This window comes from Rhinoderma darwinii, chromosome 2 (genome assembly GCF_050947455.1).
Source record: "Rhinoderma darwinii isolate aRhiDar2 chromosome 2, aRhiDar2.hap1, whole genome shotgun sequence".
In the NCBI taxonomy this organism is placed as follows: domain Eukaryota; kingdom Metazoa; phylum Chordata; class Amphibia; order Anura; family Rhinodermatidae; genus Rhinoderma; species Rhinoderma darwinii.
In genome coordinates this window covers 167,166,349-167,238,437 of record NC_134688.1, presented here as the reverse complement: position 1 = coordinate 167,238,437, position 72,089 = coordinate 167,166,349, and the positions used below count along the sequence as shown (strand labels likewise).

Here is a 72,089-nt window from a genome sequence, read left to right as displayed (position 1 = left end):
CCGGAACATACAGGGGCTGTGACAAGTGCTGTCTCGTACAGCAATTGCCGCAGCTACTTCAGCGAGGACCGATCGCTGTGTCCCCACTGATTAATCCCTTAGAAGCCACGTTCAATAGCGATCGACGTCCCGCTACATGACAGTGGGCGCCAATGTTTGCTATAGCAACCGGAGGCCTAACAATGGCCTCCGGCTATATCACCTACTGAAGCCTAGTGGGTCCTGACAAAGTCAAGACCCACTATGCTTGCTGTCAGCGAGTAGCTGACAGCTCTAATACGCTGCACTACGTTTTAAAGTAATAAAAGTAAAAATCCCCCTTTTTCCCTTTCATAGTCCTTTATTATTAAAAAAATAAATAAATAAACTATACATAATTGGTATCACTGCGTCCGTAATGGCCTAAACTACAAAATTATTTTGTTATTTATCCCATGAGGTGAACGCCATAAAAGAAAATAATAATTAACCATACCAGAATCATAATTTTTTTGGTCACTTCCTTCACCTCGCAAAATTTTTTATAAAAAGTGATCAGAAAGTCGCATGTACCCAAAAATGGTTCTTATCGAAACTACAGTTCGTTACACACAAAAAAAGCCCTCACACGGCTTTTTTGATGGAGAAATAAAAAAGTTATGGCTCTTAGAATAAGGTAACACAAAAAGTAAATGATTTTTTATAAAAAGTATTTTATTGTGCAAACACCATAAGACATAAAAAAAACTCTAAACTTAGGGTATCGCCGTAATCGTATTGCCCCGCAGAATGAAGTGAATATGTCCTTTATATCGCACTGTGAACTATGTAAAAAAAAAAAGGAATAAAAACCAAGGTTCTAGGTTCCAAATTGGGTCACTTTTAAGGGGTTTCCCCTGGACGGGTACCTCAGAAGCTCTGTAAATGCGACATGGCACCCAGAAACCAATCCAGCAAAATCTACATGCCAAATAGCGCTCCTGCCTTTTTGAGCTCTGCCGTTTATCCAACCAGCCGTTTATGACTACATATGGGGTATTGCCGTAATCAGGAGAAAATGCTTTACAAATGTTGGGGTGCTTTTTCTCCTTTATTCCTTGAAAATAAAAAAAAAATGTGTACCTTTTATCCCAAAAATTGGATTTTCAAGTTCACAGCCTAATTCCACAAAATGCAGCAAAAAAACCTGTGGGATCTAAATTCCCACTATACCACTCGGTAAGTTCCTTGAGGGGTTTAGTTTGCCAAATAAGGTCACTTTTGGGGGGTTTCCACTGTTTTGGCACCACAAGACCTCTTCAAATCGGACATGGTGCGTATTAAAAAGGAGGCCTCAAAATCCACTAGGTGCTCCTTTGCTTCTGAGGTCTGTGCTAGAGGCCATTACCAGACGAGGGCCACATGTGGGATATTTTTTCAAACTTGAAGAATCTGGGCAATTAATATTGTGTTGCGTTTCTCTGGTAAAACCTTCTGTTTTACAGAAAACAATTTAATAAAAAGGATTTTCTGAGAAAAAAAAGAATTTGTAATTTTCACCTATACTTTGCTTTAAATTCCTGTGAAACGCCTAAAGGGTTAAGAAACTTTCTAAATGCTGCTTTGAATACTTTGAGGGGGTCTAGATTTTAAAATGGGGTGATTTTTGGGGTTTCTAATGTAGAAGGAGCTCAAAGCCACTTCAGAACTGAACTGGTACCTAAAAAAAAGAGGCTTTTGACCTTTTTCTTCAAAATATTTTAAATTGCTGCTTATGTTCTAAGCCTTGTAACGTCCCAGACAAATAAAATAATGTTCATAAAAGGATGCCAACATATAGTAGACATATGGGAAATGTGAACTAGTAACTATTTTGGGTGGTATAACCATCTGCCTTACAAGCAGATACATTTAAATTCCGAAAAATGCAATTTTTTCCAAATTGTCTCTAAATTTTGCTATTTGTCACAAATAAACACTGAATATATCGACCAAATTTTACCAGTAACATAAAGCCCAATGTGTCATGAAAAAACAATCTCAGAATCGCTTGGATAGGTATAAGCATTCCAGAGTTATTACCACATAAAGTGAGACATGTCAGGCTGGGTTCACACGACCATGTTACGTCCGTAAAGTACGGAACGTATTTCGGCCGGAAGACCCAGACCGAACACAGTGCAGGGAGCCGGGCTCCTAGCATCATAGTTATGTACGATGCTAGGAGTCCCTGCCTCGCTGCAGGACAACTGTCCCGTACTGTAATCATGATTACAGTATGGGACAGTAGTTCCACGCAGAGGCAGGGACTCCTAGCGTCGTACATCACTATGATGCTAGGAGCCCGGCTCCCTGCAGTGTGTTCGGTCCGGGTCTTCCGGCCGAAATACGTTCCGTACATTACGGACGTAACATGGTCGTGTGAACACAGCCTCAGATTTGAAAATTGGTTCTGAGCCTTAAGGCCAAAACTAGGCTGCATCCTTAAGGAGTTAAAACCAAGATTCTTATAATTTGGAAACTGCATCTTCCTCTTAAAATGTCATAACTAGTTTCACCAACTTTAGTAGCTGTATTGCAAACACTGCCCTATATAATTTAATGTCAGCCTTTCAAGGAACACTTCGGTGAATTATTTTATCATGGTCACACTTTGGAATGTACACTAACAATCTTCTCAAATTTAAGAGCAGTCATACGAGAAGTATGGTCAGATCACTTCTGTGGTTAGATCGCTGTTGAGAGTCAAAAAGATTGTAACAATGAAACAATTCTGTATACTAGGTTGGACAAAATGAGTCATAAATTTCTCCATAGAGGCTATCCTACATATTCAGTTTTAACCCTTTACGAACACCCATTGGGCCACTATGGAGTGAGCTCCGCCTTACGCTGCAGGTGTCAGCTGTATATTACAACTGGCACCCAGTTCTAACTGCTGCGATCTGAGATTACGATGATCCCAGCTGTTTAACCCCTTAGAGGCATCTAAGCTGTTGAACGAGGGGTGCGGCCCACTCTGACAGCCCATTGCCCCCCCCCCCCCCCGCAGCGTGTTCGTGTGGTGCCGATGGTTGTCATAGCAGATTGGGAGCCATATAAAGGCCACCAGGTCTGCCAGCTTTCTGCTCCTATTAAGCCCTGCTGAGGGCAGGGCTTCATAGAAGCCAGGAAAAATCACGATATACTGCAATACATAAGTATTTCAGTATATTGTATCAGCGATCTAACAGTTAATAAAAAATAATAAAAAACTGTTGAATAAAAGATTTTTTATACAGAAGAATATTCAAAGTTTAAAAAAACCTTTTCCCATTTTTCTCCAATAAACAAAAACATATTTGGTATTGCCACGCCCCTAAAAGTCTGAACTATTACAATATACGGTAACATTATTTAACCTGCACAGTGAACGATGTAAAAAAAATGAAAGATAAAAATTCTAGAAGTGCTGCCGCCCTACAAAAAATGTAATAAAAAGTGATTAATAAGTCATATTTACCCAAAAATTGTATCAATAAAAACTACAGCTCGCTCGTTAGAAGCAAGCCCTCACACCGCTCAATCGACAGAAAAATAAGTGTTATGGCTCTAACAATATGGCGACAAAAAACAAATTTGTTTTAACAATTATTTTTTTCCTTGAAAAAGTAGTCAAACATAAAAATAACTATATAAATTTGGTGTCGTTGTAATCATATTGACCCGCAGAATAAAGTCAACATGTAATTTTTACTACATTGTGAACACAACAAAATAAACCTCCCCAAAAAATTCGGGAAATTGCTGTTTTCTTTCCTTTCCACCTTACAAAATAAGTTTTTTAAAGTTGCCCAGTACATTATATGGTGCATTAAATGGAGCTAATAAAAACTACAACTCGTCCTGCAAAAAAAACGGCTATGTCAATAGAAAAATTAAACAGTTATGGCTCTTGGAAAGCGAAAAGGGAAAAATAAAAAAATGTAAAAAGCATTTGTGATTGCTTTTAATGAACAGAGCAGGAAAATTACAACTATTATTCGTAAACATTGGCCAAATTTAGGGAATTCCCAAATTTAGGGAATTTAATGCAATATTGTTTTCTTATAGAAGTTTCAAAAGCCAGAATAGCAGGTTAGTAAAATCTTATGGGAGGTCCATGGGATTGAAGGTTCAAACTTCTTTTTCAGAGTCTAAAAATGGGATGTTTACAATGTTTGAGCTGTATCCATTGTCCTTTATTTTATAGTGGGTTAGCTGTGTACATCCACAAGTACACAAATCGTTTTTCATAATAGACAATTTTTGACATGCAATTCTGATTTTGTTATTTACTTACTGCAATGTCCCTGCAACCAAGGGCATGGCCACACGTGGCGGATTTCCTCCGCAACTGTCCGCATCAATGCCGCACAGAATCTGCGTTGCAGATTCTGCGGCGGATCTGCCCAAAATGTGCAGTAAATTGATGCGGACTAGCTGCTGCGGACTGCGGGAAAAGTGCTTCCCTTCTCTCTATCAGTGCAGGATAGAGAGAAGGGACAGCACTTTCCCTAGTGAAAGTAAAAGAATTTCATACTTTACCGGCCGTTGTCTTGGTGACGCGTCCCTCTTTCGGCATCCAGCCCGACCTCCCTGGATGACGCGGCAGTCCATGTGACCGCTGCAGCCTGTGATTGGCTGCAGCCGTCACTTAGACTGAAACGTCATCCTGGGAAGCCGGACTGGAGACAGAAGCAGGGAGTTCTCGGTAAGTATGAACTTCTATTTTTTTTACAGGTTGCTGTATATTGGGATCGGTAGTCACTGTCATGGGTGCAGAAACAGTTACTGCCGATCGCTTAACTCTTTCAGCACCCTGGACAGTGACTATTTACTGACGTCTCCTAGCAACGCTCCCGTAATTACGGGAGCCCCATTGACTTCCTCAGTCTGGCTGTAGACCTAGAAATACATAGGTCCAGCCAGAATGAAGAAATGTCATGTCTAAAAAGCAAGACGCATCCGCAGCACACATAACATGTGCATGACAGCTGCGGACTTCATTGCGGAACTTAGAATCTCCATTGAAGTCAATGGAGAAATTCCGCCATGAGTCCGCAACCAGTCCGCCACTGGTCCGCAACAGACAGAGCATGCTGCGGACACCAAATTCCGCTCCGCAGCCTATGCTCCGCAGCAGAATTTTACGCATCGTCTAAACGAACACTTCTAAATAGAAGTGGAAGTCAATGGAGAAACGGCTCCGCTGCGGATTAACGCTGCGGAGTGTCCGCAGCGGAATTCAAGTGAAATTCCACCACGTGTGAACCCAGCCCTACTGTATGTTGGTGAGACAACATTAGACTTAAAGACTAGGATTAACCAACATCGATATACACTACCGTTCAGAAGTTTGGGGTCACCCAGACAATTTTGTGTTTTCCATGAAAACTCACACTTATATTTATCAAATGAGTTGCAAAATGACTAGAAAATATAGTCAAGACATTGACAAGGTTAGAAATAATGATTTTTATTTGAAATAATAATTTTCTCCTTCAGACTTTGCTTTCGTCAAAGAATGCTCCATTTGCAGCAATTACAGCATTGCAGACCTTTGGCATTCTAGCTGTTAATTTGCTGAGGTAATCGGGAGAAATTTCACCCCATGCTTCCAGAAGCCCCTCCAACAAGTTGGATTGGATTGATGGGCACTTCTTGCGTACCATACGGTCAAGCTGCTCCCACAACAGCTCTATGGGTTTGAGATCTGGTGACTGCGCTGGCCACTCCATTACAGATAGAATTCCAGCTGCCTGCTTCTTCCCTAAATAATTCTTGCATAAATGTTTTCTAATCATCCATTAGCTTTCTAACACAGTTAGCAAACACAATGTACCATTAGAACACTGGAGTGATGGTTGATGGAAATGGGCCTCTATACACCTATGTAGATATTGCATTAAAAAACAGACGTTTGCAGCTAGAATAGTCATTTACCACATTAACAATGTATAGAGTGAATTTCTGATTAATTTAATGTTCTTCATTGAAAAAAACGGTGCTTTTCTTTCAAAAATAAGGAAATGTCTAAGTGACCCTAAACTTTTGAACGGTAGTGTATTATCGCGCAGAAACATTTGGACTTTCCTGTGTTCAAACATTTCACTGAAGCTAAACACAGTAAAAAAAGAATGATATTTTCTTATCACTTACACGTGGGGGGATAGGACCAAGGCAGTTCAAAAGATGGAATTGGTGTATTTTTTAGCCTTAATACTTTGATACCTAATTGTCTGAACGTGTACTTTAAAGTTATTGGTGTAGTATGGGATTGTGCTTGCCCCTAAACCCTGCTTGAGATGGCACCTCCTCTTAGTATTTTGTATAACATTATAACATTTTATTCTCCATGCTTGATTATTTGTTTTTCTTATTATTTTATAGAAAAACAGGAAGTTAATATCACCAACCATTCCCATTTTATTTAGGTGTATCCATATAAATGGCCCACCCTGTATATGTCATCATCATTTATTGGGGCTTGCCTTCTCCATATCCCTAGTATGTGGGATGTTTTATTTATATAGATTTTTGTGGACTCAATAAATCACACTAACATTTAATGATATCTGTTACTTTATAACAGGACTGTGATTTCAAAAATATTTTGTACGCATTGCTAATGCGAGACCCAGATTTTTTATGTATACCTTTGGCAAAGGATATTGTTTGTCGTAGTTGGGTATATTTAGTTCCAGAGGACTGTTGACATGGGGTTGGTGTGTCATAAGCATAGTTCCACCTGTCTACTGGCACCACCACTGATGGCTATAAGTGTCCTATATATGGATACCTGCGCATTTGGTGGGAACATAATATGACCCTGGCAAATTACAAAAATATTGACCTAATGTGGTCTAGCATGGAATAACTCCAGCGATATTCATTTTTCCCTAAATATGTGGTCCATTGTGCATATTGATATTTTATATAAGTTATTATTAGTGAGCCATATATAAAATCTATTAAATTCACATTTAAATATGAATTACTATATGTTTCTCGCCATAATATCCTTAGTGCAGATGTGGACTTGGTGGATCAGATTACACAATGGCCTTCAGTCACGTTCCGTAGAGGCAAAAACATCAGAGATAGGGTGATGCATAGCTGTTTTGACCCTATAACACAAAAAGGAACCTGGCTGAATAGGCAGATACCAGGCACACATAGATGTGGCAGTTGTAAGGCTTGTGACTTTATCCAGAACGGGAGAAAATGTAAAAGTGTTACCACCAAGGTCGAGTATGACATTCGAGACTTTGTTAACTGTAAAACAGCAGGGGTGGTTTATTTGATAACATGTCCATGCCCACTGAACTATGTGGGCAAAACGGTGCGGCAGTTTCGGCGCCGGATTAGAGAACATGTTGGAGATGTTACAAATGAAAGAGATACTCCCATATCCAAACATGTACATGCAAAACATCAGGGCAGAGCAGAATGCTTAAAATTCCAGGCGATTGAACTGGTACGTCCTCCAAAACGGGGAGGGACTGGGACAATCTTATTCTGCGTAAAGAGGCCCAGTGGATCTATAGACTGGCTTGTGTACAGCCTGAAGGTCTAAATGAGCAAACAAACTATACCTGTTTTATTTAAATAGATATCTCAATGTTACAACTCATGGTTGTCAAAGTGTGTGTGTAGCTGTCATTCCTGGATATTATACAGTTACTTGCAGTACACCATTTATTGTTTAACAGGTATAGTCTTTTCTTTCTAAATAAGTTTTTCAGATTCTAAAGTATAGCAAATATGAATATCGCTTATTCATCCATGCAAAGTGTATTTACAGAGAAGGTGCTTTATCTACGGCAGCTGAGTTGCGGTTTTGAGCTGATCCGCAATATTTACCCTAATGTTATTATCATACTCTATCCCTGATGAGAATGGGTTTATGTGCAGTAAGGAGATGCGCTTACAGCCTCCCACTGCGCCTGCGCGTTCGGTTGATGTTGTCGATGTTACTTCCGGGTACGTCAGCTGACGGCCGGGAGTCACATGGTCAGACGTCACGAATGAGGTGGGCCATTGTGATTGGCTGTTTCGAAGTGCACTGCCGAAGCCCGGGGGGAGGAGTATTAGCTATATCAACTCTGGGTCCCGAGTGAAGCATGCCGCTGACATCCATGCGTGCACGCTTCCGTGTTGTACAGCAGAATATCTGCTAATGAATGAATATCGCTGGCACCTTAGCCAGAATGACCAAGTTACAGACCCCTGATGAAATATATGTATAGAAACGCGTAGGGTGAGGTTAGTGAGGGATCATAGCGTAGGTGACAGTGGCACTGTTGTTCACCCGAGCACCAGGTGATTTAGGATCGGTAACTGCAGGCTCTGGTGTGTTTTAGGGTCTAATCGACTGTTACACCAATGTTGAAACGCTGATCCCATATTTGTATCTTTCAAGTATACCCAGTTAGAGAGGGTTCACAAATGAACCAGGAATTGGAGTATGTGTTTAATACGTTTTTAATGCACACGGTGGGGCTTTTCACAGTGGTGACTGTACCCCTGTTTTTAGAGAGTTATGAAATAAAATTTATACGTTTTACTCATTCATCACTTCAGTGAACATAATATGACCCTGGCAAATTACAAAAATATTGACCTAATGTGGTCTAGCATGGAATAACTCCAGCGATATTCATTTTTCCCTAAATATGTGGTCCATTGTGCATATTGATATTTTATATAAGTTATTATTAGTGAGCCATATATAAAATCTATTAAATTCAGATTTAAATATGAATTACTATATGTTTCTCGCCCTAATATCAGTTAGTCACTACTACATAATATGACTATTAGCAAGTCAACAAGCCTCTCACTGCCTTGGCTAGGGTATTTGACTTCTGGGAATCACTGGCATATAATGACCTGCTGAAACCAGCCCGAGTATTGTACGTCTCTGTTGAGGAGCTGCTGCATGACAGGAAGATATGATGCAGAACAGTAAGTGGAATTTTAATGCCTTAACTTATTGTATTATATGGAAACTGCACAAAACATTTCAGTTTGCTATAGAGAATATCCCTGGAACGACCTCTTTGTATTTCTTTTAGTGACTTTGAAATTGAGGGAATGAGGTATAGACCACTTTGTCTGGGAAAAACAATAACAACATGTCATTATCATTCAGCTGCTATAAATTAAAAAAAAAAATGTGAACCTCATATCTCTTATTTATAGGTCTGAATGCTAAAATAATCCGATTTGATTTTTTTTTCTCTAGATAGTTTCTGTTTTTAAAGCTAAATAATTGATTTGTTACCACTTGTGGATTTGGAGGTGAAGCTTACTAATGTGATCTGATACATTTCCTTTGTTGGCAAAGTAATGCAAAAAAAAAAAAGGATGCAAGTATAAGCTAAATATAACTGCCCACCCGGGAACATAATTTGTTTTTAAGCTATAAGTAGTGGTGTTTAATAAAACTGTATTACTTACATTTTTAACCTTTGTACAGATTCTCAATTATTTTATTTCTCAACATTATTATTATTATTATTATTATTATTATTATTATAGTCGTATGTTATAAAAGTTAAATACCACTATAAAAAGCGCTATGAACTGTTTTTTTTATTAATTTATTGCTTAATAAGAGGAAAACTGAAAACAACTTGAAATTCAGGAATGTAAGTTAAATAATAATAATAATAATAATAGTTTGCTTATAATGACAAAAAGCACAGTAAATCCTGCAAATAACTACAGTTGTTAACAATTTGGACACCAATACTTGACAATAAAGAATTTGTACAAGAACATCCTGCGGCGCAACCGCGAGATTGCTCCCCGTTTGAACTCCTATGTACAGGCACGGGCACGATACGTCACTCGTTGTCCAGACTTTATACTCTCTTGATCTCACCCTACAATTTGCCTCCACCCCCTTACCTGCTTAGCTGGGAGAGGGACTTGGGCGAGACATTCACCCCTGAACAAAAGGAACACCTGTTCACCATGACGCATAAGTCCTCTATGGCCAGCAGATTTCAGGAGGCAGAGTTCAAGATTCTGTCCCGTTGGTATAGGGTGCCTTCCAGATTGCATGCAATGATCCCGGCGGCCTCGCCATTATGCTGGAGTTGCGGTGACCATGTTGGTACAATCATGCATATTTTTTGGGACTGTCCACTCCTGACTGGTTTCTGGTCCGAGGTGTGGCGCATTTCCTCGAAATTTACAGATTTCCCCCTCCCACGATCCCCGGGCCTTTTCCTGCTCCGTCTGTGTGAGGTCCCTCTGTCTACGTATAGACGCTCGGTAGTTCGCCATTTGGTGAACGCGGCTAGGGCGTGTGTTCCTCCACTGTGGAGACAGTCCTGTTCCCCGTCAGTGGGCATGTGGTTCGGCAAGATTCAGGAGATCATGAGAATGGAGGACCTCACGGCATCAATGAAAGTGTCCCATGCCTCCTTCCTCAGAACATGGCGTGAATGGATCAGATTTCAATCAACTGTGGAATATAAGACCATCATGGCCTCTTGAATTCACACCTAGATCCGGTGTGTCAGGTCAGCTCCCCCACCCCCTCCCTTTTTTCCTCTCCTTCCTACTGTCTCTGCTTTTCTTTCTTCCTCTTACTGTTCTCATGTTCGCTTCTGGAGTATTATGCACGGCTGCGGGTTCAGGGTGCATATCGGAGATTCTTTCATACTTGATTCAAACGATGTATTAATTTCATGTGACCCCATGCACTTATGTCATGCTGATAGCCGACCTGTGGCCTGTTGACTGTTTTGCACTGGCATTTTCCAATTGTGTTGTGTATACTTTGTGTTACAAAATGAAAATAAAAGAATTTAAAAAAAAAAGAATTTGTACCATATTATGAGCCTTTCGTATTTTGTTGCTTCTCTCCTGGCCTTTTTGACTGCATGACAATGCTAAGGCAAGGACAAAATGAGACTTCTGATGTAATCTAGGGAGAAATTGTGGTACTAGACTCACTCGACAGTCTCTCAAAAATCAGTAATTGTAGGCAGTAGAAGTGACTTGAGGATAACCTTGTATACTTGTGCATTTACTGAACCCTTCACAAAATGTAATTGTCCAGCTTCTAGATAAGAAATACAGCCCCATACCCTCTTATTTACAGAATACTTCACCTGCGACTCTACATGGGATGGAATTCTTTGCCTTGCAACTTCCTAACATATATTCTGCCATCTGAGCCGTGCAGGTTTAGTTTTGACAAATCTTAAAAAATTTACTTTCTTGCACTCTTCTTCAGACCCTTTGGTCTTCCTTGGCCCATTAAAGCCGCTACTTTCCATTCTTTCTGAGACAATTGGGCTTGCAATAATCTCCTCCTCACAGTTACTGAACTCACTTTTGCTATAGTTTATTCTTCTCAAAATGCGTCAAAACTCTGTCCTGGGCTGCAGGAGTCACTTGTCTTTTTCCACTTCTTCTTCTCCTTGCTACAGGGTTTATTTTGGAGAGCTAAGGCTTGGTTCACACCTGCGTCAGTGTGTTCTGTTCTTCTGCACCGTCAGAAAGCTCTGGAAAGAGGGAGATCTCCGGTCTCCATATTCTCTTCAGCTCCACTCTCCCCCTCCGATGACTCTGCATGCTGCATGCTGCTCCGCTCCACGTGCAAAAAAAGCGTAAAAAAGCTCACAATTAAAAATTTGCAGATTTTTTCTGCCTGGCGTTGTGTGAGCTCCCCTTATGCTTCACTCTGCTGCAATATAGGAATTGAATGTACTGTACATATTTTAGATTTTCTTTTATTGCAAACAATAAAAAAGTAAGTAAAAAACAACATGGAACTACACACTTTAGGGTATGTCCGCACACAGCGTAAACACTGCAGAATTTCCGTCTGGATTTTTTGTGCGGAAATTCAACATGTAAATTTCGCAAAATAAATTTACATGCTACAGATCAAGAATCTGAACCGCAGGTCAATTTCCACACGTGTCTTCTGCACACTTTTTCCGCAGCGTGTGCATGAGGTTTGTCCAAATCTCATCCACTTTGCTGTTACTGCAAAACGCTGGGGAATTTCCACACCATATGGAAACTCTGCAGTCTTTGCGCTGTGTGTGGACGTACCTTTACTGCTGAATCATATGAGTCATTCGGCTTCGAAGAGACTCTCTATTCCACTGCATCACCGAGAATGGCGTTTGAACATCTGGCAACCCCACTAGGAAATACAACTGGGCCACCAGGAACTAGACAATATTTCACAGTAACTAGGGATGGGGCATTCTGCTAAGAGTGATTGGAAACTCTTGCCCTGGTTCAAAAGGAACTAGACCAGTAAATATGGACCAGAAATTGTCCCACAGGGTCACCAAGCACTGGTCAAAATAATAGTTTTTCAACTGTGTCAAGAAAGTGAGCAATCTGTTAATGTGTTACCACCAACTGGGCACATAATAGAAAACTTTGTCACCTGAAAGTTTGCACAGAGGTTAACACTGGATCAAAAGAGATTGAGCACAGTATACACCAATGGGTTACTAGGGATTGAGCCCAAAATATATCTTTGGGACCATGACTGAGTCAGTATAGTACTGAGTCACCAAGAGCTTGGCACAGTGTATATCGATGGGTTACGATGGGCTATCCAAAGGATATTCCACTGTTCCAGAAGATTTTGTGTAGGATTATTCTTTGGTACAATATATTTGTTTCATTTCAGATCTAGTCTTTACTAAGCTCTCAATAGCTGTGAAAACTTTGAATGGTAAATGACGTCACTACGGCTTAGTTCACATCTGCGTCAGGGCTCCGTTCCGACGTTCCGTCTGAGCTTTCTGTTGGAACGGAGCCCTGACTGACACAAATTGAAACCATAGGTTTCCGTTTCCATCACCATTGATTTCAATGGTGACGGATCCGGTGCCAGTGGTTTCAGTTTGTCTCCGTTGTGCAAGGGTTCCGTTGTTTTGACGGGATGACTGAACAGAACGTCGGAACGAAGCCCTGACGCAGATGTGAACATAGGGTTAGGACAGTTTGCTATCTGATTTATGTGACAGAGAATGAGTGATTCTGCTTTTGCTTGTATGTTATGTTATCTAATTTGGTGATGTTTTTGTTTGCATTTTGCTGGGAAAAAAACCAAGTGTAAAATAAACAAAATGTTCTAATCCTAACAGAAACAAACACTATTAATCAAAGATGCATTTTCAGGTACTTAGCAGAGTTCTTCATTTTTTCTAAGTGCAAATGAATAGTGCACAGCATTTATTTTCAGAGGTCAACGCAAAAAAAACTGTGAAGGTTGCAAATGTAGTGACAACAATATGCTCTTAAACCACCCTCCTGAACAAACAGAAGTCAAAGCCGTATGCTAGCAAATGACCATACTGCTCTACTACAGAATATTAAGTATCTGAGCTGTCACCAAAAATTTACTTTAAAGGAGCTGTTTCTAAAAAAAAAATGATTTAAAATGTCCCTAGGGAATAATATCAATGTATACATTAATTATAATGAAATTGATTTATTGCCGGTTAAACAGAAATACAAGCTCATTTGTTATATAGTTTAGAGATTCCAGAGACATTTCCTGTTTTATTCCTGACACCTATACTGCCTGAGCTCTAATAACCTGTGCAATAACTCACTAGCATCAGGGGCTCCCTTCTTGCCAAAGGACCTCCAACCTGTGTGACTACTTCTCCTTCCACCTTGGCAATGGACTTTTATCTTTTGTGCTACACAAGATGTCTTCCGAAAAAAGGAAAGGTTGTGGCCTACTGCACACTGCCGGCCTCTCTAATGCATGGTGCCCAGAGACTCCTGAGCCACTACCTGTGCCAAAAAGAGAACTTGCTTGAAATGCGTCAGGCATTCACGTTCTGCTGCCACCAATAAAGTGGGTAATGCTCCACGCAGCATATATGTTCAACTACATAGAAATTCCTCACTGTCATCTAACCTCCAACAAGGGAATGTGAGTACACCTTTATTGTGCTCCCACTATTTGTTACTATTTCTGTCTATTATTTAGTGGACATAAAAAAAATATGAGAGTAACAGGTAGATTACTTTTTGGTTGCATTGGCACTTTTTCCTTAGTGCCTTCTGATGGTACTATGGAAGAAGTGCTTGCCATAGCCCCCAGCTAAATTATTTGACTTACTGGAAACCCCCTTAGGTCTGCAAGCTTTGTTCTAATATTCAAATGCTAACTCCCCAAATGTCCCGCCAGAGATCTCTTTGTTCTGTGTCAATTTATGTAATGGGTCTTATATCTTAACTATCCCTTTAATGAGAAGGCTTTCTCTCATCTAAAGGCCGCCTGAAAAGTTAACAATACATCAAATAGTCCAACATGGTCACTCAGAGTGCCACCCGTAGCACTAAATAAGTGACACCCTTTCTCTGGGCTCCATTACCCTTCACTTACATTCAAAAGTCCTGGTGTAAATGAAGTTCAGAGCAAGAAAAAAAATAAGAATTTTTCAAGTTCTACAAAGTCTGTTCCTAAAGTCTTATAAAAAGGCAGAACTAAAAGTTCAGTAGTTCAGTATCATTTTGTTTAGGTGAGTGGCAATTTTTAGTTATATCTGGTAACTACAAGATATTTGCTGTTAGTCATCAAGTTAAAGAGGCTCTGTCACCAGATTTTCAAACCCCTATCTCCTATTGCAGCAGATCGGCGCTGCAATGTAGATAACAGTAATGTGTTGTTTTTTTTTGCATCGTGTCGGCCACATCGGCACCAGAGGCTACAGTTGATTCTGCAGCAGCATCAGCGTTTGCAGGTAAGATCGACTTACCTGCAAACGCTGATGCTGCTGCAGAATCAACTGTAGCCTCTGGTGCCGATGTGGCCGACACGATGCAGGACCTGTGAGTGACGTCACAGATCTGCACTGCCAGAAGCTGGGCGTTCTGAAGAGAAGTGGATGATACTTCTCTTCAGAGCGCCCAGCTAGTAAAAGTATTAAAAACGCCCCGATGTACGCACATAATACACGCCCACTTGGACTTTTACTTTTAAACACACCCACTTGGACTTTTGCAAGCCTCATTTGCATAACTACAAAAATGGTCATAACTTGGCCAAAAATGCTCGTTTTTTAAAAATAAAAACGTTACTGTAATCTACATTGCAGCACCTATCTGCTGCAATAGCAGATAGGGGTTGCAAAATCTGGTGACAGAGCCTCTTTAAGAAAGGCTCATTTGCATAAATATAAAAATGGTCATAACTTGGCCAAAAATGCTCGTTTTTGAAAAAACAAAAACGTTACTGTTATCTACATTGCAGCGCCGATCTGCTGCAATAGGAGATAGGGGTTTGAAAATCTGGTGACAGAGCCTATTTAAGGCCCTATTACACCAGCCGATAATCGGCTGGTGCAGAGACCGCCGATTGACGAGACAGCTCGTTGATCGGCGCTCGTTTGCTCCTGTCACAAGGAGCTATGTATGGGAATGAGCGGTCGTTACTCGGATCGCTCAGCCCCATACATTATCATGTCGGTAACGCGTCTCCCTGTTTACACAGGGAGATGTGCAGCCAACAACAATAATATTTCAATTTTTAAAAGGATACGATCAAGGCAATGATGTAAAACCCCCTTTAGTCATTGTCACTGATGCAAGCAAGACTTTCTAAGTGTCAAAAGGCGGTGTGAATGATATATCCTGCATATGTGACATTTAGGTTTGTTGTAGAATCTCAGAAGATATTAGTGAGATCATGCTTTAGGCTTCTGTTATCACTTATTGAGCTTATCTAGCTCACTATGGTAAGAAACTTTAGCTCCCTTCTTTTTATACTTATATTTATTTATTCAAATTTGTATAGCGCATAATACAGTATAAATGGTTCAGTTGCAGAAGTTGAAATCTATACTGTATATACAAGTATACTTCTTACCCATGAGTGTATTTTTATGTTTCTATTGTTTTTATTAAGGTAATACGTGAAACACACATTGAAAAAAATTCAAAACATTCAAAAATACACACCATATTCCCACAGTATTAAGCAAAATTAAGTACATCATCATAACAGTATTGTATCCATGTAGGAGGCAAAAAGACCAGTAGGTGGTCTCAAAACCATATACAGAAAATGTACAAAAAAATAGGGAAAAATATAAAAAAAATAGAGAGGAAAAAAGGAGGGTGGTGGGCGGGGGAAGAGGAGAAAAAGAATCGTCTCTGCTCCCTCTGCTATCATGAGTCCCAACTCAGGGAGAGCACAAGTAATGTCAGTCTCCACCAAACAGTCAAGGTGAGCAGAGATTACTCTCATGTCCACAGAGTAAATTATGAGAGTGTATTTGTGCAAGAACTCCATGCTTCCAGCCTTACAAAACCATACACCACATCATGTATTTTTGTTGTATTTTTGTTGTATTTTTAAAGATGTGTGTGTATTTGTTTAAATATTATAATTTTGTTCATTTTGTACACAACTTTCCTCACATTAGCATATAGGAACGAGACTCTACATACAACTGTATTCTTCTAGTTGCAAATTCCACAATTTAGACACCTGAGGTAATCATTCATTTTTATGTTTCGACAGTTTGATAGGGTTCTATTTGTAGCACATTACAGACATCATATATCAAAATATGTTCCAATGTGCCCTAGATATGTTGTACTCTTGCCAAAGTAAACCATTATCCGAAAACAGAAGCTGAGACTCAAATCTGTCGAGACTAAACTGACATTTGTTTTTGTCTTTGATTTGCTCCGAACCTTAAACAATGCTGTATACAAATATAACTCTGATAACATGACTGAATAATTCTATCAACATAGTCTGAGAGATTTGAATGGTAAATATAGAAAATGTTGCAACTAATAAACTTGGCTTGAAATCTTTAGTAGCCACTTGACCTTTTGGCCCTCTAATCTTTTGGAAATGGAATGCATTGACAACATTTCAGACACTTTTTGTACAAGTTGTAGGTACTCTGCAAAGTAATCGTGGTGATAACTTTGAGTTGAAGTCATAAATGAGCAATATAAATACAAATAGATCTTCTCCTTTGATAGACTTATTTACGGACTTTAATAGACTCACAGACGCTCTTCTTTCTCTCACCTAAGGCTATATTCACATGACAGTGAAAAAAACTGGCCATTAAAAACTGATCAACTGTCAGTTTTTCATGGCCGTTTTGCTTCAGTGTGTCTCAAAATTTTAATCAATTTCCAGTCTGTCTGTCTGTTTTTAATGGCCGTTTGACATCCATTTTGCATCTATTTTTCATGGCTGTTAAAAAAAACTGATGAATGTCATTTGTCAGGCTTTTTTTGTCCCAACCCCCTGAAAACACCCAAAGGAAGGTCATAGTCATGATTGTTTCACAGCCCCCCTGTATATAATGCCACACAGACCCCCTGTATATGATGCCACATAGACCCCCTTTATATGATGCCACACAGACCCCCTGTATATGATGCCACACAGACCTTTTGTATATGATGCCACACAGACCCCTGTAGATGATGCCACACAGACCCCGTGTAGATGATGGCCCACAGCCCCCCTGTAGATGATGGCTCACAGCCCCCCTGTAGTTAATGGCAAACAGCCCTCCTGTAGATGATGGCACACAGCCTCCCTGTAGATGATGGCACCCCCCCCCCCTCCCTGTAGTAATCTTCCGTGACTCTCTCTGTAAATTCAGGACAGTCCCAAAAAATTTGCTACAGTTGACAACAATGCCCCCTGTACTAGCGCCACACTACCCTTGTAGTGAGCGCAACAATACCCGACATATAATTCTGCCTGAATGCCCTACATACACACCAATGCAGCACCCTCTACTTCACGTGTGGTCTCTAGCCTCACTCGTTCTGTGAAGGCGGCGCGATGATGTCATCGTGCTGCCGATAGCCAGCAAGGGAACCAATAGTTCCCCTGCCTCTTGACTCCCCATGTCAGATCCGTTTTTAACGGTTGTTACATGTATTGACAGGCGTTAAAAATGGATCCATTGACTTCTATGGGGGCCGTCTGGGCGTAAAAATGGCCAAAAATAGGACATGTATAAAAATCACTGGCAGGCACTGCGTATATTCTGCCACATACCCTATAAACCACTATAATTCGAACCACAAAAAATGGGTATGTATGAGCCAAAAACGTATCTATCATGAAATGACCATATGAATATACAAAATATATTTATTTATTTAAATTTAATACACTACACAGAGGTTAAAAACATTTAAAATTAGCATAAAGAAATGCCATATAGAAATCGCTAGGAGGGGGGAACCACCATAATAAGTGGCAAGCAAATTGCAACCCCCTCACACTTACCCGATCCCCCTAGAGCAAACGTTCAATGCATGAAATGTTCGGAAAAAATGTATTCAAATGTTGCATCAAATAAGCATCAGATCAGCATGTCCAGTTTCTCAAACCATGAGGGGGAAAAAAGGGGATAGAAAGCCCTGGGCTATTACTATATTGTATATAGCAAAAAAGGGTAAGAATGCTTTAAAAAAAACATGGGCTGATCAATTAACAAAGTACAACGTGAATAAACGGAAATCTAAATCAAACCAATATTTGGTGTGACCACGCTTGGCCTTCAAAACAGCATCAATTCTTCTAAGTACACTTGCACAGAGTGATTGATTTTGTAGGATTATAGTCAGGTGTATTTTCATATGTAGGTTGAAACACAGTCATTAACTGTAACAGAAACAGCTGTGGAGAGACTTAAAACTGGGTGAGGAACAGCCAAATTCTGCTACAAATGTAAGGTTGTGGACAGGGGCGTAACTAGGAAAGACAGGGCCCCATAACAAACTCTTGACTGGGGCCCCCTCAGGTTCCACATGCAGCCCCCCTTATAGATAGTGCCCCTTGTAGATTGTGCCATACAGCCCCGCCTGTAGACAGTGTCACACCCCACTTGTAGATAGCGTCCCCAACCTCCCCCTTGTATATAGTGCTATACAGCCCCCCCTTAGTAGATAGTGCCACACAGCCCCCCTAGTAGATAGTGCCACACACAGACCCATATAGATTGCACCAAACACAGCCCCCTGTAGATAGAGCCACAGCCCTCCCCCTTGTAAATAGTGCCATACAGCCCCCCTAGTAGATAGTGCCACAAAGCTCCCCTTAGTAGTGCCTCACAGCCCCTTGTATATAGTGCCACACAGCTCCCCCATTTGTATAGTGCCACACAGCTCCCCCTTGTGTATAGTGCCACACAGCCCCCCCTTGTATATAGTGCCACACAGCCCCCCAAATAGTACAAGGCAATGGCGCATCCGAGAAATTTGTATCAGCCAGGGAGATGTCAATCAAACATGGAAAGGTGGGTTTGGAGGTAGGACTATGTGACTCTTCAGGATAGCGGCACCGACCCATGACCCTTTAATGAGTAATTAGCATATAGTGTGCGTCGTTTTAGAAGTTGATTTTATAGATTTTGCTGCATCTGAAAATAACATACATTTGGAAATATTGTTCGATCATGTATTACCGCATGGTGGCAGTTCAAGAGGTTAAAACTACTAGACAGGTCCCCATTAAATATACAATGAACTGAAAAAAATCCATCTGCCCTGCAATTTTGTTATTATAAATATATTCTATATAATTACAGCTCCAGAACCAAGCTCTGACATATGTAGAGTACCACAACCAAGCTCAGTACATAAATACAGCACTAGAACCAAGTTCATACATATATACGGCACGAGAGCCAAGCTCAATACATATATACAGCACCAAAACCAACCTCAGTACATAAATACAACACTAGAACCAAGCTCAGTACATATATACAATACCAGTACCAAGGTCAGTACATAAATACAGCCCCAGAACCAAGCTCAGTACATAAATACAGCACCAGAACCAAGCTCAGTACATATATACATTCCCAGAACAAAGCTCAGTACATAAATACAGCCCCAGATCCAAGCTCAGTACATATATACAGTACCAGAACAAAGCTCATACATATATGCAGCACCAGAACATAGCTCAGCACTTAAATACAGCATCAGAACCAAGATCAGTACATATATACAGCACCAGAACAAAGCTCAGTACATATATACAGCCCCAGAACCAAGCTCAGTACATATATACAGCACCAGAACAAATACAGCTCAATTTAGTTCAACCCCTGCCGTATAGGTTTGTACGGCGTAAATCTACAGCTCCCAGCATTCCCGAATAATGGTAAGGATATGCTGGGAGATGCTGTTTCACAAAAAAAAAATCATACCACCCATCATCTCGCTGCAGGTCATACATTGACTACAGTACTGATTAGAGGCAGAATAAACATTTACATTAAGTGACTCACCGGTGACGTCTCAGATTCTAGTTCTTTTTCTCTTTTCTTCTCCCTCTGATCCAGACCTCTATGATGGATTTCTCCTGGCCACAACCCATTTCTGTAGTTTCCCACTCAGATGTCTTCAGCTTCTCACTTTTAAAATATTTCTGCACCTATAAACGAAGATAAAATTCTCAACACCTATAAATATAATAGCACCATACACTGCACCTCTAACTATAATAGCACAATACACTGTGTCCCTGATTATAATAGTACCATACACTGTGTCCCACACACACAGACAACATGCCCCCTGAAAATAGTGCCCTCATAGAGCCTCTGTAGATAGTGCCCTACATAGAAGCCCCTGTAGATAGTGGCCCACATACAGCCCTCTGTGCCCACATATGGACTCCGGTGCTGCAAGGCAATAGTGCTAACCACTGAGCTACAGTGCTTCCCTACATATAGCTTCCCTTATAGATAGTGCTCCACGTATAGCCCACATCTGTAGATAGTGCCTCACATATAGCGCACATCTGTAGATAGTGCCCTACATATAGCCCCCTTGTAGATAGTGCCCCACAGGTAACCCACCCCTGTATATAGTGTCTCACATATAGCCCACCCCTATAGATATAGCCCACCCCTATAGATATAGCCCACTCGTATAGATAGCCCTACATATGGCCCATGCCCTACAAATAGCTCCCCTATAGATAGTGCTCCACATATAGCCCACCCCTGTATATAGTGTCCCACATATTTCCCACCCCTGTAGTTAGTGCCCTACATATAGCTCCCCCTGTATATAGTGCTCCACATCCCCACATATAGACCCCCCATGTAGAAAGAGCCACCACTATAGATAATGCCACACAGTATTAGTAGAAAAAAAAACAACTTTACATATTCACCCTGATCCCGCTCCCTCGCCATCTGGTGGCAATGCAGAGCTGAGCGACTCAAGCGCTGCATCGTTGAAAGGCGCTGATCGGTAGGACAGAATGACTTGCCCCGTCAGTCAGCGCCTTTCAACCAAGGAAGTGGCACAATGATGTCATCGGGCCGCTAGCATCGTAGAAAGGCGCTGATTGGTGGGGCAAATCAATTTTACTGCAAGAGGGGGTGGCTGTCGCTAGCACCGGCGCCCCCTCTAAATGTTAGAGGCTCCACAGTGCGGGCCCCATAGTAGCGTCGCTGCCGCTGTAGCAGCCATAACCGCTGCTAGCGGCGGCCCCGGGCATATGGGGGTGGTATGTCGACAGGTGGCATGGGCCCCCTCATGCCATGGGCCCCTTAGTAGCCGCTACGGCTGCTACAGCAGTAGTTACGCCACTGGTTGTGGAAGACATTTTCATGACACAGGCCCACCATGACAAAAATGAGCACGGCAACAAGACTGTATTTACACTGTATCAGCAAGGTCTCTCCCAGACAAAGATTTCAAAGCAGACTGGGGTTTAAAGATGTGCTGCTCAAGCTCTTTTGAAGACGCACAAACAAACGGCCAACGTTAAGGATCGTAGATCCTTGCCTGCTCTGCCTGCTCTGCCTGCAGTCAGATGGTTAGACCCCCTTGCAGTATAACTCTCCCCCCCCCCATAGAGCTCTCAGCAGTTATTATATATATATATTTTTTTAAATAAAAATGTGTGTTTGGTGCAACTTTGTAATTACATTTTATTAAAAAATATTTTCACTTTTTGAGATACAGCTGCTTTGTATCCTGTATCCGTCAGGTCAGGAGGACTGACGGGATCAGTGAAACGGGCCCTGCGCTAAATTATAATCTTAGATGTGGTAGATTTGAGGTGGATCCTGCGTGTCACTGATCCTGTCAGCCCTGCTGACCTGACGGATACAGGATACAAAGCAGCTGTATCTCAAAAAGTAAAAATATTTTTTAATAAAATCAATCAATCACACTGATACACACACATACATTATATATATATATATATATATATATATAATATAATGTTTTTAAATGTGTACATGTGGCACTATATACAAGGGGGAGCGCTGTGAGGCACTATATACAAGGGGGAGCGCTGTGTGGCACTATATACAAGGGGGAGCGCTGTGTGGCACTATATACAAGGGGAGCGCTGTTTGGCACTATATACAAGGGGGAGCGCTGTGTGGCACTATATACAAAGGGGGAGGGCTGTGTAGCACTATATACAAGGGGGTATGTGTAGTGCTATCCACAGTGGTATGTGTGTGGCGCTCTTTATAGGGGGGGCTTTTTGGTGCTATTTAAAAGAGGGGGAGGGCTGTGTGGCGCTCTCTACAGGGGGGCTGTATGGCACTATCTATAGGGGGCTGTGTGTAACGCTCTCTACGGGGGGATGTGTGATATATAGAGGGGGCTGTGTATGGCGATATATATGGGGGTGTGTGATATCTACAGGGGCTGTGTGTGGCACTATGTACAGGGGGCTGTGTGTATGTGGTGTTTTACAGTGTGTGGTATTATTATATTCAGGCGCGCAGTGTTTGGTGCTATTATATTTAGGGGCACAGTATGTGACACCATGATAACTTTATTTTCGTTTATAGGTGTGGAAAGGTTGGAAAAGTGAGGAGACGTCTGATTGGCAAATTCTGCAGAAATGAGTCATGGCCGGGAGAAGTCCTGATGAGCGCTGGACCGGATGGAGAAGAAAAGAGGATAAAAACTACTAGAATCTGAGACGTCGTCACCTGTGAGTCACTAGATTTATAGAGAATCTGTCACCTCTCCTGACATGTTTATTATAGGAAATCCTTGTATTTCACAAAAAGTCTTTCTGCAGTCCAGGACTGATAGACAATTCCCCTTATCAGGCGGATGTGTCCCTGCACAGTGTGATACTGTCAGTATATAGGGACACAGCCCTGTGACAAGGGAAATCGTAACACTGTTAATGCTTGCCCAAAAAAGTAGTGTTAAAAATAGTTACGCCGCAGCAGGGCCCATGGTCTACTTAATCCGCCACTGATGGTAGGAAACAAAGTCCGGGAGACCAATGCCACCCCCACACTTCGGACGAAAAAGCATAGATCGACCTATATGAACTTGTGGAGTAGGGACAGCACAGCTTTAAAGAATGGGTGTGGGATGTGTACCGGCAGCGCCTGGAAGAGATACAAGATCCGTGGCAAAATATTCATTTTAAATATGGCACACCTGCCAAACCAGGTAAAGGTGCTCGTTGTCCAAGAATCCAAATCGCTCTTTACTCGTTGAAGTAGCGGAGGGTAATGCACCGCATAAAGGCGAGACAGATCACTGGGAAGCCGGACCCCCAAATATTTAAGCGAATCTCTAGCCCATTTAAAGGAGAAGGACTCAGACAGATCAATCACCAGGGTCTGCGGCAACGAGATATTAAGAGCCTCCGACTTCTAGTAGTTGATCTTAAAGTGGGACAATTTCGAGTATCTATTCAACTCCGCCATCAGGTTGGCCAAGGAGATCCTGGGAACAGTGAGAAATAAGAGCAGGTCATCCACATAAACAGCGACCTTATGGGACATACCTCCCAAAGCTACACCGCTATATCTATTTATTTATTATTTATTTATTTCAGTTACTTATATAGCGCCAACATATTACACAGCACTGTACAGAGGTCCTCTCTTTTACTGTCCCCATTGGGGCTCACAATCTAAATTCCCTATTTGTATGTTTTTGGGGTGTGGGAGGAAACCGGAGTACCCGGAGGAAACCCACGCAAACACAGGGAGAACATACAATCTCCATGCATAATATCGTCAATGGAGGCAGAATTGAGGCTGGGAAGATGTGAATGGCGTATAAAAATGTAGTCTATTCGGGAATATGTGTTGTGGCGAGCCGAAAAGAACGTGTAGTCTTTGGTCGAGGGATGTAGGAGCCAATACGTATCAACGAGTTGATGCTCATGCAACAGCCGACATATACGACATTGAGCTGGCCAGGATAAAGAGGAATCCCCTCGTGAGGAATCCAATGCAGGTTCTAATGTGGCATTCAAATCCCCCCCAATGTTATAGTGCCTTCCAGAAAGTCATCCAATTCCACCAGAACCCTCTCCAGGAAGGCGACTTGACCAGTGTTAGGGAAATTGTACGATGCCAGTGTGAACAGAGTGTTATCCAACTTAGCCTTCACGAAGAGGTACTGTCCCGCTCTATTTGTGCGAGTCTCTACGTGTTCCCAATGGAGAGAGCGTGAAATCAGGATGGAGACCCCCTTAGTCTTGGAATCAGGGGTCACACTATGATACCCCTCTGTATAATGGGAATCCGTGAGTTTCGGTATGCTGTCAGCCCGAAAGTGAGTCTCCTGCAGAAATGCCACTTGCGCTTTTTTCTTCCACAGAAGACGGAGAATGGAGGACCTCTTTTCCGGGATATTCTGACCCTGTGCATTTAGGGAAACAATGGTTATGTCAGTCATGATAGGATATGGAGAAGAAGACAGAGATGGGAAGGGGGAGAAAAAAAAATAAAACACAGAAGTACCAGAGCTGCGGAAGAGCAAAGTCCCTCTAATAGCAGAGTACAAAACCTCTCAACAACTCGACGTGAGCTATGTCATCCTCAGATGGAAAAATACCCTCCGACCACGACACAGCAACACGGAACCCTAATGGGGAACGAAGAAAGGCAGCAATGTGACAAAACAGTTCCTCAAAGATACAGCAATAAGCTAGAAATCGCAAATTGAGCTCAGTGAAACCCCGGACTCACCCGGTCAACTATCGCAGAAACCTACCCTCCCCTGCTGGACTAAACAGTTGAACATCCACCACTGAAGAACCCCCCAGACCCGCATCCTGTACAAATGTCCCCTACAAAAACACCATCAGCGCCATCCTCTGCATCTCTTGAAGGACCCTGCGAAAAAAGGGGGGCATTTTCATGTCACAGGTCCACCTTGACAAGACTGAGCACAGCAACAAGACAGTATTTACATTGTATCAGAAATGGGTGACGTTAAGGACCGTAGATGCAGTGGTCAGCCAAGGAAACTTAGTGCAGTAGATCAAAGACACATCATGCTTACTTCCCTTGTCTGCAGGCAAAAGTGAAGCATGGTGGAGATTCCTTGCAAGTTTGGGGCTGCATTTCAGCAAATGGAGTTGGGAATTTGGTCAGGATTAATGTTGTCCTCAATGCTGAGAAATATAGGCAGATAGTTATCCATCATGTAATACCCCCAGTGAGGCGTCTGATTGGTTCCAAATCTATTCTGCAGCAGGACAATGACCCCAAACATACAGCCAATGTCATCAAGAACTATCTTCAGCGTAAAGAAGAACAAGGAGCCCTGGATGTGATGATATGGCCCCCACAGAGCCCTGATCTCAACATCATCGACTTTGTCTGGGATTACATGGAGACGGAAGGGTGTGAAGAAGTCTACATCCATAGAAGATCTGTGGTTAGTTCTCCAATATGTTTTGAACCAGGGACGTAGCTAAAGGCTCATGGGCCCCGATGCAAAAGTTCTTATTGGGCCCCCCCCCCCGAACTTCTCATGGCCGACGGCCCGTAGCTTTCAGCTGCATCTCTGGGTCTCCTAAGTGGCCCGACGATGGAGCACTAGCAGCCAGGGGCATCACTAAGGACTTAAAATGTCAGGGGAGCCCCAATACATGTACCCCCCCAAAAAATGTGTGTCTGTGAGTGTATATATTTGTGTGTGTGTATATGTGTATGTGTGTGTATAGGAGACAGCATATATATAGAACTACGACCTTATAAACTATATATAGGATTATAAACAGTGGCTCAGCAGACAGTATCACACATGACAGGATTAGATACAGTGGCTCAGCAGACAGGATCACACATGATAGGATTAGATACAGTGGCCCAGCAGACAGGATCACACATGATAGGATTAGATACAGTGGCCCAGCAGACAGTATCCCACATGATAGGATTAGATACTGTGGCTCAGCAGACAGTATCACACATGATAGGCTCAGATATTGGGCCTAGCTCGCTGACATTGCGGTTTCATCGCTGGACCCAAGAAAGGTAAGAATAATAATTGTTTTGCTTTTTTATGTGTTACTAATTATTTTTGTGTGTTTTTGTTATTTTACAGGTTCGATCGTTGGACTACGTCTGATTCGAGGACTACTTTAATGACAGCGTTTTTTTTTATTCTCAATAAAATTGTTAACGAGGGTTGTGTGTGTTTTTTTATTTCAATAAAATATTTTTTTCTATGTCCTTGTATTTTTTGAAACTTTATTATTACCGCCTTAGTAATGGCCGCTGGATGATTGACAACCTCCATTACTAAGGCAGGGCTTAATGTTAGACATGAAGAGGCTAACACTAACCCCCATTATTACCCCGGTACCCATCGCCACCAGGGGTACTGGGAAGAGCCGGGTACGAACCAGTACCCGACCATCTATAGTGATGGTTGGGCAAGGGGGCGGCCGCAGGCTGGTATTATTAGGCTGGGGAAGGCCAAAAAAGTGGCCCTTCCCACCCTGGTAATGCTAGGCTGCTGCTGTGTTGTATCTGGCTGGTTATGAAAATTAGGGGGGACCCTACATTGTTCTTTCCAATTATTTATTTATTTTTTTAAATGACGTGGGGTCCCCGCCCATTTTTCATAACCAGCCAGATACAATAAAGCAGCAGCAGGCTAGCATTACCAGGGTGGGGGGGAAGGGACGCTGTTTCTGGCCTTTCCCAGCCTGATAATACCAGCCTGCGGCCGCCCCATTACCCGATCATCACTACAAATGGTCAAGTACTCGATCGTACCCGGCTCCTCCCAGCACCCCTGGTGGCGGTGGATACCGGGGTAATAATGGGGGTTAGTGTTAGCCTCTGCACCGCCTAACACTAAGCCCCGCCTTAGTAATGGATGCTGTCAAAAAGCCGGCGGCAATTACTAAGGCGGTAGTAATATAGTTTAAAAAAAGACATAGAAGAAGATTTTATTGAAATAAAAAAAAAAACACACAACCTCATTAACGATTTATTAAAAAAAGTGACCTTCGAAGAAGTCCTCGAATCCAACGTAGTCCAACGACAGAACCTGTAAAAAAAAACACAATCACAACAAAAACGATTAGTAACACATGTGGTAGACTTAGATACAGATACTGAAAGGACCCTAGTAGTTGGCAGGTCTATAGTAAATACAAAAGGAAGCAAATGTGCCTGAGGCACACTGAAGACCAATTTCCCAACTGCTAACTGATATTATTAAAAAGTTACTTTTATTATTTCATTTAAAGATGTCCATAGGGACTGTGAAAGCAAAAATATTTTCCAAAGTGTTTTAGACTTAATGTATATCTTATATACTTATATCCTTATATGCTTGTACAAGTTAGTTATATTAGAAGGTAGATGCTCTGGGACTTTAAGGAGTAGTGCCGTGTGCAAAGCACTACGCAGCAATAATAAGAATTAAAATGGAGAATCATAGTGCGTGTGCAAAACACTACGCAGCAATAATAAGAATTAAAATGGAGAATCAGTGCTGTGTGCAAAGCTACGCAGCAATAATTGGGAAGATGAGGGAACGGCCCCCCTAAGAGCCAATTAAGTTGTGGAACTTTATCTAAACTTTCTGACTCATTTGTTGTTGAAATTTTGTTATAAATATCCGTGCTGATAAGAATAAAGTAGAAGCATTTTCATACAGTAACGTGTCTGTGTGTTTTTGCTACTCCGAGCTGCTCGTATTCATAGGATGATTTTTAAAAGCTAATTTGGAGCTGGATGGAACTCAAGGCGTGTGGGCTGGTGAATTGCCTCCACAGTTTATGGCGCCCGAACAGGGACTGCGGCACTAGGAGCCAGAGACCACCCGAACCAGGCAGAGGAGACCGGACGGGAACGTGTAGACCAAGAGCTGCAGCATAGTGTAAGAAGATTTGATTCTCACATTTTGCTCTGCATCTCCCCGTCTGGCCCCCCCTATTTTCGGATGACTAAGGCTCCACCTTAGGGAGTAAGGTATGAAGCCGCAGTTCCAGAACCCTGTACTCCCTTAGAAAGTAAGTGCCTGACTTCCATCTCAGTTTGTGTGAAAGAGGAAACTCCTGTTAGAAGTCAGTTTAGTTTGTTATACTTCTAATCTATTTTGTGTGTGTGTGCGTGTTGGAAAGTGCTGCTCAAAGAGGAAACTCCTGTTAGAAGTCAGTTTAAGTTATTTTTAGGGTTGAAAGGATACCCAGTTTAGTTAGTTTGATTTCTGGGGTGAAAGAGACCCAGAATAGTAGTTTAGTCTGATTTTGGGGTGAAAGAGACCCAAAACAGTTATTTCTGGGGTGAAAGAGACCCAGAATAGTAGTTTAGTCTGATTTTGGGGTGAAAGAGACCCAAAACAGTTATTTCTGGGGTGAAAGAGACCCAGAATAGTAGTTTAGTCTGATTTTGGGGTGAAAGAGACCCAAAACAGTTATTTCTGGGGTGAAAGAGACCCAGAATAGTAGTTTAGTCTGATTTTGGGGTGAAAGAGACCCAAAACAGTTATTTCTGGGGTGAAAGAGACCCAGAATAGTAGTTTAGTCTGATTTTGGGGTGAAAGAGACCCAAAACAGTTATTTCTGGGGTGAAAGAGACCCAGAATAGTAGTTTAGTCTGATTTTGGGGTGAAAGAGACCCAAAACAGTTATTTCTGGGGTGAAAGAGACCCAGAATAGTAGTTTAGTTTGATTTTTGGGGTGAAAGAGACCCAGAACACTTAGACTTTTGGGGTGAAAGAGACCCAGAACAATTAGACTTTTGGGGTGAAAGAGACCCAGTTTAGTTGTATTAGAAGTTGTTGGACTTGTCTAAATTTCAGTATAATAAAATAAAAGATAAAGAAACCCGGGAGTTTGCTGGTCTGATGGAGAGGTCTGGCTTTGCATCTGTGAATTACAAAAAAACCGCGGTAGGTAAGGAGCTTATTCTTACACCATTCACACATGTATTGCGTAAGCCTCAAAATTTAGCTGGCACTTCATCCAGCAGTGGTATGAAAGATGAATCCAAAAAGGTATGTTGAAAATTTTTGTGTAATGAAAGGTTGCAGAGGTGTGTACGTGATTTTAAACTGTTGATATGAAAGACATGAGAGAATTTTTGCCAGCAATTAAAATGTTGAATTAGTTAAAAATTGTGAGAAGTGTAAGACCTCCACCTTTGGAATGCAGTGACGTAGCGCATGGCGGAGAGAAGTCGTAACTCACATGTGAAGTATTTGAAATGCAAAGATTGTAGTGTCATTTGTTATTGAGTTGTGTAAAATTGTTGAGGATTAATAGTTGATCTGTTACCCGTTCGTCTGGGATTATAGTTGGGAGGTGCTGACTGGTATTGGCTCAGACCCATAGTGGATGGTTGTGAGTAATATCCTGTAGTACCACAGGGGCTTCAATGGTTAAGTCCTGATAATGTAGAATCCAGTGCAAGGAGAAGCAATTGTGTCTATATTTAATTTGCATACCAATACCCAGTGCAACAGGGAAAACTTTGAATACTGTATTAGAAAATCATTTATATTTTCCTGGCTCGTTGCCAGCCGGTGATATTGTGTGTAAGGGTCCATAAACCAGTTGTATGCATTGCCAGACTGGCATAAGGTGGGAATCAGTACAGACTGATTTCTAGCACATGATAATCCGGCATATACACTTTGATGTAAAATAACATCCAAGTAATTAAGTCTGTAGTAGTATAACATCAGACCGCTGGATTGAATACCGTTGTAATATAACATCCTGTATTCAATGAATGACCCTGACATTTAGCCCGTAAAGAAATTATCACCAACATAGATAACAGCCCCCTAAACTATAACCCACAGAGTGAACGGCTGAGCAGGGAGGATAAGATATATGTTACCAAATATAATTTGCATGTGAAACCATTGCAAAGTGCTAGAGGAAAGGGTTTGGGATATATGTTACATCACGGGCTGTATGAACCGAAAGACACCCCCCGGCAGCAAGTGTTCTGCATAAGTGAAGTGTTACCAACTCCTGCTTGAATCAATGGAGGTTTGTAAAGTATGTGAAGGCAAAATAACACACTGTAACCAAGATTGTTGAAGAGGCTGGCAGCCGTAAGAAGGAAGTTTGCATGTGATAAATAGACAATGGTTTGTGGAATGTTGAGAAATGGAGTGGAGTGGCCAGGACAAGGCATAAGTTAAAATGACAAAGCAGGTGATTACAGGTGGTGACAAGTAAGTTGATGTGAGAAAGAACAATTTGGAAAAAGGTGTAAATTTTCATAGGAAGAGTGAAGAAAACGGAGCAGCCGGGTACATTGCAGTGACTAACGTGGGTCAGAACGGGGGGGAGTGTAACATGTGTGATGTGATGAGACATCTGTGTGATGTGTGGAGTGTAACATGTGTGATGTGATGAGACATCTGTGTGATGTGTGGAGTGTAACATGTGTGATGTAATGAGACATCTGTGTGATGTATGTAATGTAACATGTGTGATGTGATGAGACATCTGTGTGATGTGTGTAATGTAACATGTCTGAAGTTTGAAACTAATGGCCACACTATAAAGCAGAACTATATTGTATGTTCTTATCTTGAACAGCAGTAATGTCTAAAATTCCTAGTGTTTTGAGTATGGGGTTAAAAATCCGAATGGAATGTTTCTTATCTTCGCGCACGCGCAGTCGTCTGTAACTACACCAAGTGAGAAAAATATAACAGCCGGCTGGATCTGTCTACAAAAAGATAAAATTTACACTGCAGATTTATGTGTTATAATGTGATAAGATTTAATGTTGGAATGTTTTGATGTTGATTCAAATTAATTAAAATACAGATATTGTGAGACACGGGGTCTTGAAAATGTATGTGCCCCCTCTGTTCCCTATTCTTATGTACAGTTTATTGGTTTGCAGTAATTAATATTACCGGATATATTATTTTCTGTTTTATTGAATAACTAATTACATTTGTTTTGTTTTTTTTTTGTTTTTTTTGTTCCAGGCTGTTGTGTATTACAGGGGGTTAAACTAGTGCCACCCCGATAGAGTGTCTAATCTCATTATGTTAATATGTAGTTTTGAACCCTGCTACATTACTTTCTCAGAGTCCAAATAGGAGGGAATGGTGAAGGGACTGATCAAGTAGTTTTGTTTTGTGTTTTATTTTGTTTTGAATTAATGAATTTGGTTCTAGGAGATCTACAAAATGTGTATGAGCTTCAAGGACCATCCCCCTCCAGCAAATTTACACAGGAGGCAGAGGTGACGTCACTCACAGATGAGTCTTTACAGATTTAGATGGGGAGAAGGAAACATTGTTTATTTTATGCCAGATTTCAGTGGGTGGGATTTACAAGTGTTCTGGATTATCAGATGAATGTGGAACAATAAAACTCCATCCTTTTGAAATGTTCTATCTGTATGTGACATGGGTTTCTGATGTAAATTTGTAATAAAGAGATTTTATTATACAGTATGTGTAGAACAGGATACGAGGCACAAGGTAAATTACCCAGAAACCACTCTCACCTTCTTGTTCATCTCAAGGAGCGGAGCTGGAGGTGCTCGCTGAGGCTTGTAACCTGGCAGAAGGTAAGACGGCCGACATTTACACTGACTCTAGGTACGCTTTTGGCATCGCCCACAATTATGGGCCCATTGGTAGTAGGAACTTTATTGGATCATCGGGTAAGCCAATTGACAGAGCAAGAGAAGACAGACATGACAACAAGAGAATGTGCAGCCAGGTATCAGTAAATTGGCTTGTCCCTGGATACAATAATGCCACCACTAGGTTTGTAGCAGCCGGCATGATGTGCGCACGGCATGACATAGGTAAAACAGCAAAGGTACCTGTGAAAAGTGCAGCCCGGCCAGATTACCCGTCCCAGCGACTGCAGAACATACAACTACCTGAGGTAGAAGTGTATGACAATGTGCTCGTGTGTGTAGACCTGTTCTCAGGGAGGCCTGAAGCCCGGCCTGTATCTTCCCCACTGCAGAACTTGTGTGTAGTGACAGGGGAATAGTGTTCTCCAAAATATTGAACTGATGTTTGTACAATAAGATGTCAGTAGTTCTCCAAATGTTGTCCCAAATTTAGTTTGTTTAATAACTGTATTCAAGAAGTAAAAACTGTGGTTACGTTTTATGTAGAGTTCTAGACCAGCGTGCCTCAGTATTGGACTATAGGAGGCGTCAGATAAAGGTACAGAAATGGAATATTCCCATTTGAAAACATTTTTATTTATTCCTTTTTTTTCCTGTTGTTGTTGTAAAGGAAAATTGTGAAAAGAAAATTATGTGCTGTATATATATATATATATATATATATATATATATATATATAAAAGAAGAAAAATGAGTTTGCATGTATCACTTTTGGTTATTGCTTAATGTGAACGTTTAATGTAAAGATGTTATTTGTTAATGTTTTTTTTTCCCCTAATTGAATTATCTAATTAAGATCAATTAATGTTTATGCGATGAAAAAGTTTGTTCTCCACAGGAAGAGTCCAACTGGGAGCGGAAGGCGTGAGAACCAGATTCTGACAGAATGTGGACGGATAAGGGAACGTGAACCGGTAACACCCAAGGCACTCTTGATAGCACTTGTATTGATGGTGTATGACCTCACATATGCCCCAAGACTGCAAGGATCGATTTGGTAAGATCTAATTGGTATGTCCCAGGCTTTACAGCTGTTGCTGCTAAATTCTGTTAGAGCTGTTTGATTTGCCTACAGAACAGTCCTGGCAGACCGGTGCCAACCTTATCATACCCGCCTCCCACGAAGAGAACAGACCTTGAGAGGCCTTCCCATGCAATACAAATTAGAGTAAGAAAAATTGGTTTGCGACATTTGTCAGATAAACATGTGGAATCTGTGTATATTTTGGTGAGCTGGAAATGTTCCAGGCAATCAGCTCAGATCAAGGTACAAATCCTGCTGAAAAGAGTGACACCAAGTGCAAATGAAATGTACCCAATAATTACACATCTTCTAGGTGCCCTGTTCATTGGAGCAGAGAAGTTTTTCATATATAAAAGGTGTTTGTTTGTTTGATTTAGTTTAAGGGCCTGACATTGTTATTGTATGTACTTAGAACAACTTTTATAGTACGTAGATGTTATCACCAGATTAGTAACAATTGACAAGGGTTGGGGTTCCCCAGCAAGTGCCAGTAAACATGAACTAAAAGATTTTTAATGCAATGAACTCCATTACTGAGATGCGGCAAACGCAGCCGGAGCCAGTACAACGCGTTTGTCATGAACTGACGGCAGTGTCACAATTCCAAGCAGCGGCCCAGACAAGTAAGAAGACAGCTGAGCGGAGGGTTTGTGGGGTCACAATAACACCCCACTAATCCGCCTACGTGGGATCTCACACCAGGCTCACAGCATGAGGTGTTGTGTATAGCCCGGTGACGCATACTAAGAGAGACGGTGTCTGACAGACGAGAAGGACCAAACCAAGTCCTGATGACATCAGCAAAGATCAAAGTAAAGACCGAAGATTTGAGTGAATCTGTCAGCAGTATCAAGCGTTTTAATAAGTAAGTGACTAGGAGGGGGTAATTATAAATCCCCCATTGGACACCACTGTGCAGTCTGACTCCACAATTGTATGGGTTACCCTGAGGCCGACAGTCAGTGAAGAACAGAAGATAGAAGAGGATGATGATGATAATGATGATGTACAAGACTTGTCAATACACTAGTGGGACCCCATACCCAAACTGGACATTGGTGATGGCATCATATAAGTTGTGGCCCTATTGATATATTGTTTGAGTATTATAATCATAATATATAATTTCTGTAATTAAAATATGAGAAAAGGGAGGGTTTGTAAAGGATGGTTTATTTGCTTATATTCTCTGTATGAAATTACATTGTGAATTATCAAGCAGGATGCCGAATTACAAAGATATGTATGATGTGAAAGTGATTATGATGTTTAAATGATTTAGTTTTGTGCAGCAGCCATTTTGTCTGGAGTTCCCATCTTGGTTCTTTTGTAGTGAATAAGAAAGTCATTTCCTTTAACACAAGTTATGTTGATTTCATATGTTTTATCTTTGATTTTGGGCTCCCATATGAAGCTTGTAGAGAAAGAACAGGGAGTGAGAAGGGAGAGTGGCAAATATGCTTGTGGGAGAGCCTCCCCCATCTTACAGAAAATGTTTGTATATAGAGATAAAACCACAGAGTGTATGTATGGTTACGGAGGACCCAACACACTAAAACCTTTTTATTACAGGTACCCTTTTCTGGATGTATATTTAATGTTAGTTATATAGAATGGAAGAACCAGACTATTGTATTTCTCCCGGATTTGGATGAGATTGTAAGCACAGTATGGGTACCGGACCCATTGCCAACACTTAATATTAGTTTCCCCTTAGATGAGTTGAACAAAGTTCTAAAAGACGCAGAAGAGTTAAAAGAGATGGTTAGGAGACATAATGTTACACTACAAACAGTCAAAATGAATGCTATTATAAGTGGGAAAACGCTGCGATATTTAGGATCCCAGATTAAGGCGGACACGGCTCATCACTGGTATGATATATATGTACTGTACACAGGGTTTTCTGCCAGTTCAGTGTTAAGCTATTTATTCCAACTATTAATATGTATTATGATTGTTTTTGTTATTATGATTTGTTTTAATTGTTATGTGTTTTATAAGATACGGAGAGCTTTCACAGCGAGGCCTCTAGAAAGAAGTGACAGGTTGTTGTGAAATTAGAGGCAGGTAAAGATTACCAGACCTATAAAATCACAAAAGGGGGGAAATGTGAAAGCAAAAATATTTTCCAAAGTGTTTTAGACTTAATGTATATCTTATATACTTATATCCTTATATGCTTGTACAAGTTAGTTATATTAGAAGGTAGATGCTCTGGGACTTTAAGGAGTAGTGCCGTGTGCAAAGCACTACGCAGCAATAATAAGAATTAAAATGGAGAATCATAGTGCGTGTGCAAAACACTACGCAGCAATAATAAGAATTAAAATGGAGAATCAGTGCTGTGTGCAAAGCTACGCAGCAATAATTGGGAAGATGAGGGAACGGCCCCCCTAAGAGCCAATTAAGTTGTGGAACTTTATCTAAACTTTCTGACTCATTTGTTGTTGAAATTTTGTTATAAATATCCGTGCTGATAAGAATAAAGTAGAAGCATTTTCATACAGTAACGTGTCTGTGTGTTTTTGCTACTCCGAGCTGCTCGTATTCATAGGATGATTTTTAAAAGCTAATTTGGAGCTGGATGGAACTCAAGGCGTGTGGGCTGGTGAATTGCCTCCACAGGACAAAAGAATAAACACGAACAATTAAAAATTGTAGCCAATGTTGCTTTTGCAAACGCTCTATTTTTTCTCTATCTGCATGTATTGCCAGATAGAGTATGAGGTGTTCAGATTGCAAGGTGTCAGACCAGCAGCTGCAGACTGCCGGGCTATATTAGATGCCGAATAATGTGCGTGCTAGGAATGCTAGTAAAGCCAGGCTGTTTAAAACAATAGGTATAGCCCCCCCGACATGTTTCGCTGTCAACACAGCGTCCTCAGGGGATCAAAACGGGGCTAGTAAACGCGCGTGCATATTGTCACTCCCTTTAAAGACTTTGATTTACATCGTACAGGATTCACCTGTATCAGAACCAATAAGGGCTCTATTCAGAAGACGAGCCTCCAAAACTCCAGATTGACATGTGAATTGGCCAATGTGGGGATCGCTTGTGTGGCCCAATTGAAATGCGCCAAATGCGCATGGGCACTGAACTCATCGCTGGACTTAGTCGGTTTCTTAAGAGATTTAACTCTATTAGCGGGGCATGCGCATATCAAATCCGGCTGGTCTTAGTCACTTTTTGACGTATTTAGCGGTAGTGCGCATGTCTGAGCTTACACCGAGGTAAGCCTCCATACTAGATGATTGGCATCTGCATTATCCAATATGGGGAAAGTATGTCTGGCCAATTAAGGTGCGCCGGATGCGCATGGGCACCAGATTCACGGCTGTACATAGTCAGATTATGATTACAACCCGACTATCTTTTCGCGCATGCGTATATAACTGCTAGCTAGACTTAGCAGGTTTTAACATTTATAGGGGAATCTGTGCACATGTCTAGGTTCTTAGAAAATAGAAGTGAACAAGTAAAGCGCGCTTGCGCAGTGGAATCACGGAGAGACTTAGTCAATATTTGTGGTGAAGAGCTGGATATATTAGTGATGTAAGTGCACTGTGCTACCAGTGGGATTAAGTTGGATCATGCAGATGTCTGAATCAGTGCGCACATCTGGGTACTTACGAGATGCAGCAGCAGGGGTTCTACTAAGGATAAGGTACGTATTTCCATATATATGCTATCCATACTATAAGTTAGCGTACAGAATGCTTTATGTCCCACATTTAGGGCAAGTCCGATATATTGGTTCAATTATAAAGGAGAGGAAAACAATAGGGGAGATGACAAGTAGTCCAGATGGACATATCTATTATATATCATATAAGTTATTTTTATGGAGATATCTTGTCATTTTTGAATAAAGATATCTAGTCATTTTTTCAATAGAGATATTGTTTGGTCATCATGGTTACATAGTAATTGATATAAAATTATGATTCAATATAGGGCGATGGCACTATAGGAAAGCTACGAAGGTGAAGCCCTCATTCAGCCCATTTGGGCTTAGAGATCTAAGCCTATGAATCCATTTGGCTTCTTCTTGCAGAAGTTTTTTGTCAAGGTTGCCCGCCCTGGGACCCAAGTTAACTTGGGTAATGCCCCAAAATTTCAGGGCATTAATGTCACCTTGATGGTGATATCTGATGTGTTTAGAAAGCGGTGTATCTTCTTTCGTGTTGATCGTACTTTTGTGTTTTGAAATTCTTCTACGCAGTTGTTGAGTGGTCTTGCCCACATATAATTTTGGGCAGGGGCACTGTGCAGCATAGACAATGCCACTGCTTTGGCAATTTATAAATTGTTTGATGGTAAAAATCTTGCCATCAACTGGATTAGAGAAGGTTTTGGTTGTCGGCATTAGAGGGCAAAAGGAACATCTGCCACACGGGAAGGATCCCTGTGTTGGAGGTGGAAGCCAGCTTTTTTGTGAAGATGTTGGTCGGGAGTAGTGGCTATGTGTCAAATGTTCACGGAGGTTCTTACCTCTCCTGTAAGTGATGTTAGGAACGTTAGAGATTGTATCACAAAGGTCAGTGTCTGTTAGTAGAATAGACCAGTGTTTTTTTAGGATATCTTTGATTTGATAGGAACAGTTATCAAAGTTCCCTATACATCTGACAAGGGGGGATTGTTTGGTGTTATCAGGATTAGATTTATCATTCTCCTTCTTACCATGGAGTAAGTCATCCCTCGATGTTGCCCTGGCCCTAGCATAGGCTCTATGCAGGGTTTTCTTTGGGTATCCACGTGCGAGAAATTTTTGATATAATGTGTCGCATTCTAGTTGGAAGGTGGTTTCTTCAGAGCAGTTTCTCTTCGCTCTTAGGTATTGCCCGATTGGAATGCCTTTTTTGAGGGCCAGTGGATGGAAACTTCCCCAGTGCAGGAAACTGTTTGTTGCAGTTTCTTTTCTGTAAATATTAGTTTGGACAGCCCCACCAGGGTTCAGGGTGATTTTTAGATCCAAAAAATTAATTTCTTTTGTGTGTATGGTGTAGGTGAATTTCATCCCAATCTGGTTATTGTTGATGATATCCATGAAATCAGAAAAAAGAGCAGTGTTCCCCTCCCCAAAAATAAGTATGTCATCTATGTATCTACCCCAAAACAAAATGTGACAAGTGAAGAAGAGTAGATCATCGTTAAAAATGAAAGTGTCCTCCCACCACCCTAGAAATAAATTGGCATAAGTGGGTGCACAGACGGTGCCCATAGCTGTGCCTTTGAGTTGGTGATAGAATTTTTTATCGAAAAGGAAATAATTGTGTGTAAGTAAGAATTGTAGTAGAGATACAGTGAAATTATTGTGTGCCTGAAACTGAGTCCCCTTGGTGCTCAAAAAGTGTCGGACAGCATTGAGGCCCAGATCATGATTGATGTTAGTGTACAGTGACTCGACATCAATGCTTGCTATTAGTGTGGTGGGGGAAACATTAATCCCCTGGATCCTGGTGAGGGTGTCTTTTGTATCTCGTAGAAACGACGGTAGAGCTGTGACAAAAGATGACAAAATTTCGTCTACATACGTACTGATACCTTGTGTTAAGTTGTCATTACCGGAGACGATTGGTCTGCTGGGTATTGGTGTAACATTTTTATGTATTTTTGGCAAGACATAAAAAGTTGCCAAAGTGGGGGTAGAGTTATACATGGATTTAAATTCCTCTAATGATATTAAACTGCTTGACCTCGCGTCATCCAATAGTATGCGTAATTCAGACAGATATCGTTCAGTCGGATTACCATCTAGTACCTTGTATGTGGATGTGTCATTGAGAAGTCTTTGAACCATGGAAACATAGTCTGTTCGATTAAGAATGACAATGTTACCCCCCTTGTCAGATGATTTGAATATGATTTCCTCATTTTTACTAAGTTCCTCTAATGCTGTTTTCTCTGATTTACTTAGGTTACTGCGAAGTTTTTGTTTGTGCGCTTGAAGTTTTTTAAGGTCCGCACTAACCATTTTGACAAATATATCAATATGTGGGTATTGTGAGATAGGAGGTGTTAATCGTGACCTAGGTCGTAGTGAAGAGAAAGGACCTGTAGCCGTATCAACCGTGTATTCATTTTAATTTGATAAATCTTCTAATGCACGTAAGGTGGTGAGTTCAGTGTGGTTCAAAGAAGTGGTATCATCAGATTTGTTCTTAAAATATTTATGTAGGGCAAGTTTTCTTGCAAATAAATTGATGTCTTTTGTCCACGTGAATTCATCAAAATTTGGAGTGGGGGTATATGATAAACCTTTGCACAGAAGTGATTTTTGCTGTGAGCTCAGTTTAAGTTGAGATAGATTGATCACTTGCATATCGTCTAGACGGCATTTGTCGCTATGTGTTATTTGGTCTGGCTCCACGGTATGTTGTGCAGTCCTAAAAAAGGAATCGCAGAAAAAGTGTTGGTTGGTGCTGGGGCTAATGAGCCCGTATTTCCAACGTTCATAACATTCCTCACTGGGCCATCTGTATATTTCCCTATGGGAAAAGGAGTGGTGGGTGTCCCTGTTGTAGGTATATGGGATGTTGAGGATGAGGAGGTAGCATGTCCAGAGATAGCTGAAGTAGCCGGGCCAGCGGTACGTTGCCCGTTGTGAATTGGCCATAAGGGTGGTGTTCCCCTAGGGCCAGTAGATGTTCTTTTTGATGGGTTGTATTTTCTGTTTTTTATTTTTCGTTTGGCTCCTAGTCTGTTATAGTCAGAAGGTATTCTGGACTCTTCGGTACCAGATATATCTGACTCAGAGATATCTATAAATCTGTTGTCACGATTCTGAGGAGTGGGAGGGGCACGGCTACGATATGTGTATATTTGACCTGTGTCAAAATCTCTGCGGTCTCTAATGTATTTTCTATGTTTTCTCTCCTTTATTTCTCTCTGTAGATATTCAATATTTTTTTGTAGTTTTATTTCACACTCATTAAATTCTGGCGTTGAACTGAAGTTCTGAATGTCATGAATTTCCTTTTCCAATTGTGAACCAACTTTGAGATGATCTCTTTTTTCAAAATCCAGAAGATATTGCATTAGACGAAAAGAGCTTTCAGTATTTGTTCCCATCCCTTAATGAAGTTGGTATCGCTACGGTAGAATTAGGAATTAAATTAATGCGTAAACCTCTATATATTATTTGTTGTTGGATGTATGTCTCCAAGCTGGTAATTTCCCAGCAGGATCTCACTATTGTTTATAGGTTTTTTGAAGGTCTCTAAATGCAGTCTGTACGTCAAATTGGTGTAATGGTATGCTTTCCGTGGAAAAAACGAACAATGCTTCAGAAGCTAAGTCGTCTGGATTCAATTTTCTAGATAGAAAATTTGCCATCACCTGGTTAGAGATAATTGGTGTATATATGTATATATTTTGGACCAATGTATGTCAATACAACACAGATAAAGGGTCTAGATATAGGGTGATTAACCCAATTGAAGTATAGATGCTGAAAGGACCCTAGTAGTTGGCAGGTCTATAGTAAATACAAAAGGAAGCAAATGTGCCTGAGGAACACTGAAGACAAATTTCCCAACTGCTAACTGATATTATTAAAAAGTAACTTTTATTATTTCATTTAAAGATGTCCATAGGGACAAAAGAATAAACACGAACAATTAAAAATTGTAGCCAATGTTGCTTTTGCACACGCTCTATTTTTTCTCTATCTGCATGTATTGCCAGATAGAGTATGAAGTGTTCAGATTGCAAGGTGTCAGACCAGCAGCTGCTATATTAGATGCCGAATAATGTGCGTGCTAGGAATGCTAGTAAAGCCAGGCTGTTTAAAACAATAGGTATAGCCCCCCCCCGACATGTTTCGCTGTCAACACAGCGTCCTCAGGGGATCAAAACGGGGCTAGTAAACGTGCGTGCATATTGTCACTCCCTTTAAAGACTTTGATTTACATCGTACAGGATTCACCTGTATCAGAACCAATAAGGGCTCTATTCAGAAGACGAGCCTCCAAAACTCCAGATTGACATGTGAATTGGCCAATGTGGGGATCGCTTGTGTGGCCCAATTGAAATGCGCCAAATGCGCATGGGCACTGAACTCATCGCTGGACTTAGTCGGTTTCTTAAGAGATTTAACTCTATTAGCGGGGCATGCGCATATCAAACCCGGCTGGTCTTAGTCACTTTTTGACGTCTTTAGCGGTAGTGCGCATGTCTGAACTTACACCGAGGTAAGCCTCCATACTACATGATTGGCATCTGCATTAGCCAATATGGGAAAAGTATCTCTGGCCAATTAAGGTGCGCCGGATGCGCATGGGCACCAGATTCACGGCTGGACATAGTCAGATTATCATTACAACCCGACTATCTTTTCGCGCAGGCGTATATAACTGCTAGCTGGACTTAGATACAGGGCCCATGTGTGATACTGTCTGTCAAGGTAGGCTTAAATACAGGGTCCAGTAGACAGTAATCTTATACAATCACGCTGTGCAGTGAAAGAAGCTGGGCTGGAACAATCAGAAGTGTATGACGCTGATTGGTCACTGATTGGTCAGCGTCATACACTCCTCTGTACAACGCCCAGTTGGTAAAAAGTTAAAACACACGCAGTTGGTCATTAAGAAACTAATTAGCATAAATCTAAAATTGCTCATAACTTGCTAAAAAATTATCGTTTTTCAAAATAAAAACCACTGTTATCTACATTACAGCGCCGATCAGATTATGAAGGAGATAGGGCACTTATAATCTGGTGACAGAGCCTCTTTAAACTGTTCTACAATGCTGTTATCCTAATTGAAAAAGAAAAAAAGCAGCCTCAGCCCTAATGCACACGACCATGTGTGCCACCTGAGTCCCGTCTGTGATCCATGGAAAGATAAGACATGGTCTATCTTTCCATGGATCGGAGAGTCCGGTCTCTTTTCACACACCCGATTAGCACACTAAAGTGAATGGATCTGTGAAAATTATCAGGTGCCACTCGGATTCCATGAAAAACGGCCCAAGTGCCACTCGCTTGTGTGCAATTAGGCTTGTCAAGTGATCTTGTATTTTCAATTTAAAAAATCCAATAGTGCTTCAACATATGAATTTTCTTACCAATTCGTGAATCATAAAACAGTAAGGCTGGGTTCACACGACCTATTTTCAGGCGTAAACGAGGCGTATTATGCCTCGATTTACGCCTGAAAATAGGGCTACAATACGTCGGCAAACATCTGCCCATTCATTTGAATGGGTTTGCCGACGTACTGTGCAGACGACCTGTAATTTACGCGTCGTCGTTTGACAGCTGTCAAACAACGACGCGTAAATTGACTGCCTCGGCAAAGAAGTGCAGGACACTTCTTTGCAACGTAATTTGAGCTGTTCTTCATTGAAGTCAATAAAGAGCAGCTCAAGATTTACGAGCGTCACAGACGCCTCGCATAATGCGAGGAGGAGCTTTTACGTCTGAAACGAGGCAGCTGTTTTCTCCTGAAAACAGTCTGTCTTTTCAGACGTAAAAGGCACTTCTCGTGTGCACATACCCTAACTGGTAGAACTATCTGTTCTCTGTTCAGTAGAAAATGTTATATTCTTGAGTGTATTTGCTTCCTTGCACACCAATGGAGAAAGGGTTCACAGGTAATATGGCATAAGAATGTTGAGTTAATCTTTGGTGATTTGGGGTGTCAACACACATAGTTTCTACGACAGCCCCACAATTTTATAGTGTGCTTTTTATTTAAAAAAATAAATAAATGCATCTGAAAAAAAATAACAATTCCCTAAAATGTCATTTATGAAGTTGCTCCAAGCATCGGTCTATATTGTGCGTACCATTTGCAGACTACAGACTAGCGGTTAACACTATATTTACAATTTCTAACCATAAATATTTACTTAACTCCTGGAATCTGTGACTTGGGATGTACAGTAAAGTAGATCCTACTCCAGCTCACTCATCATTAAGAATATGCCTTTTTCCCTATATAGGTGATATATAGCGATGTGCCCTTCTCTCCAATATAAATGCAGACATGCCAGCTCGTGTCTATAAAGACCTCATACCCTAGGAGTTAATTAAACAATAGGGCTGCCGTCTTATGTATTCTATTGTGTCTCCTGTAGGACGTGGAGCAGATTAATGATCAGTGGGTCCCCCCTCCTTGAGGACAGGAGCACAGTCGCCTGTCACCACATCCACCTCCATCTGCAACCTCCCCCCAGCCCCCCTCCCCCTCCACACCCGATAAGAGGAGAGCCGGAGGATGAGGTGCTCTGTCTGATCCCCGCAGCCTAATCGTCTTCCACCCTGGGTTCAGGGACTTGCTATGGATGCTGAGCATTTGGAGTGTGTGCCCTGTGTGCACCCTGGGCTCCCCGCTGCAGAGGAGGAAGACAGCTGGGAGGGAGCTGATGAAGCTGTGGGTGATGAGGAAGGAAGAGGGCAGCAGGATGTACCAGTACCCGAATCTACAGAGACCCCTCAACTGGGGATCGATCAGAAAGGTACGTGCATAGAGCCCTCGCCCCATTCAACAAGCTTCCCCTTCAGCCTTCCTCCTATCCCTGCAAGGCGCAGCTGCCTACAACATGTCATTCATCAGACTATACCCCAATATGATCTGCCAAATAATAATTCATCTCTGGACATCTGGGTTACATATATTTATAAAGCTTATAAAAGGATAGAGGTAGTTTAATATATCCCACATGACGCAGATGAAGGGATGCAGACTACCTGTAGATGCCACCAGAACTTAGTCTGCCAGGTTCATGCACAGTGGTATAATGAAGACTCCTGGGTACACACAACATGGAGACTTCTTCTGTATAACAATGGTTATGTGGCATGCAGATCTGGGATATGTTGTCTATAGAGATACCCCAACATTTTTCCCCTCTGCCTTCCCAGGATAAATAGATGATGGCAAGATTTAATATGGTTTTATGTATAATAAATGTTATTAGTTCCCAGAATATAATACTGTTTTATATTAGACATAGCCAGAAATAATAAGCATTCCACCTAAAATCCATAAATTCCTGGAAATATGTCTATGAGTTCCCCTTTTGTGTCTTTTACTCGAATCAACCGTTCATAAGTTTTTTTAATGTTTCTATTGAACATTTTAACATATATATAACCTTTACAGAAAACTAATGAGTTGTTACCCAGCTTTTGGCACATAAAACTGCATTGTTCAAAGTTACATTCCGCAACGATGAAGATTCATATGTCAAAGTCTTTGAAAAGCTGAGTGATAATCCCAATGAATCCTGTATTTAGTGGTTGTCACTGAGTGTCTGTTGCCTATAGAGAAATAAGTACTTTATATAAGGAGACAGATCAGAGACTTTGCAGTATTATATTAATATTAATATTTAATACATAAATGTACAAAAGTTATTATTTTAGTTTTTTTCCAACTTTAGGAAATATTTAAATGTACATATTGGTGTATCCTTTTCTTTACACTACATTGTCATTTTATATCATATTAAGAATAAGCAAAAGGCTGCAGAATAATTGTAAAAGTAGCTTTTCAAGGAAACAATAATAATGCTGACACTTTATTCACATCTGTGTTTGTGCCAGTTAAGAAATGATAGGGAACATAGACATGAACAAAATGTTATTCTGGTTAGATCACATAGCTCTCTTATATCTTGCAGGGTCTGCAAATATTACAATTTGATCAGTTAGTTTTATACATACTAACAGGGATTGGCCAGTCTTAAACATTTAAAAGCTATGCAACTTCCTAAAATGCTTTTTTTTTCTTTCAATTCTTTGCCATTTTCAAGATTTCTTGTTGTTGTCAGTAAATAATAACATTCTTTGTAGTCAGAAGCTGGGCATTTTGTACAGTATATAAGTATACATAAGTGCTATCAGTTAGAAATCCAGAGACAGATTTGTGCTACTGCAGAGGTTAGATCACTGAGGATTGCTTAGACTGACAAACTGTAACAAACCCTGAGCAGAGCAAAGTCAGGGCAGTTCTCAGCTGCTTAAATGTGTCTATTTTGTGACAGCAAGCTGAAATATATATATATATATATATATATATATATATATATATATATATATATACACAATGGAAAAGCAGCAGCACTCACAATGCAATTCCAAGATGGTCTCGGGTGCAAGCAGGTAATCCCGATCCAGGGGATTTAGATCAATGTTGAAGAAAATCCCACAGCACTCCGTGTTAGTGAAAAAAATGGTGGTTTATTAAGCCAGGACAAGCTGCAACGTTTCCATCCTGCTATAGGACCTTTATCAAGCATGCTTTATGCTTGATAAAGGTCCTATAGCAGGACGGAAACGTTGCAGCTTGTGCTGGCTTAATAAACCACCATTTTTTTCACTAACACGGAGTGCTGTGGGATTTTCTTCAATATATATATATATATATATATATATATATATATATATATATATATATATATATATATATATATACAGGAACTGTGATACAGAGAATATAGGTGTTTGGAAGGGATTGGCTGCAAGGTTAAATCTCAGTCCTCTAAGGGGCAGTTCACACAGAATTTTTTTGACGCAGAAGCCGCGTTGCAAAACGCGCCAAAAAAACGCTGAAAATGGCTCCCATTGATCCCAATGGGAGGCGGAGGCGTTTTTTTCCCGCGAGCGAAAAAAATGGCTCACGGGAAAAAGAAGGGAGATGCCCTATCTTCGGGCGTTTACGTCTCTGACCTCCCATTGACATCAATAGTTAGCAGAGAAAGCGTATTTCACTGCGTTTTTTTGCCCGCGGTGCTCAATGGCTGTGGGCGAAAAACGGCGTGCAGGCAATTCTGCCTGAAAAAAACTCAGTGTCAACCCAGCCTAAGGTTGACAATTGTCCCAGAGTTAGTGGGACATTACCCGATTCAGCCTTGCTCCAATGTTCAAGGAAATAGTGCTCCTGCCCTGCAGAAGAGATCAATTATATATCTTTTCTAGGGCAAAAATCGTCTTCAGCACTAAAGAGAAAGAGTTGAAGAGTTGCCTATATTGCCATTCATTGGTAACTTTCTCCTAGTGAAACAGGAGAGTGGCACAGGAGGAGGGATAAGTGGTTGGAACTGGGGACATTTTGGCTGTAACTTTATAAGGACCGGCTGACAATATATTGAGGCTCTGTGGTGCTGTTATGGGCTGCTGGCTGACACTGTTCGGATTGTCACTTATGTGTACACTGCAAATATGTACACCTGCATATTTGTGATGTACAGAAAAGCCCCGGCGTACACGCTTAAGCGTGTCTATGGGACTCCATTAATCTGATGGAGGCCAAAAGAGTATCATTTTGTCCTCCGTTAAACTGTATACGTCAGTAAACCTTTTTTCTTTTTTTTTCTGTAGCGAATAGCATAGTAGACTACGCTATTCGCTATTTCATTAATCGGAATCCTGTCAAAAAAACCATGTACTGTGCGTTATACTTTTTTTTATTAATGGGAGCCTATAGCTGACATATGCCACTGGCTTCTGTATCAGCACAGGCAGTATGTCATGAGCTTTTCAATAGCTTTTCATGACGTATCTGTTAAATGGATGCCATAATAGCCTATGGGTGACGGATGCCTGTGAGGGATGCCTAACAGTGGCATCTCTCACTCATAGGCTACTATGGCATCCGTATAACAGATACGTCATGTAAAGAATAGTCTATGGGTGACAGATGCCACTTTTATGCATCAGTTACAGCCTACGGTTAATGTCTACATCGGGAGCTTTTCTCTGAGTATATGCTAAACATCAACCCAAAAAATCATGTGAATGGGTTCTTAAGGAGCACTGAATGTATCTGTCAAGTGTGCACATGTGTCTGTGTGTCTGTGTGTGCGCATGTGTGCATGTCTCAGTAGATGTTTCTAGGCTCACATATTCTTCAACATTACAAATATTACACATAACTTATGATAGTACCCGTGCCCCGGTTCCCCTGACCTGTGTTTATGCAGATGTTTTCTAAATTTATGATTTTTTAAATGTATGATTATTACAAAAGAAATGATTTAACTTAAATGGACACTAACTTTTCAAACAACTTATGCTAATGTAATAGTATACCTGATATAGAACAACTTTGTAATTAACGTACTGTTAAAATTTAGTTGTTTTATCAATGCAGATTCTGTGTGAAGTTACTGCCAGTAGGTGTCTCCCTCCGTGTAATCTTCTGTCCACCCCCTGTTGTCAAGCAAAATCGTCCCTACTTACAGAGCAGAATTGAAGGACTGAAGAAGGCGGGTTGTGTCTCTTCACTGCCGGCCTAAACAAGTCTATGGAGGGGGGAGAAGGAGAAGGGAGCAGAATAAGACACAGACACCTTGCCAATACAAATCTATGGAGAGGGGAGAGGGAGCAGGAGGAGGGAGCAGAGAGAGAGTGAGTCAGACACAGACACGCTGCCAGTACAAGACTATGGAGAGGGGAGAGGGAGCAGGAGGAGGGAGCAGAGAGAGAGTGAGTCAGACACAGACACGCTGCCAGTACAAGACTATGGAGAGGGGAAGGGGGAGCAGGAGCAGAGTGAAAAAAACACAGACCGACTTTCTGCATGCAGCAGACAAAATATTGTTATTCCTCATGTACACATATGATCGCTTATTCTGAAAAGTCACCTGAAAAGTTATGAACGCTTTAAGGCTTGGTTCACACAACCTATTTTCAGACGTAAACGAGGTGTTTTATGCCTCGATTTACGTCTGAAAATACGGCTCTAATACGTCGGCAAACATCTGCCCATTCATTTGAATGGGTTTGCCGACGTACTGTGCCGACGACCTGTCATTTACGCGTCGCTGTCAAACGACGACGCGTAAAAAAGACGGCTCGTCAAAAGAAGTGCAGGACACTTCTTGAGACGTAATTTGAGCCGTTTTTCATTGATTCCAATGAAGAACAGCTCCAAATTACGGCCGTAATTGACGCTTCGCAAAACGCGAGTACATGCAATTACGTCTGAAATTACGGAGCTGTTTTCTCCTGAAAACAGCTCCGTAATTTCAGACGTAATGGTCGTTATCGTGTGCACATACCTTAAGATTTATCTTTATTTAAATAAGAAAAAGCAAAACAGATTTGAAAGCATTATATTTCCAAAAATGTATATAACCCATTGTTGATGTCTCTCTAATCTCAAATAATAATATAGTATAGCGGTGAAATATGGTTGTTGTTTTTTGCTAGTAGTATTGCAATTCCTCCAAAGTTGTCATAAAACATATTTTCTTATAGATGTCATATGTAACGTCGAACAATCTGTCCAACCCAGCAAGGCATGGATCCCCACTCTCTATTCCTGTTTTGAGAAAGAGCACGTCTGGTGTGCAGGGTATGAAATTATTATTCAAGAATCCATTGAAGGATACGGCGGAGTAATCTGGCCAGCAGTGAGTAACAAATTTGACATATTATGAAGCATAATTTGCGAACCATTTATGTTCTCTGAATGTGTATTCATGCCATATTTAACTTCAATAATGTGTAATCTAGTAACATAGTAAAGTCCAAAAAATACATCATCATGGAGAGCAAAGTATTTAGAAAAGTATGTCAATTTAAAAAGCCAATCCCAGAAAAGCGAAAAATTGAGATGGACAGGTCAGTGGCCTGTGGTCTACTGCTGGGGCTGTGCACTACATCATTGAATGCTCATTAAGGGCACATTCAGACATGGCGGAATTGCTGTTGAATTCCGCTGCGGACTGTCTGCAGTGGCATTCTGCAGCAGCCGTTTTTTACATTTCTTTCTATACATTTTTAGGAAACTTAGTTCAGACGTTGCAGAAAATAACTGTGCGGAAATTAGGCTGCGGTGCAGAATTTTCCCTCCGCAACATGCTCATTACATTGCGGAGAAGAAGCGGAATTTCACTGCGGATTTCAGCCTTTGCAATGCAAAAACTGAAATCTGTGGGAAGTCCGCTGTGATATCTGCAACGTCTGAATTACTGTCAAATATGCAAATGTTGGTGCAGATTCATTGCGTAATTGCCCCAAATCTGCACCAACATTTGCAGCGGAAAAACTCTGCCACGTCTGAACATGGCCTTATAATATTATTTTTATTGATCATGTCAGCAAGAACTAAATAGATACCGATGAAAGCAAAATGACATTGACTCATGACAGAATACACTTGAATCGAAGCATTCTGCAGGTTGAGGGTTAAAAGAACAAAAACTTGACTATATAATGCTAAACATCAAAAACTCGCTTTAAATCGCTTTAAATCCTAAAATTTTTCATTTCGCACATTAACTTACAGTTTACACTGTTAGTTAACGGATCCCACTTTTCTTGCTTACATTTTCGCCCGTCGCATAAGCCATTGTAGCCCAATGGCTGCATGATGTAAGAGAAACCATGAGTCAAGTAGAAAAAGCAACCGAGGGCTAGAATTACGGGATGATCTGAAGGAAATTAACCTTAAGGCTGGATTCACACTCCCTGCAGTGTGTTCAGTCCGGGACTTGCGGCCGAAATACGTTCTGTCCTTTACGGACCGAACATGCTCGTGTGAATCCAGCCTTAGGGCGGATTTACACGAACGTGTAATACGTCCGTGCAACGCGCTTGCTTTTCACACGCGTCGCACGGACCTATGCTAGTCTATAGGGCAGTGTAGACTGTCAGTGATTTTTGCGCAGCGTGAGTCCGCTGTGTAAAACTCATGACAGTTCCTATATTTCTGCGTTTTTCGCACATCACGCACCCATTGAAGTCAATAGGTGCGTGAAAATCATGCATGCCACACAGAGGCACCTCCGTGGGACGTGAGTTATTCCCGCAACAGCAGGCAAACTATGATTGCAAACAGAAAAGCACCACGTGCTTTTCTGTTTACAAACAGTGTCATAATGATGGCGGCTGCGTGAAAAGCACGCAGCCGCGCACCATATGATCATGACACACGGAGCTGTCAAGTGCCTTTTGCGCGCGCAAAACGCAGTGTTTTTTGCGCACGAAAACGCACACGCTCTTGTAAATCCGCCCTTGGGGTTATGTGCGATTGTACAAATAAGGTTATTGCTGGGACTTTTCCAGGCTTTTCAAAGAACAACTATGTGCTACATCAGGGGTCTCAAGCACGCGGGCCGCATGCGGCCCATGAGGCTGTCATCCGCGGACCGCGACCCGCGGTGAGAGGTGAGAGCGTTCCTTCAGGACGTCAGTCCTCCGGCGAATGCTGAGCCCGCGGGGAGAGGATAGAGCGGTCGGAAGGAGGAGCGCTCCTTCATGACGTCAGTCCTCCTGCGAACACATTGGTGAGCGCTCGCTCCTTCATTACGTCAGTCCCGAGTCCCGGACGCATTGGTGAGCAGTGGAAGGACAGTCCCATGAAGTGGAAAACCCCTTTAGTAGCGCCCCACACACACCACCTTTGACAGCGCTATACACCCCGGTCGAGGAGGGAGTCACAATGGAGCTACCTACATGGAAGGGGCATGTGGCGCTGTCAGCAGGGTGTGGTGTGTCGGGCCCATTCTAGAGCAAAGGAATCCCAGGCCAGTGCATCGGCATGCACTGGCTTGGGATTCCACCCCTGTGTGGTACTATCTATAGGGGGGGGGGTGATCTACAGTGGCTTGTGGCACTGTGTGGCATTACATAGGGCACTGTGGCACTATACAGAGGGCAGTGTGGCACTATACAGAGGGCACTGTGGCACTATACAGAGGGCAGTGTGGCACTACAGAGGGAACTGTGGCACTATACAGAGGGCAGTGTGGCACTACATAGGGCAGTGTAGCATTACAGAGGGCACTGTGGCACTATCTACAGAGGGCAGTGTAGCATTACAGAGGGCACTGTGGCACTATCTACAGAGGGCAGTGTGGCATTAAATAGTGCACTGTGGCACTATACAGAGGGCAGTGTGGCACTATAGAGGGCACTGTGGCACTACAGAGGGCAGTGTGGCACTACAGAGGACACTGAGGCACTATACAGAGGGCAGTGTAGCATTACAGAGGGCACTGTGGCACTATCTACAGAGGGAAGTATGGCATTAAATAGGGCAGTGTGGCACTATACAGAGGGCAGTGTGGCACTACAGAGGGCACTGAGGCACTTCAGAGGGCAGTGTAGCATTACATAGGGCACTGGGGCACTATACAGAGGGCAGTGTGGCACTACATAGGGAACTGTGGCACTATACAGAGGGCAGTGTGGCAATACAGAGGGCACTGAGGCACTACAGAGGGCAGTGTAGCATTACATAGGGCACTGGGGCACTATACAGAGGGCAGTGTGGCACTACATAGGGCAGTGTAGCATTACATAGGGCACTGGGGCACTATACAGAGGGCAGTGTAGCATTACATAGGGCACTGGGGCACTATACAGAGGGCACTGTGGCATTATCTACACAGGGCACTGTGACACTATCTACAGAGTGCACTGTGACACTATCTACAGAGGGCACTGTGGCATTATCTACAGAGGGCACTGTGGCACTATCTACAGAGTGCACTGTGGCAGTATCTACAGAGGGCACTGTGGCAGTATCTACAGAGGGCACTGTGACACTATCTACAGAGGGCACTGTGACACTATCTACAGAGGGCACTGTGACACTATCTACAGAGGGCACTGTGACACTATCTACAGAGAGCACTGTGACACTATCTACAGAGGGCACGGTGGCATTATCTACAGAGTGCACTGGCATTATCTACAGAGGGCACTGGCATTATCTACAGAGGGCACTGGCATTATCTACAGAGGGCACTGTGGCAGCATCTACAGAGGGCACTGTGGCAGCATCTACAGAGGGCACTGTGGCAGCATCTACAGAGGGCACTGTGGCAGCATCTACAGAGGGCACTGGAATTATCTACAGAGGGCACTGTGGCATTATCTACAGAGGGCACTGCGGCAGTATCTATAGAGAGCAGTGTGGCAGTATCTACAGATGGCAGTGTGGCAGTATCTACAGATGGCAGTGTGGCAGCATCTACAGAGGGCACTTTTTAATTATTGGGGGATCGGACAGTATATTTTTACTGAGGGGGGGGGGCCGCAGACTGTGTATGCAGCAGTGGCTGTACAGCGGTGGATGTGTAGGTAATAGTGCCCTGCAGAAGTGGATGTAGGTTACAGAGCTCTGCAGTCGTAGATATAGGTAACAGTGCTCTGCAGAGGTGGATGTGGATGACAGTGCTCTGCAGTGCCCTCATAGACATACAATGTATGCCTATGAGGGCACTATAATTCCATGTGGCAGCAAACTATGATATATTTCTATGGGTTGCTAACTGACATATTTTTCAATTCCCAGAGAACCCCTTTACAGTCATTAATGGCGTCGTCATCGAAAAATCGCAAGATTGCTGATGAGAAACGAATATTCCAGGACAAGTGGGAAAACTTATATTTTGTCACAGAGGTAAAAGACAGAGCCCAGTGTCTGATTTGTTTCCAGTTTATCGCGGTGCTTAAAGACTACAATGTGCGTCGACATTACATGACGCAGCATGGAGAACAGTATGATGCACTGTCTGGCAAAATACGTGATGAAAAGGTTCAGCAACTGAAAGCATCGCTTAAAAAACAGCGAACCTTTTTCTCAAGTGTTAATAAGTCAAGCAAAATCTTCAAGACCATTCACTGAAGGCCAATTCATTAAAGACTGTTTTATAAAGACATGTGAAATTATTTGTCCGGATAAACAGAAACTGTTTGAAGGCATAAGCTTTTCGGCAAATACTGTTGCTAGTAGAATCACTGAATCTGCTAGTAACATTCATCAGCAACTGATTACAAGAGCGCAAGGTTTTGCAGCATTTTCCATAGCGATTGACGAGAGTACTGGTGTAACAGATACTGCATATTGTGCTGTCTTTATTCGTGGGGTTGATGGAGACCTAAACATAACCGAAGAATTATTCGATTTATTACCTATGAAAGGCAAAACAACCGGTCGTGACATTTTTAAAGAGCTCGAAGGTTGTATTAACACAGCAGGACTGCCATGGGATAAACTCGTGTATGTGGCAACTGACGGTGCACCAGCAATGTGTTCTGAAAATGTTGGTGTTGTGGGCTTATTGAAAGCAAAACGAAACCAACTTTCTTTGTCAAGTCCTTTCAGTGCAATACACTGTATTCTGCATCAGGAAGCGCTGTGTAGCAAAAGTCTAAAAATGAAAGAAGTTGTGGACTTTGTTGTTAAGACGGTTAATTTTATACGGGCAAGAGGTCTTAACCATAGGCGGTTCACTTCTTTTTTATCCGATATGGACACTGAATATGGAGACTTGCTGTATCACACCGAGGTCAGATGGTTGAGTCGGGGAAGCGTGTTGAAGAGATTTTTTGCTTTAACATAGGAGATAGCGCTTTTTATGGCACTAAAAGATAACAACGTTTTCCAACTTTCTGACCCAGCTTTTCTATCTGATTTAGCGTTTCTAACAGATGTCACAGAACACCTCAACGCACTCAACTTGAAACTTCAGGGCCCAAAGCAGATGATTACGATGATGTATGACAGTGTCAAGGCATTCAGATGTAAGCTGTCTTTGTGGGCCAAATAGCTGATGTCTAGCAATTTGGCACATTTCTCCGCTTTGCAGTCGATACGAGTTGAACCACAACACCTTCGTTATTACTCAGATATCATTTCTCAATTACTGCAAGAGTTTGATCGACGTTTTCATGAGTTCCGGGATCTTGAACCTGAATTTGCACTCTTTGCCACTCCGTTTGCGGTAGACGTTGCTTGCGTTTCAGAAGATCTCTACAAATTTGTCTCTCAAGAAAAGTTTCCAAAACTTGTTAATGCCGCTGCCAGGATCATGACCATGTTTGGCAGTAAGTACGTATGTGAACAGTTCTTCTCTTCAATGAAGATTAACAAATCAGCGTTACGGTCAAGACTTACAGATGAAGATCTTCGTGCAACATTGCGATTGGCTACCGCGCATGATATCAAGCCCAATATTGACGTTTTTGTGTCTGCCAAACGCTGCCAACTGAGCTGCCAGACTGCATTTAGCGACACTTAAAGTGGAAAACTAGATTGTGTAAACTCAAAAATTTCCGGGAAGTTTAAACCTAGCGGTATTATTATACTAATGTTATAGTAGTTCAAATATCTAATTGATGATTCGATCTTCGGGGAATGCCCCCAACTGTAATTTGTATTGTTTGATGTACAGTATACCTTTTCTTTTAAACCTCCAATAAAAATTATTGAAACACAAATAACAACAATTTTGTATGGTATCAATTTTTTTTTGTAATGCAGCCCTTCAACTTCCAATTTTTTCAATATGCGGCCCATCCACCCGGCCGAGTTTGAGACCCGTGTGCTACATGTTCAAGACTATGGTATTTTTTACAAGAATCTGTCAGTAAGGCCCTTCTCTCTCTACATTGCTTTTCATAATGGAATGCTATATTAAAATTACAGTTACTCCTGTGGTGCTCTCAGCCTTATTCTTCCGCTTGCTTCCTAAGTCAAGACTTGCCAGCTCTCTATTGAAACCCACAAATCATGAGTCAATGACTGGACTGTAGGAGTTGTATGTAATTGCTAGGGAGAGAACGCAGGAACAAATGCTCATTAGAAGGGTTTAAGTGATTTATTTCAGAAAACATAATAGAACATTTAGATTGCTTTTTCTAGCTGAGAAAAATGCTATTCTTGTGTACTGTTCTGTCCCTGAACTACTGGATAGCAACAGGCAAATACAATTTGGAGCTTATAAATCATTTTATTTGCGGGTTAGAAATGCCGGGTTACATCAATCAAACATTTCAGCAATAAAGTCATGTTGACATGTTCTAAGAAATAGAAGGGAAAATGCAGCCAACAAGTAAAATATTTAGAGTAGGCATTAATCATTACTAACACCAGGGGCGAACATACCATATGTGCAACCTGTGCCGCTGCACAGGGGCCCAGCAGGCAAGGGTGCCCTCCTTCATCTTAGAAGCTTCCTACTGTCTATTAGATTAAATGTAAGCAACTGATGTAATGAAATCCATGACTCACAACTACTGGTGTATTGATAGAGATATATTTCGGGTTCTCTGTGTTAAGTTATTGAAGTGCAAGTTGTCCTTATAATGTCCTTGCACAGGGGCCCTTTGTGTGTCTGCCACTGAATAACCATATGACTAAACATATTGATCTTGATAAAGAATTCCAATTGTACTTTGTCCATATTATTTTGTACATTTTTAAATGGGACTTCTGTAGAGGATCACAAAGCAGACACCTGGGGGGAATTTATTAAGCAAGTCACATCAGTTTTCTGGCGAAGAAAAGTTGCAATTTGCACATAAACTAGGTGTTAGCGCAGATCCCCTTTCTAGTGCACGGACATCCAAGATGCACCTCTTAATAAATTTATTGCATCTTATTCCAGCGACGTTGTTTCTTAGACTGGCCAATGAAACGCCAGTCTAAGGCCTCGTGCACACTTCCGACACCGTTTTCATGGCCGTTTTTGATGGATCCGTTTGCCCGTTTTAGCGGCCGTGTGCACTCCCGTGTGCACTCCCGTGTGGAACTCCGTGTTTCCGTTTCCGAGCGCCGTGAATGGTACTGTCCAGGGTGCTGAAAGAGTTAATGGGCTGCACTGATCGGCGGTAACTTTTTCAGCACCCTGGACAGTACCATGCTCGATGCTCGGAAAATACAATTTTAATGTAATAAAAAATAAAAAAAATAAAGTTCATACTTACTTTCCTCCTGTCCGGCCTCTAGCGATGACGTTTCATCCATGTCGCCTCTGCAGCCAATCACAGGCTGCAGCGGCCTCTGAAGCCAATCACAGGCTGCCGCGTCAGAAAGGAAAGCAGGACTGGAGGAAGAAGAGGGACTCGTCACCAAGACAACGACCGGGGACGTATGAACTGATTTTTATTTTATTTTTAATCAGCAGCCTTTTTTCTCTATCAGTGATTGATAGAGACAAGTGGCTGCCGATTAGTGTAATATTTCTGTAATGTTTTTCGGCCCACCCGGCCGTTGCTAGGCAACGGCTCCGTCACACACGGATGGCACACGGATGCCTTCCGTGTGTCTTCAGTTTTTTTGACGGCCCCATTGTCTTGCATGGGCCTCACGGTCACGGAATCTTGGACCAAAGTAGGACATGCTCTACTTTGGATCGTAACGGAGCAATGGGACCGTCAAAAAAACTGAAGTGTGCATGGCCCCATTGAAATGAATGGGTCAGTGTGCTAGCCGTCAGAAAAACGGCTAGCACCCTGAAGGAAAAAACTGAAGTGGGCATGGGGCCTAAGCCCTTATTCACACGTCAGGGTTTCCCGGCCGGGTGACGGCCGTTAATAAATCGGCCGTCACACGTCTGCATTAGGAACAATAGACCCCTAATGGGGCTATTCACACGACCGATTTTGTGATGGCCCGGGAAACCTGGCCGTCAAAAAATGGGGCATGCCCTATTTTCGGCCGTTTACCTGGCTCCCATAGAAGTCTATGGGGCCGGGTAATACACGGCCATCACCGGAATGTGTCCCGAGTGATGGCCATGTATTCCGTCGCTCACGCTCTCTCTCCTCCTACTCCTCACAGTGCAGAGTGCATGTGAGGAGGGTCTTTTTTTTGCTCCCTGTAGGAGTCGGAATCCCCCGGCTGGGGATTGGGGATTCCGCTACAGGAGAAGTGAGTGACTATACTGTCCATATATGGACACAGCGACGTCACTCACTTCAGAAGTGGAATCCCTGACCCCGTGGCCGGGGATTCCGCTACAGGAGAAGTGAGTGACTACACTGTCCATATATGGACACAGCGACGTCACTCACTTCTGAAGCGGAATCCCCGACACGTGGCCGGGGATTCCGCTACAGGAGAAGTGAGTGACTACACTGTCCATATATGGACACAGCGACGTCACTCACTTCTGAAGCGGAATCCCCGACCCCATGGCCGGGGATTCCGCTACAGGAGAAGTGAGTGACTACACTGTCCATATATGGACACAGCGACGTCACTCACTTCAGAAGCGTAATCCCCAACCCGTGGCCGAGGATTCCGCTACAGGAGAAGTGAGTGACTACACTGTCCATATATGGACACAGTGACGTCACTCACTTCTGAAGCGGAATCCCCGACCCGTGGCCGGGGATTCCGCTACAGGAGAAGTGAGTGACTACACTGTCCATATATGGACACAGCGGCGTCACTCACTTCTGAAGCGGAATCCCCGACCCCATGGCCGGGGATTCCGCTACAGGAGAAGTGAGTGACTACACTGTCCATATATGGACACAGTGACGTCACTCAATTCTGAAGCGGAATCACCGACCCTGTGGCCGGGGATTCCGCTACAGAAGAAGTGAGTGACCAAACTGTCCATATATGGACACAGTGACGTCACTCACTTCTGAAGCGGAATTCCCGACCTGTGGCAGGGAATTCCTTTCCAGGAGAAGTCAGTGACTACACTGCACCCACCATTGACTATTATTTGCTGCTGCTCTGATTTCCGATATATATATATATGTATGTATATATATATATATATGTATATATATGTACGCATGTATACATATGTACATATATATGTATATATACATGTACATATATGTATCTATCTATATATATATATATATATATATATATATATATATATAAAACATGCGATCGATTGATTTCTTCTACAATACTTATTGCAGTATATTTTACCGCACTGAATCCAACAAAGAAAAACTTTATATGATATTTGGAGACATACAGTGGCGGACACAGACTGCAAAAGGCCCCTGTGCAGATAATGTGCCAGGGCCCCCCCCCCCCACCCCGCAAACTTCTCATGGCCGACGGTCCGCTTTCAGCTGCATCGCTGGGTCTCCTAAGTGACCCAACAATGCAGCACTAGCAGCCGGGGCGTCACTAAGGCTGGGTTCACACACACACTATTTACGGACGTAATTTGGGCGTTTTAGCATTGAATTACATCCGAAAATGCGGCTCAAAAGCGTCGGAAAACATCTGCCCATTCATTTGAATGGGTCTTACGATGTTCTGTGCCGATGGTCATTTTTTTTTACGCGCCGCTGTCGAAAGGCGGCGCGTAAAAAACTGCCTGTCACTTCTTCAGATGTAAATGGAGCCGTTTTCCATGGACTCCATGGAAAACCAGCTTCAATTACTTCCGTAGTGGACGCAGCAAAAGACGCCTGCACATGCCATTACGGCTGAAATTACGGTGCTGTTTTCTCCTGAAAACAGCACAGTAATTTCAGCCGTAACAGACGCTGCCGTGTGAACATACCCTCAGGGCTTAAAATGTCCGGGAAATAGCCCCAATACATATGTGTCCGCCCCAAAAAAAAGTGTGTGTATAGGAGACAGCATAGCATATCTATAGCACTACGACCCTATAAACTATGGATAGGATTAGATACAGTGGCTGAGCAGACAGTATCACACATGATAGGATTAGATACAGTGGCTCAGAAGGCAGTATCACACATGATAGGATTAGATACACAGCTCAGCAGACAGTATCACACATGATAGGATTAGATACAGTGGCCCAGCAGACAGTATCACACATGATAGGATTAGATACAGTGGCTCAGCAGACAGTACCACACATGATAGGATTAGATACAGTGGCTCAGCAGACAGTACCACACATGATAGGATTAGATACAGTGGCTCAGCAGACAGTATCACACATGATAGGATTAGATACAGTGGCTCAGCAGACAGTACCACACATTATAGGATTAGATACAGTGGCTCAGCAGACAGTATCACACATGATAGGATTAGATACAGTGGCTCAGCAGACAGTATCACACATGATCGGATTAGATATAGGGCCCAGCACAGTATCATACATGATTGGATTAGATACACAGCTCAGCAGACTGTATCACACATGATAGGATTAGATACAGGGCCCAGCTCGCTGACATTGCGGCTCCAGCGCTGGACCCAGGAAAGGTAAGAATAATAATTTTGCTTCTTTATGTGTTACTGATTATTTTTGTGTGTTTGTGTTTTTTTTACAGGTTCGGTTGTTGGACTTCGGATACGAGGACTTCAATGACGGCGTTTTTTTTATTCTCAATAAAATGGTTAATGAGGGTTGTGTTTTTATTTCAATAAAAAAAATTTCTATGTGCTTGTATCTTTTTAAACTTTATTATCACCGCCTTAGTAATGGCCGCTGGCTGATTGACAACCTCCATTACTAAGGCGAGGCTTAATGTTAGCCGGTGCAGAGTCTACACTAACCCCCATTATTACCCCGGTACCCACCGCCACCAGGGGTACTGGGAAGAGCCGGGTACAAACCAGTACCCGACCAGCTGTAGTGACGGGCAGGCACCGGGGTGGCCGCAGGCTGGTAGTATTAGGCTGGGGAAGGCCAAAAACAGTGGCCCTTCCCACCCTTGTAATGCTGCCTGCTGCTGCTGTGTTGTATCTGGCTGGTTATGAAAATTGGGGGGGACCCGACATCGTTCTTTCCAATTATTTTTTAAATGACGTGGCGTCCCCCCCATTTTCATAACCAGCCAGATACAATAAAGCAGCAGCAGCCTAGCATCACCAGGGTAGGAAGGGCCACTGTATCTGGCCTTTCCCCTCCTGATAATACCAGCCTGCGGCCACCCCAGTGGCCGACCATCACTACAGATGGTCAGGTACTGGATCGTACCCGGCTCTTCCCAGCACCCCTGGTGGCGGTGGGTACCGGGGTAATAAAGGGGGTTAGTGTTAGCCTCTGCACCGGCTAACACTAAGCCCTGCCTTAGCAATGGATGCTGTCAATCAGCCGGCGGCCATTACTAAGGCGGTAGTAATATAGTTTAAAAAAAAACCACAAAGACATAGAAAAAATATTTTATTGAAATAAAAAAAAAAACACAACCCTCATTAACCATTTTATTAATAAAAAAAAAAGCTGTCATCGAAGTAGTCCTGGAATCCGCCGTAGTCCAACGACCGAACCTGTAAGAAAACACACAAAAAATGATTAGTAACACATGTGTTAGGGTATGTGCACACACACTAATTACGTCCGGAATTGACGGACGTATTTCGGCCGCAAGTACCGGACCGAACACACTGCAGGGAGCCGGGCTCCTAGCATCATAGTTATGTACGACGCTAGGAGTCCCTGCCTCGCTGCCGGACAACTGTCCGGTACTGAAAACATGATTACAGTACAGGACAGTTGTCCCACAGCGAGGCAGGGACTCCTAGCGTCGTACATAAGTACGACGCTAGGAGCCCGGCTCCCTGCAGTGTGTTCGGTCCGGTACTTGCGGCCGAAATACATCCGTCACTTACGGACGTAATTAGTGTCTGTGCACATACCCTAAGGCTTAGATACAGGGCCCATGTGTGATACTGTCTGTGGGACCCTGTATCTAAGCCTACCACAAGGTAGGCTTAGATACAGGGTCCAGCAGACAGTAATCTTATACAGTATAAGATTACTGTGTGCTGGGGCCCTGTATCTAAACCTACAGTGTGGTAGGCTTAGATACAGGGCCCAGCAGACAGGATCACGCATGGGCCATGTATCTAAGCCTACCATGTGATTGGCTTAGATACAGGGCCCAGCAGACAGCATCACACAATCTGTGATCCTGTCTCATGGGCCCCCTAAGCCTGCTACATCGTAGGCTTAGGGGTTGTGCAGTCCCTAAACATTGATGGCCTATCCACAGGATAGGCCATCAATAGCTGATGTGTCGCCCGGGACCCGCAAATCAGCTGTTTTGAAGGGGCCGCAGCACTCGTACGAGAGCTGCTTCCCCTTCATTTCACTACTCGCCCACACTGTGAATCGCCGAAACCGATTCACAGTGTGACCGGAATGAAGTGACAGGAATGAAGGGGAACAGCTCTCGTACGAGTGCTGCGGCCCCTTCAAAACAGCTGATTGGCGGGTCCCAGGAGTCGGACCCCGCCAGTCAGGGCTATCTTACCTTCCTCTTCGGCCGCGGCGGGAGTTCTGTAGTCTCGATGCTGTGCGCGGCGGCATAGCGCTGTGACGTCATGCGCTGCGCACAGCGCCTGACGTCAGGACCTCCGCTGCGATCCGGAACCAGGAAGGTAAGTAAAGTATGTTACTATAGTAACAGGGGCCCGCGGCCCGAGTTACTATAGTAACTTTTTATTGATGTGGTGCGGGGGGCCGTGGGCCCCCCTGGCTTCGGGGCCCGGTCGCAATTGCGACCGCTGCGACCCCTATAGCTACGCCAGTGGTCCACGGGCCTCTGTCTCAGTCCTCAGCATCGCGCAGCTGAGAACTGAGTCGGCCAGCAGAGGAACGGGCCCCCTTCCCACGCGGGGCCCTTGTGCAGCTGCACCGGCTGCACATGCGGTATGTCCGCCCCTGCAGACATATGAAAGTACGGTAGATGGTACAAAACGGGGTGTTAATATGGTCATTTGCATGAGCCCTTTGGCTGGATTCAAACATGCAGTTTTTTAAGCTAAAGCCATGAGTGGATACATAAAGAAAGGAAAAGTGTAAGGAGAGGATCTATACTTCCCTCGTTTGTATCCACTCCTTTTAACAAAAAAAACTGCATCAACAAAAACAGCCAGAAATTCTATTTGAGTGAATCCAGCTTTAGGGTGAGGCCACATGGTGCAGTTGAGCTTTGTATTTCTGTTCCAGAGCTCCAAATCCCCTGCATAAACATGTAAAACATAACATGATAGCTATATGCAGTTACTAATAGAGGGAGCATGGAAGCTAACTGCAAACTGCCTTGTCATTGAGGTTAAAGGGGTTTTTCTACTAAGCACATTCATCACCTATCCATTGGATAGGTGATAAATGTATTATCGCTGGGGCCCCACACCGATCACTAGAACGGTGGTCCCGACTCCAGTTACTTGTCATTGCACATTGAAGGATTTTGAATGGAGTGGCGGTGCTGTACCCGACCTAGACATTGAATGGAGTGCAGCGTACATGCGCAGCCGCCGCTCTATTCAAAATCCTCCTCACTGCGATCATGCAGTGACAAGGAACGGGGGTCTGGACCCCCGTTCTAGTGATTGGTGGAAGTCCTAGTGGATTGGTGATAAATGTACTTAGTTGGAAAACTCCAATGTTTATATATAACAGTATATATTTAGCTCCTATGCTCCCTTTAGTGGTGGCTGCTGGTAGCCATTATTTTATGTTGTAAATGTATGTTTACGGAGTTGACGTGGAGCTCTCTATCAGAAAAACGGCGCTAAAACCTCTATAAAAATATATTATGAAATTAATCAGCACAGAATTTTGGACCTATATTTTGTACTTATATATATAACTTATATATATATATATATAAAACTTAAATGCTGCGAATGTAAGCATGGGGTTCCAGTGGAATTGACCCCTTCCCCACATGTGGCAGCTTACACCCTGCCACACTTACCTATTTTAAATAAATATTGTTACATAATTTATTATTGTTTAGTAAAAAAAAATCAATTGTCTTCTAAACCAAATTATTTGATGACCAGTTTTAAACATGATTGATAGTTTACTATGAATCGAAGGCGATTATATTTTATGTGCTTCACAGTTAAAGAGGTTAAGGAGGGAACACATACATGACAATTGCTCTTTAAATATTAAATGTAAAGCAATATGTGTATGCTTAGCACCCCTCCCCCCGGCCACTGCCTCTGTAGTATGCCGACCTGCTCCTTTTCCCCAAATGACTAGTGACACGCCGACAGACACAGGAGGAAGACGCAGCTGCCAGTGACATGCAGGTGTGACGACCGCCATTCAGGCAGCCAGGGCAACTTTGCTAATGGAAACGAGTGCTTTACTTTTATATTATAAGAGCAATGGTGATGTTTTTGTTTCTCTGGACAATTTCTTAAAATGTTTTTGTCAAAACACCTAAAATATACGTAATATAATATATAAAATATATCTGCAAGATATAACTATCAAAATATTTTAAGAAAATCAGGGAAGAATTATAATGAGTGCAATCTGAACAACCTAAGGCTCCCGGGTGCCCATGAAAGCTACGCATTGTAATCTGCCTCTGCATGCTCTTGAGTTGCTGTGTATGCCCTTTTTATTCAGTGACTGTATGTGCTATTAATTTGGTCACTGTATACCCTTTTTATTTAGTAGCTGTATGTTTTTGGTTTTTTTCGGTCACTTTTTTAAATTATAAGCATTCTATTTTACACACTATCCAAAAAGCCTAGGTCCAATTGTATCCTTAATCCACTCCTGTCCATAAGTAATTTTAGAACAAATTGTACATTGGAAATTTAGACAATGGGGCAAAAACGTAAAAAAAATTATAATCTGCAATTATTTGCTCAATAACTGTAAGCAACAAACAACACAAAGTCTGTCCCATGTAGTCTGCCATCACTGTAACCAAACTTCAACCAGCCCAATCCTTTATTACCCCGGGAGATATGCGCCGCCAGGTGTTTGGCAATCAGTTATCAGTTATTTCCTATGACAGTAAACATGAATGTTGGGCTCATTCAAGCATGTACGTTTATGTTAGGGGATCAGCTGTGCAGGCAGCTATCTCAGGCTTTGTTCACATCTGCGCCAGGACTCTGTTCATGGGTTCCGTCTGAGCTTTTCATCAGGGGAACCCATGAACGGAAACCAAACTGAAACAAACGGAAACCATAGGTTTCCGTTTGCATCACCATTGATATCAATGGTGACGGATCGGGTGCAAATGGTTTCCATTTGTCACCATTGATTAAGGGTTCCGTCGTTGTGACGGAATCAATACCATAGTCGACTGCACTATTAATTCTGTCAAAACGACGGAACCCTTAAACAAAGGTGGCAAACGGAAACCATTTGCACCGGATCCGTTACCATTGATTACGGGCACGGCCGTGTGCATGAGGCCTAAATCCATACAATTTTGTCTCACAATGACTGCACATTATGCTGAAATATTATTAATCATGATAGGCACAATAAATGGTTCTTTTAGAGTGGTTTCACACGGTGTGGTTTTTCGGAGTTTATTGCCACGTGGCCGAAAACCACACCGAAATTTTTTTACCATGATTTGCATAAAGATGTGGCAAAACCACACCGTGTCAATCCTCCCTTATCATTTGACCCCATGCTAGATAAATGATTATGGAATCCACTCATGAACAGTTCTCTATTGAAAGGCAAACTGCTGTAGCTAGAGCGCTATCCACCACTTTTAAACATAAAAGCTCATATAAAACATTTTTGTTTCCCTGCAGTGCGGAGAAGGGAAGGTTATATACTTTGACATTTTTGTTGGCAAGTCACCTAATTCCAGGATTTCCTGTTCCTTTAAAACAAGGCTAATTGACTACTGTCCTAATAACATCCTTATTTTAGCATAATTGCCTTATGTTTTAATTGCAATGTTGCATGTAGGACAGACAGAGAAAAAAAAAATTCCTATTATAGATTTGGGACATTCATTGTTCATTTTATTATGTGGCTGAACCTCAGATAAACTGTTTTAAAGATCGTAAAATTATCTGAAATTATATTTCAAGTGACCTATTTTTCATTTTACATGGACAAAAAACAATTTTGCTCTTACCCATTGGTAGCAAAAAGCATTGGCATCAGTGAAAGGCCTCATGCACACAGCCATATTATGCATTATTTTGTACAGAGCCGTAATAGGGCTCCGATAGAGGTGCAATGGGGCCTCTTTTCTACCTCCATATGCCTCTGGTTCCATACGAATCTGACAGAAAAGAAACTGTCATGCTCTATCGGTTTCCATACATACAGAGGTATTCTACCCTATAAATGTTGATTCTAGGTGAGATTAGCTCATTACATATGGCACCAGTTGCAGCCTGTACGACAGAACCATGCCGTTCAGCTCCGTACTAGGGCCTAATATTGCAGCTAGTCCTTCCCTTGCATTCTCCATGGCATACACTCCGATTATCCTATTTCCTTCAGCAGAGGAGGATGTCTTCCCAGCAAACCATTGCAAAAACACAAATATGGATGGAAGTTAGGGTAGAGTCATAAAGGACAGACAGCCTTACAACTAGGAAACCCCCTAGTTGTTCCTCTAGAGTGCTGCCAACAGGTGGAACATTTATGTTCAAGGCTAATCTGGATTGAGGGGGTTCTAGGGGTAGTTAGTCTACACCGTTTCCCCCACCTGGGGAGTGGAACCTACCTGATTAAATTTTATGGTTTTTATTGGATTATAAGCGCAATTGAAAAGATCTGTTTTTATTGTGCATCCTGGCAAACCATTGCCTCATAGTTGACGGGACAGTACTGGCAATCCAGAACTGTCCTGCTGTTTCTAGGACACTTGGGAATTTTGCAGTGCTTTATAATTTGAAGCAGTTACAAGCAAGCCTATAGTAAACAGTCAAATAGCCTGCAGCAGCACTTTGCTTCCTTTCCATAGAAATTGCTTATAATTTTCAATGCTGATAAATTTATAATGTACCTTCACAAGATATAACTGGCGTTTTTTTGTATGAATATACAGTAGTGTTCAAAAAAATAGCAGACCAACTCCATTAAACTGATAAATCAATGTTTTTGGTAGAAGTGATATTTCTACATACAAGTAAATTATTTGCTAAGTGTAGTAGAGTAGTAGGAAAAAAACAGCCAACATTCTGAGTAATTGAATTGAAAGGGGTTTGTTCAAAATAATAGCAGTGAGGAGTTAAATTGGTGAAGTCCTTCTTTCTATGGAATAACAGGTGTCAATTTTGGCCCGTATTTAAGGTAGGAGAGTGGCAAATGTTGCACATGTTGGTTGTAGTTCATTTCCTTCTGAAATACTGGGGAAAATAGGTCTTTCCTGACATTGTTCTAATGAAAAACATACTTTGATTAACTAGTTGATTGGAGAGGGAAAATTATATAGAGAAGTGCAGCAAATTATAGGCTGCTCAGCTAAAATGATCTCAAATGCCTTGAAGTGGCAACCAAAACCTGAAAGACGAGGAAGGAAGCGGGGAACTAAAGTTCGAATGGATCGAAGAATAGCCAAAATGGCAAAGGCTCAGCCAATGATCACCTCCAGAAAGGTCAAAGAAGATCTGAAGTTACCTGTGAGTACTGCTACAATTATAAGACAATAAAGGGAAGCCAAGTTAGCAGCAAGAACTCCTGCAGAGTCCCGTTGTTGAAAAAAAGACATGTCCTGAATAGGTTAAAATTTTCCAAGGAATACATTGACTGGCCCAAAGAGAATGGCGCAACATTTTGTAGACTAATGAAAGCAAAATTTTTATTTTTCGGTCTAGTGGCCGCAGACAGTATGTCAGACAACCCCCGAGCACTGAATTCAAGCCACAGTACACTGTGAAGACAGTAAAGCATGGTGCTGCAAAAATCATGATATGGGGATGTTTCTCATACCATGGTGTTGGGCCTATTTATCGGATACAAGGGATCATGGATCAGTTTGAATATACAAAATACTTGAAATCATGTTGCCCTATGCCCGAAGAAGAAATGCCCTTGAAATTGGTGTTTCAACACGACAATGACCCAAAACATACCAGTAAGCGAACAACATCTTGGTTACAGACAAACAGGATTGAGGAAATGGAGTGGCCAGCCAAATCCCCCGACCTCAATCCCATAGAGAACTGGTGGGGTGACATAAAAAATGCGGTTTATGAGGCAAAACCCAAAAATGCAGAACTGTGGAATGTCGTCCAATCTTCCTGGACTGGAATACCTGTTCAGAGGTGCTAGAATTTGGTCAACTCCATGCAACACAGATGTCAAGCAGATCTCAGAAACAATGGTTATGCCACTAAACATTAGTTCAGTAAAGTAAAATCTGAAGCATTTTTTCAGTTTATACATTACATTTTTAAAGAAAAATGCTGGCACTGGTATTTTTTTGAACAACCTAATATTCCTTTTTCTTTACTTTCTGTAAAGTATTAACACGAACTAGATAAATGTTATTAATTTGGAATTGAATGTGTAGTATTTCCAGTGCATTTACATTTAGGCAAATAAAAGTTATAATGATTTTGTGCTTTATTTGCTTTTTTAAACTTACTGCTATATTTTTTTAACACTACTGTATATGTTTTTGTATTACGAGTTTGAATTGGAACCATAGAAAGTATTAACATGCAAGATGTAAGTGTTTTTTGGTCGATTTAAGCCCTCCTCACCGCCCTAAACTTTTAGGTCAGATAAAAAACAGCAAAAGTATTTTAGTACAAAACAAAAAATCAAATGTGATGACCTGGGTTTGTTTGACATTATTAGAACCCCACTTGAGATTTTGCAATTACAATTATTCATCCCTGGCATCTTCTATTTATTATTGATGATGAATCAATATTAGAATTTTTTGTTTTAAAAAAAACAAACAGTAAAATAAAGGTAACATTTAATTTTATTCTTATTATTTTCAGGCAAAGGCATTATGTTACTTCCTGGAAGAAAACCAAGATGAATTTAATTTGAGAGACAAGAACATTTTGGAAATTGGCTCTGGAACTGGCTTGGTATCGATTGTGGCATGTATCTTAGGTCTGTGAATAATTTATTATAGTGTGCATACACTAACCGCAGATTTAATTCCAACTAATTGCTTGTCAGTGGAGTGTTGCTGCTAGTAAAGCGCACCCAACCAATGTACACATAGTTCAGTATGACACTAATTTCCTCTTCCAGGAGCTCACGTCATTGCGACCGACCTGCCCAACATACTGGGAAATCTGAGATTTAATTTGTCAAGAAACACAAAAGGACGCTGCTTGCATATTCCTGAAGTGAAAGAGCTGACATGGGGACACGATCTTCAAAGAAACTTTCAAAATTCTTCTTGCCCGTTTGATTATATTCTTGCCGCTGATGTCGTCTACCACCACACCTGTCTTGACAAACTTCTGAAAACAATGACATATTTGTGCCAGCCTGGTACTCAGTTAATATGGGCAAACAAATTCAGATTTAATACGGATTTAGATTTTTTAGCAGCTTTCAACAGCTCATTTGAAACGGTAGTCCTGGCAGAGTATCCAGAGTTGGAGGTTAAAATCTTCAAAGCAACACACAAAGTAGATTAAATGCTCCTTTGTTATGTTGTTTGCATGCTTTCTTGCAAAGTTACTAAATGAGTCAAAGGACAGGGTATGACCAGTTATAACATGAACTTCTAAGTGGACTAGACCAGTGTCTCGCATTCAGCTTCACAAACAGTGCATGTTTATTAAGACTCTTCTCCATCAGTATAATAAAAATAGGGTCCCGCACAAAAACCTAGTGAAAAACCCTTTGTAAGACACAATGTACAATATTCAAATAAGGATTCTGAAGAAAACCCATTCTCACGTATTCTCTGGATCAATGGTCTCCAACGTTGCTTGAAACAACTCCCAGCAGGCCCTGACAGCCACAGGTCCGTGACCACTGTTCTTTAATATGACTTGGCTACAAATGCTGCCTATGTCTCTGTAACTTAAAAAATGTGTTTTTTTTCAGGATTTTATTTCAAATTATTTAAAGATTTATGCAGTTCGATATCAGAGATACTATAAAAAAAAGGCAGCAATGCTTAATTTACCAAATTTATAAGTTTAGCACGCTTACAATTCTGCTTTCAAGGTTCCTTCACATAGCAACTATTTATCAGTTAGTAGGTGACCAATATTCAGTGTGTACAATGTATTCAAAGATTGGGTGGATATATAAGGCCCTATTCACATCCTGTTTTTTTGTTTAGGTTTAACGTGTACATTGGCAAAGTTCCCAATGTACATGTTAATTGTGTCCATACGGCTCCATTATCAGCCGGCGGCCAAAAGTTTATTTTTGGCATCCGACTGGCCAGTATGTATCAGTACAGTATGTTGCAGCAAAAAAAAAAGTTTGGAAGTATTTCCCACATTGCGATTCTTTATATTATGGAAAATATATTTTTGCGTAGGCCCTGCACACAAGTATTCTGATTAAAAAAATAAATCATAATCGCTCTTTAGGCAGCTGTAGCTGTGTAGTAGATACAGCACAGCCAGAAAATGTGTGTGTAACCTATTTTTCAGATCTTTTTTAATCTCAGCATGTGCCCGGAATAAGATCTTCCGAATGTGATGCTAGTGCTGTGCCCTCCACTTCTGCTCACATCCCCTCATAGCAGGCAAACTACAGGCAGCTTTAAATCCCTACTCTTGTGACACAGTTCTGCACAGGAAGGAGGCTGCCGAACAGAAGCTGTGACCGATCGTGCCCGCCAGACCAGAAGTGCAGGATAGTGCCAGCAATGCAGGACTGTCACACTAAATCAAGGATGCTTGAGAGCCATTACCATCAGATTACAGTGGTGCACAATAGCATAAGAGCCTCCTCATAACCTGTGTACAACTGGCCCGAATAGTAATAATATGAGAGCTTCTGCAAGACGTGCAAAGAAGTTGGGCTTTAAGGCCGGATTCCCACGGGAAGGATATGCTGTGTAAAAACCACGCAGCATATCCGATCTGGAACCCGCAGTTCATTCTGTCCGAAAAATCGTGGCATATTGTGGTGCGGCTTTTCAAAATTCATATCCGTTGCGGAAGACGTTCATACCTTCCTCCTCTGACGTCTGCTCCGGCCTCCCTGGCTGACACTGCAGCCTGTCATTGGCTGCAGTGGTCACATGGGATGCACCGTCAACCCAGGACGTCGGACTGCAGGAAGGAGTGTGTTCTGGGTATTTTTTTTTACCATAGTTGCGATTTGCTGCAAATACATCACAACACTTGGCGTTCTGTTTCGGGTTATGCATCCCCATTGAATTCAATGGGGAAAACCCGCAACAGAAAATCAACAAAAACGCAGCATAAATTCTGCACCGTAGGTCAATTTATTAACGTTTACACTGCTTTTTTTTTTTCCACAGCGTGGGCATGACATTTTCTAAATCTTATCCACTCTGCTGCTACTGTAAATACTGCGGAATTTCCGCACAGAATTCCGTTGCAAAAATTCTGCAGCGTTTACGCTACGTGGCAAGCCGCCTAAATGGTTACCAAGAATAAGCATAAAGAAAAGCAAACTGCTATACTATTTAGGGGTATCCTTTTTATGGTATCTAAATAGGTTGAGTTGTGGGCCAGAAAGTTATCTTCAGATACAAGAGATACCGTGCATTACAGGAAAGCTTCCTTTTTCCACATTTTGTTATGTTAAAGCATTATTCTTAAATGGATAATACTGTTAATTTTTTTCTCATCAAGCTCTAAACAATACTCCATAACAAAAAAAGCAAAATCAAGTATGTCAAAATTTGTGCAAATGTATAATAAAAAAAAAAAACTAAAGTATCACAATGACCTAAGTATTCAGGCCCTTTGACGCTCAAAGTTGATCTAAGGTTCATCCAGTTTCAGTTGATTATCCTTGAGATGTTGATACAGCTTGGAAACTTGTGGTAAAATCAATCGATTGGACAGGATTCAGAAAGGCTATATAAAGTCCCACTGTTGACAGTGCAGGACAGAGCAAAAACAAAGTCATTAAGTCAAAGGAGTAGTCTGACAAAATTGTGTGGATGAATAGATATAAGGAAACAAAAATAAAATAAAATAGCTGCAGCGTTGAAGAACATAGTGGCCCCCATCATTCTTAAAAGGCAGACGTTTCGAACCAATAGGGCTCTTCCTAGAGCAATGGGTGGGGTAGGGCCTTTGTCCATGACCATCGACTTCTTAGTCACCTCCCTGACCGAGCTCCAGTGTGGAGATGGGAGAGTTTTCCATAAGGCAACCATCATTGCTGCACTCAACCAATCAGACTCATGGTACAGTGGTCAGGCATAAGCCACTCTTCAGTAAAAGACACATGGAGTTTGCCAAAAAGGCACTCAAGACCATGAGTTTGAGTGGTCTAATAAAACAAAGATTGAACTCTTTGGTCTGAATACCAAGCATCATTTTTGGAGGAAACCATACACTGCTGATCACTTTTCCAATACCATCACTTTGGGAAAACATGGCGGTGGCAGCATACATTGTGCCAATGTTTTTCAGCTGCAAGAACTAGGACACCAGTCAGGAACGAAGAAAAGACAAATGGAGCAAAGTACATCTATCTCCTTGATGAAAACCTGCTCTGGACCTCAGACTGAAGCATACAGTGTGTCAACAGGACAATGACCCTAAGCATGCAGCCAATACAACACAGGAGCAATTCAGGCCAAATCTGTGAGTGATCTGGAGTGGCAACGCCAAGACTTGAATATCTCTTTTGAGACCTAAAAATAGCATTTTTTTCAACGCTCACCATCGAACCTGACAATTTGAGGATATTCAGAGAACATCAAAAACAAAACCGCCCATGTACAAGTGTGCGTGTGCCAAACTTGTCGTGATATAACCAAAGGAAGCTTGAGGCAGTAATCACTGGAGAGGTCTCAAAGTACTGAGAGAAGAAAAAGTTTGAATACTTATATAAATGTGTTATTTAATTTAGTTTTGTAGAAATGTGTACAACTTTATTAAAAACTCATATTTTAGTATTTTTTTTTTATTTTTATTTTGGGGTATTGTGTGTAGAATAAAAAATAAAGATGAATACGATACATTTTTTTGAACAATACTAACATAAGAAAACATGGGGGAAAAAAAAATGGAGTCCAAATGCTATCTTAATGCACTTTATACCTACAGTCTACATTGGAACTACAAGTTTACCTATTTCATAGTCAGATCTATTATTTGGATTCATAATTATATCCCTGAAATTGCATAGCTTCCTTTTTTCAGTTAAACTGTTGAGCCACATCAATACAACCTTTTTATAAAATCTGCAGATGCTTATTTTCTCATTGGTCTCCCATAGCCTCACACAGACAACTGCTAAATAATTCATTATCTTTAACATGAATTTGTAATATAAAAAGGAATGTGGAAACCGTCAACATTTTATCTTTATTCAAACAATATATAATGGTGAAGAAATTGAACAAAAAAAACCCCAAACCAATAACTAGTTGACTCTGCAGTCATTTATTTGCCATCAATAGTGATGAGAGCTGCCTGTTAGGAGTTCTTGGGCTAGGTTCACGATTGTGTCAGGGTTTAGGACCTGATTCCACACCTAAATCCTTACAGCATTTGCTAACATTCCACCCAATATGCATGTGAATGGGGTATTTTTATACCAGTCACATGCTCAGGTAAACATGGGAGCGGCTTAATAACCGTGCTGCGTATTTAAAAAGATTAAACTTTGCTGCGGCGCAATCTGCAGCAAAAAT

The 72,089-nt window shown here is 41.8% G+C and overlaps 1 protein-coding gene across 1 annotated transcript; it reads left to right on the top strand.

Moving 5' to 3' along the window:
- Positions 1-43,021: 43,021 nt before the first annotated feature.
- Positions 43,022-71,348, top strand: METTL21C (methyltransferase 21C, AARS1 lysine). The gene is made up of 4 exons (XM_075852460.1): positions 43,022-43,372; positions 48,120-48,274; positions 67,261-67,378; positions 67,523-71,348. Exons 1-4 carry the CDS (start codon positions 43,195-43,197, stop codon positions 67,915-67,917), a joined length of 846 nt encoding a protein of 281 aa, XP_075708575.1. The 5' UTR covers positions 43,022-43,194; the 3' UTR covers positions 67,918-71,348.
- Positions 71,349-72,089: the final 741 nt, after the last annotated feature.

Bases quoted from the DNA above. Each gene is read 5' to 3' on its own strand.
- METTL21C (XM_075852460.1), top strand. From the start codon at position 43,195: ATGGATGCTGAGCATTTGGAGTGTGTGCCCTGTGTGCACCCTGGGCTC. The intron at 43,373-48,119 runs GTACGTGCATAG...ATTTTCTTATAG, and splicing joins ACTGGGGATCGATCAGAAAG to ATGTCATATGTAACGTCGAA. The intron at 48,275-67,260 runs GTGAGTAACAAA...TATTATTTTCAG, and splicing joins GCGGAGTAATCTGGCCAGCA to GCAAAGGCATTATGTTACTT.